Raw genomic sequence first — 72,089 nt, 5'->3', positions numbered from 1 at the left:
CAATATTTGGCCCCCTTTTCAGACCAAAGCTGTTGGTCTGAACTGGCAGGAATCTTTCTGTGTTTCCTAGGCTGCATGTGGATGTGTGTGTGCGCGTACTCGCTGGTCTTTCTGCCACTCACTCTATGCCCTTTCCCAACAAGCAGTAAAGGAAGACCAGATTTGTTATCAGAATTCAGTTGGGAAGATGTTCAGATATTGAAACATCTGTTGCAAAATAGTTTTAAATGGTTTTGTGGAATGTATTTTTCTCTCCCCTCCTTTTATCTGATTCATCAGAAAGCACTCATATCATTCTTCCTATTTCTCTGTATCAATACATACAGAAAAGGGGAAGATTTATAATGCTCCATATGCTGTTAAAGCCAAATAAGATTTCCACCCTGTAAATAGCATATCCTAGGAAGGCATTTTTAGGAAGAAAGTAGCTTTATATAAGGTTTGCGGTTACTTTTTTAAAGGTACACCTCTACCTCGATATAACGCTGTCCTTGGGAGCCAAAAAATCTTACCACATTATAGGTAAAACCGCATTATATTGAACTTGCTTTGATCTGCCGGTGTGCGCAGCCCCTCCCCCCTCCCCCCCGGAGCACTGCTTTACCGCGTTATATCCGAATTCGTGTTATATCGGGTCGCGTTATATCGGGGTAGAGGTGTAATTGCCATAGGCATCCTAATGCAACCTGAAATGAGCGCTAGACAATAGTTTACTTCAGCTTGTTGGATTCAGCTAATAACACAATTCATCTTGACTTGAGGAAAGGGTTTAAGATATGTATAAGCTATGTTTCAATAACTGTGAGTCTTAATAATAAAAACAACAACAGTGGACTGTTGCCTTTGCTACTGATTTCTGACTCCCTAAAAAAGAGGATTTAACAAAATTGATATAGAGCACAATCCTGCTCCTGAGTACTGCTGAAACAAATATGGAGAGCTAAAGCCCTGGCACTCAGCACTCACTGTTTGTTCAGCAGAGAGACTTCAACATAGCGTGCAGAAATATAGAGTGCTCAGCAGTGTAAGCAAACCTTTCCACCCACACTGAAACCAAAATGGTTGAGGAGGAACAGAAGTGGGTGTGATAGGATTAACTGACTTTGTACTGGAACCTGGTGCTGAGACAAGGGGGAAGACACAGAACAGTTCAGGGTCATAGTTGTATAGGGCAATCTGGTGATTGAAAATGGTAGGGCTAGCAGCTATTTTTAGGATTTTCAGTTACTCCTACTGCCAATGTGTTTAAGAGCTAGACGAAAGTAAAGAGGAGGGGCAGCTACAAGAGAAATTGACAGAAATGCTAGAGATTGCTAAATGATGGATCTGCAAAGCAGGGGATTACAATTCCTTCAGCTCCCTCTCCACTGTACATCCCCTTCCTCCTGGCTACGCAGGGACTACGTTTCCCATAACCCTCTGCCCACTGCACTTCTCCTTCCCCTTTCCCTGGACGGTAAGGGGAAAGGCCTGACTTCTGAACCACGAAGCAGCCAGACTCTGTCTGGCAGTGTTGGAGCTACATGGCAGCAGAGAGCTGGAGAGAGAAGCCCCAGGAACTGTAAACAGAGCCACATGTGGAACAGGCAGTGACTGCCAGACATCCCAGATGGGTACAGCTTTGTGGGTTTATGGGGGATCAGCAGTGGTTGGGCAGGGAACTGGTGGTAAGGGTCCCCAGTGGGAGACACTGACTGAGCCAGGTTTGGAAACCAACAAGTGTTTATTTGCTTGAATAGAGACTGGACTGGAGAGGGTGCCCAGGCACTGAAGAGCCCCGACTCTCAGCTGGTCTGTCAGGGACCCAAACAAGAACTGCTGCTGCTCACTTTGAACTGTAACTGTTTAAGTCTTTGCACCTAGGGTATTTGCAACCTTTACTGCTAGCCCTAGTAAAAACCTTTCCCTTAGTCATGTGTCTGTGTGTTTATTGGGACCCACCAGGACTAGCACCTACCAGGCCTAGCTACTGAAGCACCTACAGTGCTTGCCTCTGAGATTGAGATGAAGTACATTGGGCATGCTGTTGGCACTCTAGGGGTTTGGCATACAGAGTAACCTCAATAATTATACCAGGAAACATTCTGTCTCACAGTCAGCTACTCAGTGCTCATGCTATGTTTTGAGCACAATGGCTGTGATCCACTAAAGTACTTAGGCTCCTAAACCACAGACGTAGATGCCTAAGTCCCAGTTTTATATACCTAAGTCTCAGTTTGGACTCCAGTGTGATTCACAAAATTCCCATTGAATGCTGTAAGTGCCTAAACTCACTCAGCGCCTTTTTCAGGGTAAAAGTTTCCTATGTGCCTAAGTTTCTGCCTCTGGCCATGTGCACTGTTGCCTCCTTCTCGGCATCTGGAAACTATCTTCTGCATAAACCCAGGGCGATCCACGAACCAGAGGAAGACAGGCATCTGGCTGCCTACATCACATATGGGGCCTGATCTGGTAGGCATGCTCAAAGGGCGCCTACTGGATCAAATCCAGTAGCATAGCTGGGGGGAGAGCGGGGCAGCGGCCGCTCCCCCCACTGAGCACAGGTGGCACCTTGTCAATGTCTTGGCGCCTTTTTACTCACCCGGGGGAGCGATCAAAAAAAAAAAAGGCGCCACCTGCTGCGGCGCTTTTATTTTACTCACCCGGCGCTGCTCCGGGTCTTCGGCAGCACTTCGGTGGTGGGACCTTCACTTCACTCACTCAGTGCTGCTGAAGACACCTGCAACAACAACAACAACAACAAAAGGGAGAGGGTTTATTTTTTTTCCCGACCACAAATCATGGTGTGGGGGCAACAAGAGGAGGAAGTGGTGGCACCCACCTTAGAATTTTTAGCTTAGTGGTTAGAGCACATCTCCTAGGATGTGGGAGACAGGTTCAGCTGTCCCCACTCTCTGCCCAAGGGGGAGAAAGAATTTGAACAGGAGGGTCTCCCACCTCTCAGGAGAGTTCTTTAACCACTGAGCTATGGGATAATCTGCGGTGGGGCTCCCTCGGTCTCTTCTGTTGAAGCTGTTGCAGTCTTGATAAATAATGAAAGAGTGATTAGAGCAGGGGGACTGGACGCTGGGTCTCTTGCCTCCCAGGTAGGTACATTGGACTACACTATGTTCAGTCACCCTCTAATGACTCATGCTTTTCCACAATCTTGTAGGATAAAGCTTATTGTGAATAATTAATCTGAAGTCAAAAAGATCACTTTTCAGTTAGATAAATAGTCTAATTGAATAAGTGTAGGGATGGTGAATGTCCAAAATGATGTGGGTGACAGTGACCCATGTTAAGCCATGTACTGATCCTAGTAGGGATATATAGAGGTCATTATGCTTGAATTTTTTTTTGCCTCTGAAACCATGAAATAAACTCTAATGAACAGAGGGAAAGCTTTGGGATAGATCTTGATACCCTGACTCACCCTACTCCAGCATCCTACTCCAGTTAGTCCTGTTGACTTCAGTGAGACCATCAGTATAGAATGGTACAAGTCAATGTGTGAGAGACTATCAGAACCTAGTGCTTTGTGAAAATTACATGCCATAACTTTATTGATGAGTGACATTTGTAAATTCTGTCCAGTGCAACAGTCTAATACCTTAAGAGCAATTTCTGCAGAGGTAAAATGTCTCCTAAAACCAGAGTTAAAAAGAATAACTTACTCTGACAGGTGATTAATAAATGGGCAGGACTGCCTGACACCAATTAACCTTGCACACTCTGGAGATCTGAACAAGAAGAATGTTTTCCAACAGGATAGCAAAAATGCTATTCAGAAAGGATTTAGCTGAGCAGGTTTGCAAATGGTGCTCTGCTGAGACTGATAATTGTTGTTTCTGTTGGCTCACTGGGGACACTTAAAAATCATTTTCACACTGAAGACAAGAACTAACATACTTCCTAATTGAAACGGCTTGTTTAAAAGAACCATCGTGGCTAATGCAGTATTAAATACTATATTTTGACCCCTGTGTGACTAAATCTGAAATAAAGTCTTGTCCACATATTGCCTTAGTCCAATTATAAATTGTAGCTAAATATACTCACTGATGGAATGGGGCATATGATTTGATATAATTACATTGAACATTGGATCAGTAATCATATTTGTTACTAAGCCTTTCAAGAAATGCTCAAAAGGAAAAATCCTCAGTATTCTGGTGAAGGGATATATAGTGTTTTACACAGAGACTGTTTTTGAATACCTCAGAACTGGCACACAGAGTGAGCCAAATAGCTACACTTGCAGTTCTCTGCTGTTGTGGGTGTTGACTCATCCTTCAACTATAGATTGGAATTATTGCAATTTCTGTGCCTAAATTAATCAGTGAGGGGAAAACATGGCCTGCTACAGTATAACATATGGAGTTCTTACTAGTTCCCTATCATTGAAATTGCTATTGATGTTTTTGGAAAAAGATCCACGCCGGTGCATTTTAATAATAAAACCTAACCTTCAAAGATTATAATATATGGAGATATACCTATCTCATAGAACTGGAAGGGACCTCGAAAGGTCATCGAGTCCAGCCCCCTGCCTTCACTAGCAGGACCAAGTTCTGATTTTTGCCCCAGATCCCTAAGTGGCCCCCTCAAGGATTGAACTCACAACCCTGGGTTTAGCAGGCCAATGCTCAAACCACTGAGCTAAAAATATGCAAATATAAAAAAAATGCTGAGAGGCTGATTTATGGAAAGATCAGCCACCAAACTGCTCATATTCTTTCATTTATTAAGGATAAAATTCTTCGGCAGAGAGGATCTGAACTCTGATATATGACTGTCCTGATATGTAGTAGTCTCTCAGGTGCATCACAGAGAATTCTCTGGGTATAGGAAAAAACAGATTATCAGAGACAATTTCCATTATATGCAAAAGGAGAATTCTGCCTCAAATGATACTGTAGATCCTGTTGATGAGCTGCTGTGCTGGTGGTCTGTTGTAATAATATAAACTACAAATTTATCCAAATTCTAACATCAGCTGTAAAAAGTAAGTGAAAGTTCATAAATTGTCATAACGACCTGCTATATAAAATTGTTTAAGAAAAGATGTAAGAAGGAGACAGAAAGACTGAATTAATTTAAACAGAAGGGTTTTTATTGGACTGAACTGGACCATTCAAGCACTGTGTTAAGATTATGGTCAGTAAACAAAAGCAGTAGAGAACCTGAAATCAGTAAATCAAAACTGGTGTGTCAGAAGTTAGGCCTATTGGTGGACAATAAAAAGATGATGGACTCTTCCACCAACTCTCCCTTTTGGAGTTCTTAAAAAAAAACTTTTGGAAAAAATTAGTAGAAGAAGCAGCTGTCTGCCAACAATCACAATGCTGGTTGACTGAAAGATGAGAGAAGGGGAAGAGCGAACTTCACGATTATGGCTGCCACCTCCACCATCCCCTGAAACCCTTCATCTTAGTTCCGAGAGATGTCCTGACCAGACAAGGCCAGAGAGAGGGAGCCAGATGACATCACCACCTCCACTGGCTTTGGCTAAATCCTGATTGCCACCTGGGATTTGAGACTTTGTTATACCCCCTCCCTTTGTGTGTTCTTTCCTTCCCCACCTTATTTCTTGTCTTTCCTATCCCTCTCCTTTTTTCACCTGTGTAATAAGAGTCCGGATTAGTCAGCCAAGACTATAAGCCTGTGACAGAAAGAGGCAGCTAAATGTAATGCTCTAAACAGCTCAGTGCTGATAAAAGTTTGCCAGATCTCAAAGTGGCTGATAAGACCATATGCTCTGCCTGTGTTTTCCAGCACTGAGCTTGTGAGAGTCAACATCAAAAGCAGAAGCTGCATTTTCTATCATTGCTATTCTTCTCTTTCATGTGTGCTCCTCTTGTTTTGTCATCTAGGAAGTGGGATTGGTCTTTAACAGTAATAACAACAATTGCTCCAGCCCATGTTAACTAACTTTGTCTCTTTTCCCCAAAAAGGATAGTTATTACCCACTAAGAGACTGTCAAACATGGGGTCTTTTTCTTTTTAAAGACTCTAAAGCTGGAAAGAAAGGGAACAAGGAATGTTAAAATGAAAACTTTATTTATAATTTAATATTTTACATTTTAAATGCTTTAATTGTTTCCCCCTCCTTATCTGTATCATTAATCAAAGGCTAAAAGGATTTTTAATGGTGTGTTTGCCATGATACTAAGCAGGCTGGGGTCTCTGTATACCAAACCTTGCTTAAACTGTTTAATGTCAGTCAGTGACTGGATTATGTTAACACCTTTGACTCTTTGGGCCCATATATTCCATCTAAATTAATATGACTGGTCCTTCTAATGACTTCTGTTATTGCAGGGGATAGGTTTTCTATCAATTATTTTTCATTTTTATAAGGCAGAACGTCCCACTGTAATTTAGGGAGAAGATCTAAAGTACAGGTAGGTGTCCAAATGGTCTGACCAAATGTTCTAAATGAATTTAGCCATAGAAAAAGGAAAAGATCCCAATTACCATGATAAACATTTTAGCAGCTCAGCATATAGCATCACAAAAGAAATATGATTTGGACTGAGACAGTGGCTTCATTAACAAACCAATCTTGAGTGCTAAAATACCTATGAAAGGCTTACAGTAAAGGTTGCTGAAGAACAAAAAGTTCTAATGGAAAATCTTCAGCTGGTATAAATTGTCATTGCTCCATTGGACAATTTACACTGGCTGAGGATCTGCCTCTTTATTTTAGAGTGAATCACTTGTGACTGTTCCATTTGCACCCAGGGAACAGTGCACTCCTTTCTAGGAATAAAGCTTTGTAGGTGTCTTTTGTTTATGAGATATTGGGTGTGAGGAACTTCTATATATTTTCTAACTTACTAGAATAGCTTTTTAAACTCAATTAAGTTTCAGATACACAGTGTGCTGTGTTCTTTGAGCTTTTAAGTCTTCATGTGCATACATGAGTAAAATCATTACATATCTGAGAAGGGGAAGGGCATGAAATAGTGAAGTCTCTGTTGATATCAGGGAAAAAATAATTGTGTCTATGACAAACTAGCAGTAATTACAGTTCATTGACCAGTAGATATTAATAACCGTGAAGTGATAGTGTGAAGGAGATAAAATTAGTGATCAAGTATAGTGTGAGATCCTGACTTCATGAACTTACTTTATTATTTTGAAAGCATCTAAAGTGGTGCTTATTGATAGTGCAAATGGAAAGATATGGTTCTTCCCCTAAAATCCTGACAATCTCACTATGATATGCAACATATGGTGGTAATTAAAATCTAAGGAGGGAATGGAATGATGAAATACAATGGTTACGGCAGTAAGGTCATGTGGTTATTAAGGTAGGTATGAGCAGATTCAATATTTATTTATTTTATAGGTATATAATATTACTGACTCACCTCTTATGGGTCTCTATTACTACTATAAAGGTCCTTATACTGTGCCCGTCTCTGTAGTTTATGACCACAATCCACTAGTGCTTTATGCAATGTGATGAACATCTGAAGTTTGATTAAGATGAGCTTAATTTGTTGGGGAATAGTCAACATGGTTTTTGTAAAGGGAAATCATGCCTCACCAATCTACTAGACTTCTTTGAGGGGGTCAACAAGCATGTGGACAAGGGGGATCCAGTGGATATAGTGTATTTAGATTTTCAGAAAGCCTTTGACAAGGTCCTTCACCAAAGGCTATTAAGCCAAGTAAGCAGTCATGGGATAAGAGGGAAGGTTCTTTCATGGATTGGTAACTGGTTAAAAGATAGGAAACAAAGGGTAGGAATAAATGGTCAGTTTTCAGAATGGAGAGAGGAAAATAGTGGTGTCCCCCAGGGGTCTGTACGGGGCTCAGTCCTATTTAACATATTCATAATGATCTGGAAAAAGGGGTAAGCACTGAGGTGGCAAAATTTGCAGATGATACAAAACTACTCAAGATAGTTAAGTCCCAGGCAGACTGCGAAGAGCTACAAAAGGATCTCTCAAAACTGGGTGACTGGCCAACAAAATGGCAGAGGAAATTCAATGTTGATAAATGCAAAGTAAAGCACATTGGAAAACATAATCCCAACTATACATATAAAATGATGGGGTCTAAATTAGCTGTTACCACTCAAGAAAGAGATCTTGAAGTTATTATGGATAGTTTTCTGAAACATCCACTCAATGTGCAGCGGCAGTCAAAAAAGTGAAAAGAATGTTGGGAATCATTAAGAAAGGGATAAATAATAAGACAAAAATATCATATTGCCCCTATACAAATCCATGGTATGCCTACATCTTGAATATTGCATGCAAATGTGGTCACCCCATCTCAAAAAAGATATATTGGACTTGGAAAAGATTCAGAAAAGGGCAACAAAAATGATTAGGGGTGTGGAACGGCTGCCGCATGAGGAGAGATTAAAAAGACTGAGACTTTTCAGCTTGGAAAAGGGACGACTAAGGGGGAATATGATAGAGGTTTATAAAATCATGACTGGTGTGGAGAAAGTAAATAAGGAAATGTTATTTACTCTCTCATAACACAAGAACTAGGGGTCACCAAATGAAATTAATAGGCAGCAGGTTTAAAATGAACAAAATGAAGTATTTTTTCACACAATGCACAGTCAACCTGTGGAACTCCTTGCCAGAGGATGTTGTGAAGGCCAAGACTATAACAGGATTCAAAAAAGAACTAGATAAATTCACGGAGGATAGGTCTATAAATGTCTATTAGTCAGGATGGGCAGGGATGGTGTCCCTAGCCTCTGTTTGCCAGAAGCTGGGAATAGATTGATGATTACCTGTTCTGTTCATTCCCTCTGGGGCACCTGGCATTGGCCACTGTCAGAAGACAGGATACTGGGCTAGATGGATCTTTTGATGGACATATATTTTCCATGGGAAAGAAAATATTTTATTTATTCAAAACTAATACTGCTTATAGTCAGCTATGCCAGAAGTTGTCATATAGCTTGTCAACTAGTATTTTGTGCCATCTGGTGGCTGATTCAATGTACTTCAGACACAAAATATTCCTAATTTCCACATTGTTCATTTTGTTTTATTGTGCCTATTACACAATAAAACAGAACTAGCAAATCAATATATACAATAAGCAAGGAAGTGAGATCATCTGAGCTGAAAATGTATTCAATATAGGCTTGATCCTCAAAAGTACTGAGAGTGCTCAAGGCCTGTTGACTTCACTGGCTTGAGGTGCTCTGTGCAATGAATGATTGGGCCCTGTGCCCTTAAATATTTTTTTATTTTGGTGCCTGTGGCTTACATAGGAACTAAGTGAATTATTTCTGCAGAAATGCTTTATTAGTACTAAAGGACCATTTCACAGGCCATAGATTGTAAGGCCAGAAGGGACCATTGTGACCAAGTCTGGCCTCCTGCATAGCACAGGCCATGGGACTTCCCTGAATTAACCTGTTCGAACTAGAGCATAGCTTTAAAAATCATTCAGCCGTGATTTAAACACATCCAGTCATAGAGAATCCACCGCAACCCTTGGTAAATTGTTCCAGTGGTTAATTAGCATTCCTTTGTCAAAAGGGGAAGACTTGTTTGGACGAGCATACTTTTATTAACTACTTTCATTCTATTCTTTAACATTTCAAGAAGTAATTTGTGGTAGATTATTTCTGAATATCCACAAGTGTAAATTTGACTATTGGTATATAGAAATATACGCTAGTTTAGGAAATAGTTTGTAAAGGTGTAGTTCTGATGGGGTCAAGTGAAAGCTGTAACAATACTTAGATATTATTGTCTGAAAGAATGATCTTTACCCAATTTGGAAGTTTTAATCTTATTTTGTTTCTCTTTGTTCCCTATCCTTCACAAATCCCAAGGAACTCACTCTGAATCTGTGTATACACATCTTCCTGCCATATTTTCCCCCTTGAAGTTTGGTCAGCGTACTCTGCTAGATTAGTTTCCAAGAAAATCTGTTGTCTTAGCTGTCTTAATTTATTTTATATCATTCAGGGGAAGGCACAACACTTTAACTTACGTTTCATGCAGTTGTCCTGACAGTGGACCAAAACTTACATATATACAACGTTAGGGGTAATGTTTAATATTGGGGTAACTTTGCTGCCTTCTGTGCAGTTACATGAGGAACGACTCTGGCTCTTGGTGTTCAGGCAGCAGTCTAGTGATTGTTCAAAAAGAAATATACAAAATGAGCCAAGGTGATATTTTCCATAGCACCAGTTAATTCAAAAGTTTTGTAACCTGTGTCATCTACCAGATTTATACCCTGTATAGAATTTGCTTCTTTCTCCATAGCAGCAATTTCCTCACTGCTGTTCCTTGTTATATCATAGCTTTACTATTGTAACTACTTCTTCTCCGAGGTGCAGCAAAGCAATTCTGTCCCTTGCAGCAAGTGCACTATGTGGCAGCATATTTTCTTGTTGAAATGAGCATGTGCTAGCTTATGGGGCTAGACATCGGGTTGTGGCTGAGGAGCAGTGGGTGTATTTGAGGAGATAATGGAGGAGGGTGCTAATGTGGTTTAACGTCTTTGCATTCTCTTGGTTCTGGGGCTGTTCAAGCATCTTCAGGCTGTTCTAATTTACACTGGCTGCCAACAGCCTCAGTGGCTGGTTTCACGTTGGTGTGCAGGGGAACCCCAGCCACACTCACTTTTTCCTTGCAACAGCCCCTGTGGCGGCCTGAGAAAGAGCAGGGTGGCAGAGGACCTGCTTCTCCATCATTTGATAATTCCCTGTAGCTTGGGGAAATCCTGCTATACCAGCTAAAACAACTGTAAGGCTTTGCATATCTCTGTTAAGGTAAAGCAGCCCAAATGCCCTGGAGATTCAAACTTGTTATATTCATCATGCTTTCTTGGCACTGACTGCCAACAGAGAAACAGGTGGATTATAACCTTGTATGACGTATAGAACCCATGCACATCCCTGCATTTTACTACCCGCTGTGACAGACCCAGACCAGTGGGGTACAGGAGTCTGGTAGAGGGCAAATATACTGGTCACTGGATGAGTAGTTGTCTGTTCCCTGAGTGACCAGAGCAGTGGGGTGTACTAGAGTAATCAGGAACCTGCTAGAACCAGTTAAGGCAGGCAGGCTAATTAGGACACCTGGAGCCAATTAAGAAGAAGCTTCTAGAATCAATTAAGGCAGGCTATTCAGGGCACCTGGGTTTTAAAAAGGATCTCACTTCAGTTTGTGATGCAAATGTGAGGAGCTGGGAGCAAGAGGCGCAAGGAGCTGAGAGTGAGAGGGTGTGCTGCTGGAGGACTGAGGAGCACAAGCGTTATCAGACACCAGGAGGAAGGTCCTGTGGTGAGAATAAGGAAGGTGTTTGGAGGAGGCCATGGGGAAGTAGCCCAGGGACTTGTAGCTGTCATGCAGCTGTTACAGGAGGCACTATAGATAGCTGCAGTCCACAGGGCCCTGGGCTGGAACCCGGAGTAGAGGGCAGGCCCGGGTTCCCCCCAAACCTCCCAATTGACCTGGACTATGGGTTCTTCCAGAGGGGAAGGTCTCTGGGCTGTTCCCCAACCCACATGGTGAATCTCTGAGGCAAGAAAATCCGCCAATAAGTGCAGCACCCACCAAGATAGAGGAAGAACTTTGTCACACTGGTGTCAGCGGTGGGATCTTGAGGTACACAGCGCAGCGGAAGAAGGAGAGTGATTTAAAAAAAAACCAACCAACCAAACAACAACAACAACAAAAAGGGAGAGGGTTTATTTTTTTTCCCCACCACAATGGATGACGTAGTGCGGGCGCTGATACAAGCTATGGCGGCCCAGCAGGAGGCTACCCGTTTCCAGGCAGCCGCCCAACAGGAGGCAGTGTGGCTGCAGCAAGAGACTAATCGCCTGCTGATGGACCAGGCTGCTCAAGACTGAGCTATGTTGCAGGAACTGGTAAACCAGGTAAAGTCCCTTACAGAGCTGAATCGCGGCCATGATGGGACGTGGCTCATACGGCCAGCCATTGGCTGTAGAAAATGACACGGGAGGATGATGTAGAGGCATACCTTCTGGCCTTTGAGAGGACAGCCCTACGGGAGGCCTGGCCTCGAGATCAGTGGTCTGGCATCCTTGCCCCATTCCTGTGTGGGAAGGCCCAGAAGGCCTACCATGATCTGCCTGAAGAGGCTGCGGCAGACTACCCCCAGCTGAAAGCAGAGATCCTGGCCAGATCTCGGGTAATGACAGCAGTGCGGGCCCAGCAGTATCACGGTTGGAGGTATCAGGAAGACAAAAACCCGCAGTCCCAATTGTATGACCTCATCCATCTTGCACGAAAGTGGTTGCAAATAGAGTCCCGGAGTCCGGAAGAAATATTAGCGGTTCTGGTCATCGACCGATACATGAGGGGACTACCACCAGACCTTCATGCCTGGGTAAGCCAGAACGAACCCTCCACCTATGACAGGTTGTCGCCCTGGTAGAGAGGCGAAGGACAGCGAGGGAGCTGACCCGACCAGTTAAGGAAGAGGCACCCCGGGTTAAACTAGCAGCACCGAGCCCTAAAGTTTGGGTGACTGGGCCACTAGGAGGGCCCAGGTGGAAAAAGAGAGAGGCTAAAGGCCCATCAGAGGCCACAAAGAGTTGGAGCACTGAGGGAGAAGAGGATCGTGATGTTAGACTGTCCAAACCAAGAGACGGGGGAACGCCTAGGGCTCCATACAGATGTTACGCCTGTGGGGAGTGGGGACACATAGCAGCACAGTGTCCCAATGCTGAGGAGCTTATGCAGTGTAACCTGGGGAACTGGGCAGATCCATGCTCACTAATCCACATTGTGGGGGTCTCACTAACCCCACATATGTATACCAGACCAGTGAAACTAAATGGGGTAGGGATCACGGCACTGGTTGATTTGGGGAGTGCTATCACGCTTATCTCAGGGAAGCTCGTGAAGTGTAGTCAGCTGCTGCAGGCTAAACGTACGGGGATAACATGTGTCCGTGGGACAGTTAGTTACTACCCCACCATCCCAGTAAAAATCGAGATTCAAGGGAACACTACTGAGGTAGCAGCAGGTGTAGTCCCTAAACTCCCATACCCGGTGCTCATAGGGAGGGACTTCCCAGGGTTTGGAAACTTACTCCCAGTAGGGGGATTGGAGAAAGATGGGGACCCTAAAATTGGTGAGACATCCACAGCAGAGTGTCAACCCCCAATCTTCTCTGAAATATCCCCAGATTTGTTCTCCAGACAGGGTAGAAAGACAAAAAGGGAAAGAAGGGCAGCTAAGGCCTTAGGAACCCGAATACTGACCCAAAGCCAGAGGGTCGCTCTTGTAGGTAGGCGGACCCGCACAGCTGAAAAGGAGGCCACGCAGGAGGGAGAAGCACCTGAGTCTGACCCCCACCCTAATGGTTCTGAGCCAGTAGAGGCAACAGAGACTGGGCCCCTAGATCTTGCGTGGATTAGCCCCGGGAGAGGAAATTTTGGATGGGACCAGGCAGAAGACCCAAGGTATGACAACATTAGGAAGGAGGTGACTGAAATAAATGGGGAAAAACACAGGGACCAGGACCCTACTTCATAATGAAGAAGGATCTCTTATACCAGGTTGCACCAGTACAGGAGCAGAAGGTACAGCAGACCCTAGTACCTTAAAAACACCAGAACGCTGTATTAAGTCTGGCTCATAGTCATCTTTTTGGGGGGCATTTGGGGGTAGAGAAGACCCTGGCACGAGTCCTACGATGGTTCTTCTGGCCCGGAGCACATGAAGAAGTGCGGAGGTACTGTGCCTCCTGCCCAGAGTGTCAGCTGCATAGTCCCTGTCCCCAGTTGAGGGCACCTTTAGTACCCCTTCCCATCATAGAGGTCCCCTTCGAGCGAATAGCCAGGGACCTAGTGGGACCACTGGAGAAGACGGCTCGGGGCTACCAATATATACTTGTTGTTTTGGACTATGCTACTCGTTACCCAGAAGCCGTCCCCCTGCGGAGCACGGCCTCTAAAACTATAGCCAAGGAGTTAGTCGGGATCTTTGCCCGAATGGGGTGTGACGAACTGGGACTGTTCTTACTGTGGTCTGTGAATGCTAACAGGAGAGTGTGGCTAGGATAGTCTGCATTGGGGGATGGGAGACTGCCCAAAGGAGAATACCTGAGCATGTAACATGAGAACCCAGGAAGGGGTTGGAGGCCAGGTGACACCTTGGCCCGGGAAACTGAACAAAGGCTGTGGGAAGGGTCGCTGAAGGCAGAGTGTTGGAAGCTGGCTGGTGAGATGGCTGGGAGGCAGAGATGGCTCTGACCTCCCAAGGGGAGCTGGGTGGTGCAACGCAGGGAACCCCAAGCTGGGGTCTAAGCTCCCTGAACCTCCCAGAGGGACCAAATTGAGGGGGTCTGGTCGTACCTACACGCTCTGCTTGAGACTGTGTTCCTGTCCTTAAATAAACCTTCTGCTTTACTGGCTGGTTGAGAGTCACAGTGAATCTCAGGAAGAGGGGTGCAGGGCCCTGACTCCCCCACACTCCGTGACAAGGGGCTACCGAAGGAGATATTAACCGACAAAGAAACCCCATTTATGTCGAAGCTAATGAAGGACCTCTGTACGCTGCTCCATATACATACCCTGAGAACTTCGGTCTACCATCTGCAGACTGATGGGTTGGTAGAAAGGTTTAACCGAACCCTCAAGGCTATGATAAGGAAGGTGGTAAGTCAGGACGAGAAGGATTGCGACACCCTACTACCCTACCTTATGTTTGCTATCCGCGAGGTACCACAGGCCTCAACTGGGTTTTCCCTCTTCGAGTTTTTATACGGGCATCACCCCCGTGGCATACTATATATCGCCAAAGAGATCTGGGAAGAGGAACCCAATGAGGGGAGAAATATAATAGAGCATGTAATGCAGATGCGAGATCAGATAGCCCGGGTTACCCCTATTGTACGGAAATATTTGGAGAAGGCACAGGAGGCCCAGCGAACCCATTACAATCGCCAGGCAAAAGTGCGACAGTTCCAACTAGGGGATCGGGTTATGGTGTTGGTACCCACGGCAGAAAGCAAGCTTCTGGCCCAATGGCAGGGGCCCTATGAGGTGGTTGAACCCGTGGGGAAAGTAACCTACAAGGTGTGGCAGCCAGGACGCAGAAAACAAGAACAGATTTATCACGTTAACCTTCTGAAACCCTGGCATGCACAACGGTCCAAAAAGACCTAACCCAGGAAAACAAGCCTTCCAAACAGGTGAGAGTGTCTCCCGATTTAACACCAGACCAGAAGAATGAGGTGTCTGAGATGATCTTCCAGAACCAAGATGTGTTCTCGACAAAACCGGGTCAAACAACCGAGACATATCACCACATCGTCACGAACCCTGGGGCCAGAGTAACAATGAGGCCCTATCAGGTGTCAGCGGTCAAAAGGGAGGAAATCAACACAGAAGTAAAAAAAAATGCTGGAGTTGGGGATCATCGAAGAATCCCACAGTCAGTGGTCCAGCCCAGTTGTGCTGGTGACCAAACCTGATGGCACCACAAGATTTTGCAACGACTTCCGGCGACTAAACGAAGTACCCCAGTTCGACGCGTACTCCATACCTCGCATAGATAAGTGAGTGGACCGTCTGGGTAATGCCCGGTACTTGACTACCCTAGACTTGACAAAGGGGTACTGGCAGATTCCCCTTGCAGAAGACGCAAAGGAAAAGACTGCGTTCTCTACACCAGAGGGTCTTTTTCAATATACTGTCCTCCCTTTTGGACTACATGGGGCCCCAGCTACCTTCCAGCGCCTCATGGACAAGCTATTACGCCCGCATAACAGTTATGCTGCTGCCTACTTGAACGATGTGGTCATTCATACCCCAGACTGGGAAACCCACCTGGAGAAGGTGGAGGCGGTCCTCGATACCTTTAGGCAAGCTGGCCTTACAGCAAACCCTGCCAAGTGCGCTGTAGGGTTTACAGAGGCCAAATATCTTGGCTACATTGTGGGAAAAGGTTTGGTAAAACCCCAAGTGAACAAGTTAGAGGCCATCCAAAATTGGCCCTGACCAAGTCGCAAGAAACAAGTCCAGGTGTTCCTAGGTGTGGTGGGGTATTACCGACGATTTATCCCCCACTTTGCCACAAGGGCAAGCCCCCTGACAGACCTAGTGAAAGCCCATGGACCTGATCTGGTGAGATGGTCTGACGCAGCAGAGGAAGAATTCACAGATCTACGGACTGCCCTCTGCAGTAACCCCGTACTGATAGCCCCTGATTTCACCAAGGAGTTTATCCTGCAGACGGATGCATCGGAAGTAGGGTTGGGGGCCGTTCTATCACAGATGGTCGGGGAGGAGGAACACCCACTTCTATACCTCAGTCAGAAACGCCTTCCAAGGGAACAAAAATATGCAGTGGTGAAGAGAGAATGCCTCGCTGTAAAATGGGCCATGGAAACATTGCGCTACTACCTGCTCGGGTGCAGATTTGTCCTCGTGACCAACCATGCCCCTCTTCAATGGATGCAGCGGAACAAAGAGAAGAACACAAGGGTGACCAGATGGTTCTTATCCCACCACCCTTTCCAGTTCCGTGTGCAACACAGAGCAGGGAGCCGTCATGGCAACGCCGATGGCTTGTCACGTGTGCACTGTCTGGTGTCCCAAGCTGCCCAACCCCTTGGCGTTGAGCAGGTGGGAGGGATATGTGACAGACCCAGACCAGTGGGGTATAGGAGTCTGGTAGAGGGCAAATATGCTGGTCACTGGATGAGCAGTTTTCTGTTCCCTGAGTGACCAGAGGAGGGGCTGTACTAGAGTAATCAGGAACCTGCTAGAACCAGTTAAGGCAGGCAGGCTAATTAGGACACCTGGAGCCAATTAAGAAGAAGCTTCTGGAATCAATTAAGGCAGGCTGATCAGGGCACCCGGGTTTTAAAAGGAGCTCACTTCAGTTTGTACTGTGAGAGTGTGAGGAGCTGGGAGCAAGTGACGCAAGGAGCTAAGAGTGAGAGGGTGTGCTGCTGGAGGACTGAGGAGCACAAGCCTTATCAGACACTAGGAGGAAGGTCCTGTGGTGAGAATAAGGAAGGTGTTTGGAGGAGGCCATGGGGAAGTAGCCCAGGGACTTGTAGCTGTCATGCAGCTGTTACAGGAGGCACTATAGACAGCTGCAGTCCACAGGGTCTTGGGCTGGAACCCGGAGTAGAGGGCGGGCCTGGTTTCCCCCCCAAACCTCCCAATTGACCTGGACTGTGGGTTCTTCTAGAGGGGAAGGTCTCTGGGCTGTTCCCCAACCCACATGGTGAATCTCTGAGGCAAGAAAATCCGCCAATAAGCGCAGCACCCACCAAGATAGAGGAGGAACTTTGTCACACCACAAATAACTCCCTTAATGCTCACGATATTTACATCAGTTTTTATTTTAAAAAATGATTTCAAATACATGATTATTATTTATTGAATGCTGTCGGTTCTTGGCATTATGGAAATACAAAGGAAGAAACTTAGAGGACCTGATAAGCCTCATTCATTCTAATTGTTTGCTGATGTAACACCAAACTTTAGATTGCAAGGCCTGAATCCACAAAGGGACTTATTGTTACAACCCTGAGTTGCAGACTTTGAGCTTTGCCCAAAATCAGTGGGATCCACAAAGCTTGGGTTAGCATCTAACCTCCCAATGGAATGCATCGGGAGAAACTGATGCCTAAGAATGGGATCCACAAAAGCCAGCATGCTAGGCAGGGAGCTGCGTAAGGTAGCTAATGGAAGATTCCAACAAGAGGGGTTTGTCCTAAATACCACCTATCTCTGGGAGTTAGATGGCTTAGGTGCCTCAGCTGTTCTTGCAAGAAATGGCAGAGAAGGATGTCTCCCTTGCATCTTTTAGCCCAATGGTTAGAGCACTCACTCAGGATGTGGGAGGCCTCTGCCTGAGGGGGAGAAAGGATTTGAACAGAGGTCTCACAACTCTCAGAAGAGTGCTCTAACCGTTGAGCTACAGGATATTCTACATCCTCAAACTCTCCTGCTAAAGTGTTTTACTGTTGATAAATACTTAGGAGTCATTGGGCCAAAGAGAGTGTGAGAATGACTCTGTAGCCTTGTGGTTAGAGCACCCATATGGGAGACCCAGAGTCAGTCCCTCCTCCTGGTTTCTTAATGGAGCCTAATCCAGCAGGCTTGTTCTGTGCATGCCTACTGGATTGGGCCTCCTACCCTCACACCCACCTCCTTTTTCACTAGGTTTGAAGATTGTGCTGGGGCTTAAGGACCTGGACACCTCGAGTGAGGCAGCAGTGCATGTGCCCAGAGGCAGAAATGTAGGCAGTTAGGAAACTTTTACCTTAATTTTGGCAGTATCAAATGAATTTTGGCACCTATAGAGTTAGGTGGCAGCCAAGGGAAGTTTTATGGATCACAGTGGCACCTAAATCAGTATCTCTTGTGGATCTGGGCCTAACGTCTTTGGGTTAGAGACCAACTTGTACTTCTTGTTAGCACAATGGGCTCTAATCCTGACTAGGCCTCTGGTGCTACCAGAATACTAATAAAATAATTTATACTAATGGAGTTTCTCCTCATTCAAGTAAATCAGTGGAGAATCAGGCCCTTACAACTGAAGGTCCAATTTCTGCTTTGTCCTTATAGAGATGTATAAAGGGTATGGAAGGTGGGGAGGACCAGAGTGAAGGTGCGGCAATGGGTTGGCTTGTAAAGGGGTATAGCAGCAGGGATGAACTGTGTGTACTGGGATGATTTGCAAGGCAGAATCCATCCCAGAATTTTCCCTATGGCATAAGGAAGCTCACATTCCTCGGCCGTCCCACCCACACACCTCGAGCTGGCTATGCGACTTGCAGCCGGTTCGCTTTTGGATCGCACCAAGGGCACATCTGTATATGCTTGTGCTCCATACTCTCCATTTCCTCACCCTCATGTCCTACCACGATACTGAGTGGTGGGACCTATTGCTACCTGTGGGTCAGCCTATATTCTATCTTGGTCCCATGGCCAGCCAGGTGTATTGGTTGGCAGCTCCTTCATGGAGCCGTGAGCACAGGTGTGTACCTGGTATGGTTCATCCCCATCCCCAATGCCTGTCCCTTTTGCGGCGTGAGGAAGACCCTGGCACACGTTTACCTTGAGTGTGCCAGGTTGCAGCCCCTCTTCTGGCTCCTTCTAGACCTACTGTTGCATTTTTGGCTTCACTTCTCCACCTGTCTTCTCATATATGCACACCCTATCCGTGGCCGCACAAAATCGCAGGACCTCCTCGTCAAACTCCTCCTAGCGATGGCCAAAGTGGCCATCTTCAACACCAGGGAGAGGAAGTTGGCTGAGGGGGTGCTCTGAGACTGTGGGGCCTGTTTCTGATCCTCCCTCCATTCACTCAGCCAGGCAGAGTTCCTCTGGGTGGTGTCCGCTGGCTCCTTGACACCTTTGAGGGGCAGTGGGTGCTGTCTGGGGTTCTCTGCTCGGTGTCTCCTTCAAGTTCCCTACTTTTCACCTTCACACCTGTCCTTGTTAATTTTTCTGTCCCCTCCCCACCCCCCCGGACTCAATGGATCCTCCCCATAGGCTATTTAGACCTTACTAGCCTGTCAGTAATGGTTTATAGCAGGAGGATAGTTTAGTTATCGCCTTCTAGATATCCATGAGATACAATCTTCTCAGGTGGTTCCCTATCCTGTTTTGGGGCAGCCCATCCCTTCCACACCTTTTGTGATGGATCAGAGGAATTGGAGACTGTTGAAACTGCATAGTTGAAACTGTTTTTTTCTCCTGTCTAGTCTCTCTGTACCTTGTCTTTTTATGTCTCTGTTCAATGTGGCTCTCTGTTCCCGTCTAGAGGCTGGACCACAGAGAGATTTCTGAGTCTGTTACTGGCTTTGAGGAACCAGAGCTGTGTCCTTAAGCTCAAGAACTAGAAGCTCAGGCTTTTAGATCCAGAGGTCGCAGCTTCTATCCTTGTGGTTCTGTTTTGCACTTTCCCTTGCTTTTTGCTCCTACTTTTCTGGTGGCTCTCTTTTCCCACACACCAGAAGGCTAGAGGTTGCTGGGACTATGGGGCTCGATGTTATCTGCTCTCACAGCTGAACTCAATGCTATGGGAGCAAAGAAAATAAATAGGCTGGCCTTCTGCTCCTGAAATTATACCATGGCTAGCTGCATTAGACATATCCTAAGATGTAGGGAAGGCAGGTGGGCAACTTTCAAGGAACCACCAACTACAATCTCTACAGCCACAGGAACGCAGTGGATCTGGAGTCAGGTAGCTTTCATAACTCAATTACTGTTCTTCTCTATCCTGTGCCTCTTCCCAGGGAATTGCCATGTGTCCCACAGGTTTTGAAATATTGGTCTAAAATGAGATTTATTCTGGCACTGGAGGAGAACTTGACAGAATTGAGACCAGTTCTACCCTCACTTTATAGAGTAACTCAGAGAAATATCCCTAGGGTGATTTAGATTATTGTATTTTTCAGCAGCTTGCTATGAACTTAATTATTAAAAATAAACAAGATTTAATATTTCACTGAACAGGATAATTTGGTCAACATTGCTATCTAAATAGGCTTGGAGGAAAGTCAAATCATGTGCACTAATTGTAGTGGTTAGGAGGGAATTAACAAGGAGATCACGTGGTTTGTACATCCATTCCAGAGCAAAATCACAGATCTGGGGAAATCCAGATTTGTTTACTGAGAGTGCAGATTTGTCTGACACTGGTGTGGATGCCTTTCCTGCAAATTTACTGAAGCCCTGAGGCTCAAACTGCTTGCAGTTTAATGTATTGTGGAGGCAAACTAATCAGGCAGGTACTTGTGTGCCTTAAATCAGTGGTTCTCAACCACGGGTCTGGGGCCCCGTGGGGCACCGCGAACAGATTTCAGGGGGGTCTGCCAAGCAGGGTCAGTGTTAGGCTTGTTGGGGCCCAGCAGAAAGCCGGAGTCCCACTGCATGGGGGTGAAGCGTGGGGCCCTGAGCCCCATCACCTGGGGTTGAAGCAGATGCCTGAGCAACTTAGCTTCACCGTGGCTCCCTGTGGCATGGGGCCCTGGGCAACTGCTTTGCTTGCTACCCCTTAATGCCAACCATGACTTTTAAATGCAGAAAACCAGTTATTGTAGCACAGGTGGGCCATGTAGTTTTTATAGCATTTTTGGGGGGGGCTCAGAAAGAAAAAGCTTGAGAACCCCTGCCTTAAATCAACTACTGATTTCAGATTTAGCATTTACTCTCTGACTGCTGTCATATCCTATGTGACTGCTGTGCTGGCATATGTTGTCCAGTAATATATGACAGCAGTCAAATAGTTAATACTAAATCTGATGCTGTCCCTTCTACCAGCATGTACATAACTATGATGACAGTTTCATTCTTCTGCAACAAAGCTACAACAGACCAGCTTCCTGAACAAGGGGATATCACTAGTTGTGTCATCAGGATATTTATCTGGAGTGAAGGCATGTGGTTTTGCATCACTTGGTGGCTAGCTCATCCCACTGTGAATCCCATCTTCTCAGTTCCATGACTGTTGTCAACTCCACTATCCTCCTTGTTCCCCAGGTCTAGATTGAGGTGGGTTTTTTTGGGGCTCCTCTCTAGCCTTCTGCCCCCACACCGATGCTGTAATTGGAATCTGCCATTTTTTCCTCTACATCCTCTTTCCTTTTCCCGCACGAACCCTCATCCAGCACCTCGCTATTTTCACACCTGAGCTACTGCAACCTCTTCCTTTATAGCCCCCAGGCTCTCACCTCATGCTGCTTCTATATCTCCAGAACACTTCAGGAAAAATGACCTCCCAGGCCTGCCACTCTGCCTGTACTCAGTCCTTTTAAATCCATCCACTGACCTACCCTCTCCTGAAGTCCCAAAATAAAATGTAAACTCTTCTCCCCACGAATGCCATCTGTCACTCTGCAGCCTCCATTTTTAATCAGTCAAGAGGGGAACAATGTTTCCCTGAACACTGTGAACATCCCTATTTTCAGAGTCTGTCCCTTTGTCCCTGTCAATTTTACAAAAAATTCAGTGCTTTGCAAACCCCAGCAGACTAACTGCCTGCAGTGATCTCCACCCAGCCAAGCAGGTGAAATTGGCAGTAGGTTGGATGAGTACATATATAACTTGGGGACCACTGCCTGGTTTGTTCCAACTGTTTCTTCATCCCTACATGGAGTATTTTAGCATATCTGCCTGGAGCCAAGCCTGTCCCAAACATAGAATTAGTTCAATATGGGATCTGAGGACCCCCTCTTGGGGATTTCAGGCATATCAGAAGCCAGAGCAGTGCTCTGTTTCTTCTCCCTGTCATAGCATATAGTATCTATGTTGGAGATTGAGGATTTTATGCTGTAGTAATCCTAGTGGCTAGAGGTCGTGCTGGTTGCTCAGCAGAGGAACTGGCTCAGCCACAGACCTTGAGTTTGTGGGGAGCTTGCAGCGGCCCTAATGCTAACAGATACACTTTGTACAAAATGTATAAGCTTCCTTGATAGTGACAAGCAGCATTATCATGAGTTTAAACACATCAGGATTTTTTTCTGGAGTGAATTAGTCACATTATTCAGGGTCCAATTATTCAGTGTCTACTCATCTAAAACTCTCATAGACCCCAAAGGGAGTCTTGCCAGTGGAAAGACTGCAGGTTAAGAAGTTCAGAATCTTAACCAGATGGGAACATTGGGCTGTGGCAGGGTGCAGTCATCCTACTTGTATCCGAGAAAGTGTACCTGATTGCATCTCCCACCAGGATTAACAAAGTAGGCACTCAGAAGGAACCCAAAAAACTCTATAAAACAGCTGTGTGAGGCAGAAGGAAGGTGTCTGAGGAAGCTATGTTATGTTTAGTTGCTAGAGGAATGGGTCATAGCCTGGACTGGGGAGCTTGCTGCTTGAATATCAGTTTACATGAAACTCTTTGTTTCCTGTGCTACACCCTGTGTGCTCTAGTGCTCAAGAAAAAGTCATTGGACAAAACATGCGGCAAAAGACTTTTCTATTGTTGGCCCTACTGGTTCACTTCACCAGCTTAAAAGGGACTTTAGTTCTTTGAAAAGCAGTCTCTATCAACCTAGGAAACTTACTGCTGCAGGATATCATTGAGGCAAAGATCATAGTAGGATTCAGCTGTGGATTAGATGCTTTTATTAATAATAAATACAAGGTTATATTAGGTAGGATGAAAATCTAAAAGAAATAATCATTGACTGTCATGCTTCAGGACACAAGCCAGCCATCAATGACCAGACTTTCAAAAGAGCTCAGCATTCAAAGTATTGTGCTCTTTTAAAAATTGGATCCATACTTTGGTGCTGCTGATTGTGGGTGCTGAGCTTTCTTGAAAATTTAGGCACTGTGAGGGCATGTAAAAAAATCCCACATTGTTAAAGGACAGTACTGGGCCCAGGTAGCTCCACCCTTCCAGACCTGCAGAGTATGCACCAACTGGAGAGGATGCTTAAAAGGGAGCAATCCAGCTAACTTAGGGGGAGGCAGATAGACAAAGAAGGGAGGGTAACTCTGAGGGCTCTCCAGGATGCTGTTGAATCTCATCAGGCCCTGGGTCAGACCCCCTTGCAGTGGGAGGGCCCAGGCTCCCCTACCAAGTACCCTGTTGCAGAAGAGGCATCAAGCACATTCCAATCTCATGCCCCCTCTGATAAGAAGAAGGCAAGGGGAAGCTAAACCCAGCCTAAGGTGAGGAACTGGACAAAAAGGTGATACTGGGTGCACTACTTACTGGACAGCCTAGCCCTCTGAGGGCTCTATTACAGGCACATTACTCTACAATTGCCAGTAAAAGAGACTTTAAATTTCTCTCTGCATTGGGTATTGGCAACTGTCAAGTCTAAGAAACTGGATAAGATGGAGTTTTTGGCTGAACTGTTAAGTCAGTTCATTGTTTGTTTATAACAAACAAGCCCCAAATTCCTTTATTCTGAGGGCTATTTGTGGGTAGGTTATTAATTTTTAGATTAATATGGACTGTTCCATCATAGTTTGCTCTTAACTTGACATATTTGGTGAGAGGTTGTGGGGGAAGAGAGATTCTCCATTCATGCTGCTGATGCCAGGCAGGGTCAGCTGAATTCTTCCATGAGCCTCCCTCACTGGTGAGCAGCAACAATCTGGATTGACTGTGGCTTTTTTGTCAAGAGGCCCCAAAACAATGAACAATTTATACCAGTGGTGGGCAACCTGCGGCCCATCAGGGTAATCCGCTGGTGGGCCGCCAGACAGTTTGTTTACATTTGAACGGCCGCCCGCAGCTCCCAGTGGCGGTTTGCCATTCCCGGCATATGCGGTCTCTGTCTCTCCTAGCCTGTAAATCACCATCATTGTTATCTTCACCTCTCAAGTGTTCTTGTAGGACGTTAAAGTAGCTTTGCTGGACACAGCACTTCCTCCTTTCCCTGAATATGAAAGTGTGTATAGACCAGGGGTGGGCAAACTTTTTGGCCCGAGGGCCACATCGGGGTTGCGCAACTGTATGGAGGACCGGGTAGGGAAGGCTGTGCCTCCCCAAGCAGCCTGACCCCCGCCCCCATCTGCCCCATCCCACTTCCCGCCCCCCTCAGAATCCCCAGCCCATCCAACCCCCCCGCTCCTTTTCCCCTGACTGCCCCCTCCCAGGACCCCCGCCCCCTATCCAACCCCCCTGCTCCCTGTCCCCTGACTGCCCCAACCTCTATCCACACCCCCACCCCAAGACAGCCCCCCCGGGACTCCCACCCCCTATCCAACCACCCTCTGCTCTGCATCCCCTGACCACACCCTCCTGGGACCCCCCACCCCTAACTGCCCCCCAGGATCCCACTCCCTTATCCAACCCCCCTGCTCCCTCTCCCCTGACTGCCCTCCTGATCCCTATCCAGATCACTGCCCCCTAACAGGCCCCTTGTCAGGCCCCCCTGGGACTCCAACTCCTAACCTTCCCTGTTCCCCATCCCCTGACCGCCCCCCCTGAGAACCTCTTCCCCATCCAACCACCCCCTCCTCCCTGACTGCCCCCCCAGGACTCCCCCGCTCCCTTATCAGCAGCAGGAGCTCGCAGACGCGACACCCAGACAGAGCCAGCTGTGCTCCCTGCCCCGCCCAGCAGGAACGGCAGACCAGAGTGCAGCAGCATGGCTGCGGGGGAGGGAGGACAGCAGGGGAGGGGCCGGGGACTAGGCTCCCCGGCTGGGAGCTCAGGGGCCGGGCAGGATGGTCCCGCAGGCCGGATGTGGCCCGCGAGCTATAGTTTGCCCACATCTGGTGGGCACTCAACAATGGGCTTCTTCCTCCCCTGCACCAGGTGCGGAGGATAGTCAAAGTACTTCAGAGTCCCAAGATAAGCAGAACATAGATAAAGAAAGAGCCACAAAGCTTTGTTTGTTTGTTTTTGTTTTAAGTCCCCTATGTCTAAGGGCATGGCTAGACTCGAAACTCCAACTGCTGCTGCGGGAGCGCTCCCACGGGAGCGCTTTGAAGTGCAAGTGTGGTCGCGGCGCCAGCGCTGGGAGAGAGCTCTCCCAGCACTGCAGGTACTCCACCTCCCCGATGGGATTAGCTTACAGTGCTGGGAGTGGGGCTCCCAGCGCTGGGGCACTGTTTACACTGGTGCTTTACAGCGCTGTAACTTGCTGCGCTCAGGGGGGTGTTTTTTCACACTCCTGAGCGAGAAAGTTACAGTGCTGTAAAGCGCCAGTGTAAGCATAGAATAAGACTAGCTCTACTAGCAGTCTAGGACTTCAGGGCCATGGCCTATGGTTAGGACTCCAGGTTTGTCACAGTGGAGAAATATGATGGACTCTGATTTTTCCTGTTTGTCTGTGACTCCCCCGCCCCCAAATTTTTCTGAAATGGTAGTTGGTGGGTTGCTAGTCCAGTGTGGAGATGAGACCGGGAGCAAGGGGGCTAAAGAGCAAGTCCTCGCTGCACTTATCCTGCAGCAGCAGCTCCTGTTCTGTGCAGCTGGGCCCAGTGCCCCACTTCAGATGTTGCAATCAGGCGCAGGGGGTTGATTTATTTTAATGGGGTCTGCCATTTTGTGAGGGGTGGATGGATATGTGCAGTGCTGTAATACTGTGTGCCAGGTAACAAGGCCCAGAGGAGGGCATGAAAGCAGGATCGGCTTGCTTTCCCCCTCCCCTCCTCAGTGGCCAGGAACTGATATGCTGCTGGAGACAAAGTGCTGCTGTGAGGGCTGGTGCCCCCCTTGGCAGGATGAGGAGGTCATTTTTATCAAAAATCAGGGAGCAGTCACAGTAAATTTAGTAACCTATGACTTACATTTGCCATGACTGCTCTGGGACTTTTGATTTAAAAAAAAAAATGCTATGACAAATCTGCTTTTCTACCCAGGGTTAAACAGCACTTTTGGGATGATGAATAATGTCGAGGGCACTTACCTTGTTCCTCACAAATCCAAGAAACATAATGTACTTATTTTCAATTGCATATTTTCTATGCTTTTCATTAGATTTCTTTTTTCCTCTGGTCCCTCCTAATGGCATTAGTAATTTGCCTCTATTACCAGGGAAAGGAAGGAATCTTTGTGACAAAATACACCCATGTATTCATAGTCTACACGCTATTGTAGTGATCCCTGTATCAGGTGTACCTGTAAGGTATCATTTAAACTCATAGTTTGCTGGTCAGTATTGCTTTGTTCAATGTTACCCCACATATCTTTACTCCTGAGGGAATTAAATGTTCTGCACACAATATTTCAATTAATGAATTAATTATTTTTTAATTAAAAAAAATTCTGCATATTTTATTTGTCAAAATAACAATATAATTACACTATTTTCAATTATTTGCTGATAAATATTTTGAAATAAATGACCAAAATAATTGAAAATGGTGTGATTATATTGTTTGTTATTTTGACAAATAAAGTATGCAGAACTTTGCAGAATTTTAAATTTTTGGTGCAGAAGTCCTTCAAGAGTACCAGGGTTCTGTGTGGTGCAAGCTAGGTGCTGGCAGCTTGGTAGGGGGTCTGAGTGCCGGGGGAATCTGGATGCAAAGGGGCTCAGTGCAGGATTCTGGGTGCATGGGGACTGGGACTCTGCAGGGGAGTCCAGGTGAAGGTGGTTAGGGCTTGGGGGAGGCTGAGGGAGTGGGGCTTGGTGGGGTGTGGGGTCAGAGTGCAGCTACTTGGGGCTCAGTGGGGTGGGGGTCTGGGTTTGGGGGGCAAACACCCCCCCCCCGTCCTTTGGGGATCTGGGATTTCTGTTAGCTAGTGTCAGAGGCTAGATAACACAGGAGAACACTTCAAAGGGCACTCAGGGACTTAAGTGCACCTACTGTATTGTTAACCTTCAAGATGAAGACAGGGCTGGAGCAGGATGCTTGTGTGGCTAACAGGTTGATGGTGGTAGGAAGCTAACACTCAGTCATCACAGACAAGGCTATCTCTCACTAGAGGCAGAGGATACCAAGGCGACTCTCAGTCCTGGATACCCTCAGAACCATCACAGTATAATTGTTTTAAAATCAGGCGTTTTATAACATAACTTACATTATAGTTTTTTGCAGTTAGAAACATAACCACAGAAAAATGTAACTATTGGGGACATTTGAAAAAACACAAGTGTAAAAAGAAAAGGTATGACAGTACACCTTATATCAATGCAGGTTGCATGTAACAAACTGTGGATGCATGTCCAATAACCATTTCAGATAACAACCACCTCCACCAACTTTATTGTGTAGAACACTTTTCATAAAGACTGTATCATAAAATCATTTGCACAATCACAAATAATACTGCTTCATTTCTCTTTACTTCAGCTGTTAGTAAGAAAGTAAGTAAGGCAGAAAAGAGATGTATTCAGCTGAGACTTGAAATGCGTGAGAATCAGTGAAGCAGAGAGATACTTCAGACCTTTTCCAGATGACAAAAGCTACAGCAGGAGAGGGTTTCACACCAATAGTGGTGAGATTGCACAGAAGGGCAAAGAAGTTACTCAGTAATACTTAGGCCTGGGGGATAGAAAGAGACAAGGGTCATCAGATAAGCTGGAGCAAGTCCATGGACGGTTTTAAAAATGAGGGGACTTTTTAATTGTATTTGAAAGAAATAGAGAAGCAGTGGAGTTGCTTGACCACAAAATGCCCATTCTTTCTTCTTGATAGATACAGGAAAATGAGCAGAGACTGAGATTTGAATCTGCAGTAATTAAGGAGCGAAGATGAATATATGAACAAAGACTTGACCAGAGATGGAGTTGTGGCAGTGGCGTATGTTGGCTTTGTTATAGGAACAATGATAGGCCCATGTAGGAGGTTCAGAATCAAGTATAATGCTAGTGTTACAGAGAACAGAGCCAAATGGAATATCTCAGAGCCAGATGAAATTTTTTGAATGAAAAGATTTTTTTTTTAGTTGAAAAATGGCCTTTTGTTAAATGATATTTTTCTGTAAAGTTGTTGATATTGTCAAAACTTCTCTTCGCTGCATGAAACATGTAATGCTGTTCTGGTGGCTTTTATGTGTTTATCAAAAGGATTATTGAAAATTTTCTCTTGCCTAAAATTTATGGTCACTAAATGAAATATGTTGAGTTTTGGTTTAAAGAAACTTGGGTGGAGAATTCATAAAAACAAGTCCCATCCCTCGAAATGGGCCAATTTTGAGTCTTTTAAAATGAAAATAACTTCAATTTTCAAAATAACAATTTAAAAAATATTTGTTTGAGGGGGAAAACTTGTGTGTGTGTGTGTGTGTGTGAAATACAAAATTGAGGGGGACAGGAAGAGAAAATAATTTCAAATTTTCACATAGTTTTTCTTCATTTTTTGACAAATCCTGTCAGTCTTGATTGAAATAGGTAATAGTTTTGCTGCAATATACTTAGGGCAGCTCTTCACTGCCCGCCGGATCGGCAGGTAGAGATTGATCTATCGGGGATCGATTTATCATGTCTCGTCTAGATGCGGATAAATCGATCCCTGAACGCACTTCCTGTCGACTCCGGAACTCCAGCTCGCGATCAACTCACCGCTACAGCGGTCAACTCACCGCCGTCCTCATGGCCAGGTAAGTTGACCTAAGATACGCCGACTTCAGCTACGCTGTTTGCGTAGTTGAAACTGCGTATATTAGGTCGACCCCCCCCCCCAGTGTAGATGAGGGCTTAGGCATCTGTAAGGCATTTGACTTGGTATCATATGATGTTTTAATCTGAAAACTAGAGTAATACAAAATCAACCTGGCACACAATAAATGTATTAAAAACTGGCTAACTTATAGGTCTTAAAATGTAATTGTAAGTGGGGAAACATCCCTGAGACAGTATATTTCTTTGGGAGGGTCCTGCAGGGATCGGTTCTGAGTCCTATGCTACTCAACTTTTTTTTTTTAAATCAGTGACCTGGAAAAAACCATAAATTCATTACTGATAAAGTTTACACAGGAGACATAGATTGGGGGAGTGGTAAATAATGAAGAGGACAGGTCACTAATATAGAGTGATCTGGCTTGCTTGATAAAAATGTGTGTTAATGCAGCCACATATAAAGTCATACATCTAGGAACAAAGAATGTAGGCCATATTTACAGGATGGGGGACTCTAACATGGAGAACAGTGACTCTAGGGTGACCAGACGTCCCAATTTTATCAGGACTGTCCTGATATTTACTTGTTTTGTCCCGACCAACTGACCCAATATTTTGCACTCCGGTGCACAGGTGGAGGGGGCTCGTGCCCCCCCCAACTCAGCCCCGCCCCTGCCCCGACTCCACCCCCTTCCTGCCCCATTGGATCCCTCCCCCAATCCCTGTCCTGGCCCCGCCTCTTTCCCAAGCACAACGCATTCCTCCTCCTCCCCCCTCCCTCCCAGGCTTGTGCAAATCACCTGTATGGCGGCGCAAGTGCTGGGAGGGAGGGGGAAAAGCAGGACATGGCAGCCCGCTCAGGGGAGGCGGAGGTGAGCTGGCGCTGTTGGGGGCGGGGTGGGGAGCTGCCGGTGGGTCGGTGCTCAGCCCTCACCAATTTTTTCCTATGCTCCGGCGGCTTTTTTTTTTTGTTGCTCCGCTGGCGACCCCTCCACCCCAAGTCCCGATATTTCATGTCTCATCTGGTCACCCTAAGTGACTCTGAAAGAGACTTGGTGGTCATGGTGTATAATCAGTGAAACATGAGCTCCCAAGGCGATCGATGCTGTGGCCAAAAGTGCTAATGCAATTCTTGGATGTATAAACAGGGGAATCTTGAGTAGGAGTAGAGAGGTTATTTTACCTGTGTATTGGTCACTGGTGTGACCAATGCTGGAATACTGAGGCCAGTTCTGATGTTGACAATTCAAAAAGAATGTTGAAAAATTGAAGGTTCAGAGAAGAGCCAAGAGAGTTGTTAAATGAGTGGAAAACATGCCTGATAATGAAAAACTCAAGGAGATCAATTTGTTTAATTTAATAAAGAGAAGGTTAAGGGCGGGGTGGGGGAAGGGTTGACCACCCTTTATTAGTTCCCATATGGGGAACAAATATTTGAAAAATGGCAATCTTCAATCTAGCAGAAAAAGGTGTAACATGATCCAATGGCTGGAAGCTGAACCTAGACCAGTGGTTCTCAAACTTTTGTACTGGTGACCCCTTTCACATAGCAAGCAACTGAGTGAAACCCCCTTATAAATTAAAAACACTTTTTTTATATATTTAACACCATTATAAATGCTGGAGGCAAAGTGGGGTATGGGGTGACAGCTCGTGAACCCTCCATGTAATAACCTCCCGACCCCCAGTTTGAGAACCCCTGAGCTAAACTTATTCAGTCTAGAAATAAGGCATACATTTTTAATAACGAAGCTAATTAACCATTGGAACAATTTACTAACTATTCTCCATTACTCATAATTTTTAAATCAAGTTTGGATGTTTTACTAAGAGACATGCTGTGGTTCAAACAGGAATTAATTTAGGAAAATTCTGTGTAACACGGACCACAGAAGGTCAGATTACATGATCACAGTGGTCTTTTCTGGTTTTATTATCTCATCTCAGTATAGAAAGAATAAATAAAAAGATTTATCTTAAGAGGCATACTACTTTAAAGTATTATACTGGAGGCAGTTGAGATTAAGCCACAATTTGTTTTGCCAAGGGCTGGGAGGGGTGAACTGCGTTGAGGGGGGAAAATACTCTTGAACTATAGTCTTAATTTTTTTTTTTTTTTTTTGAGATTCAAATATCAGACATTCATTCCTTCACCCCGAGGGAGATGAGGACATTTCCCCCTGCACCCAGCTATTCTTACTTGCTGTGGCAATTCTGGCTAGGTATTCCTCATACACAGTGGCATGATGCCGCACTCCAAGATCCTTGGGTAGCAGCTCTGAAGGCTTCTTTGTGTCATTCTTCTTCAGGGTGTGGCTGCTTAACTCATTTTTCCTTCTGCTTCTTTGAAGGCTAGCCATTTGGCCTAGTGCAGTATCTTCTGGGGGAGAGGCTGGATTTTTCCCATCCCACATTTTGCTGCCATAGAACCCAGAAGTACTCCACAAAATCCCACTCATTCACTGCTTCCAGCCTTTAGAACTCACTCTGGGTAGATAGAATACACACAGGGCACAAAAGTATTCTAAACTCCTCATTCACACACCTCTTGTTTAGCATGGTGTAGTCTGAACTCCTTCCACTCCAGTGAGTGACTGCAGAAATTATGTTGGGGAGGGGATAGGATCTGTGGGTTTTTTTTTTTTTTTTAGGAAGCAAAGCTTGTAGAGATGGGGGATAGGGAGGTGGGGAGGGGGTATACCTCAAAGCATTTAGCTCTGGAGCCAAAAACTGTTTATCAGTTAAATAATACTCAAAGTGGAGCTGACTGAAAATTTTCTGACGGCACAGTTTTCTGTTGGAAAATGCTGATTTGATGAAATTGAAAAGTTTCATGGGAACATATCAATTTTTGTCAAATGTTGATGAAATATTATTGAAGTGCTTCATTTCAATTTGATTGTTTTGAATTTCATTAAATTCAAAGTGGTAGTTCATTAGTTAGGCCCAGGTAGGGGTTCCTCATGAGCGCTCAGTCAGGAAGCCCTAGAAAAGAGGAAGCTCCTGAGGGGAGAGACCCTACTGGAGACCTGGATTGAAAGATACTCCAGTGGTGTCTTCTGGAGAGCAAAGGCTCATGGAGGGAGGATCCTTTGTCAGTTTTCTGAATAGTTAATGACGCACCCCACATCAACCAATATATGTGGTATTTCAGCTGCATAGATTCAGCTTTTTGAAAAAGTTTATTTTTGCTAATAGGTTATGTAGTTGGGTCCATTTTGCTCTATTTCAGGCCCTTTGATGCAGAATATTGCCATACACACACTCCCTCCCCTCATTTCTTTTACTGTAGTAATTCAGTACTAAGTAGTTAACATTAGATTCCATTTAATAGTTGTATTAACTAGAACATTATTTAAGGGCTTTCTTTCTGTATATTTCACATATCAAGTCCTTGATACATCATTTAATATGTATATACACTAACTGCTTTTGGGTGAGCTCCTGGTTTTAAAAGTAAATTACAGTAAATCACAAATAATTGGTATTCATTCAAATAGCAATTTCACACAGTGGCTTATCCCAGTGACACTTCCCAAAGGGTTTTGAGTACCTCAGAATATTTATCACATCAAGTTCATGCAAACTATTTAAAATGACTCAATTTGTAGCTGTTAAGTATTGTGACAAGCTATGATTTTTCTCTGCATTTTTTTTATTTTTAATATTTCCCAAGAGAACAAAGCAGACTGAAATGTCTTTGAGTTTAAGGAAAGGTGGATTTTTATGAACTGACCAGAGAACGGTTTCTGAAGATGGGCTGCTTGGATTCAAGTGATGTTGATAGGTTTCAACAACACCTCCTCAGTGGCTTTAAACAAGTGAGTATGAATGGGTCTTCCAGGATTGTACATGACTGTTTTTAAAGTTCATATGAAAACATTTTTCCATGTTATTTTAGTCTCATACATTTTTTAATAATGTACTGTTTTTCCATACTCCATCGTTCAGTGGTAAAATAATTGCCCAAGCCTAGCTTCTATTGAAAAGCTTCTGTTGAAGCAGGGCCGACGAGGGGGGGGGGGGGGAGAGGGGGAGCCAGTAGAAATTACCGGGGCCCGGTGGTCTGGAAGGGGGCCCCGCTTCCCTGGCTTCCCCCCCCCCTCTTGTCGGCCCTGTTTAGCCAGTCCGCCCTTGCTGGGGAGCCCGAAAAAATTCCGGGCCCGACTTCCCCAGCTTCCCCCCCCTCTCGTCGGCCCTGTTTAGCCGGTCCGCCCTTGCTGGGGGGCCTGAAAAATGTTTTTCACTGGGACCCGAACCTGCTCTCGGTGGCCCTGTGTGGAAGCAATTAAAAATGATGGCCCTTGGGGGGAAAAAAAATACACACACACACACACACACACACACACACACAGGGTGTAGAAATAGAGGTATATGAACCCCCCTGATTTTAATTGGCTTCATAAACCTTAAAACAGTAGATTTTTGTTTTTAGGGTTCACAGCCTTTAGGTTTACTTAGAGAGTTGGTTAATACAAACCTGAAAAACCAATTTGAGTCCACGCAAAACTAATTGGTTTCATATGAAGGTGAAGTTGAGGAGGGCCCGTCCTCCTTTTCTCTGCCCTACTCCACAAAAGGCCCATGACCCTTACATTTTATGAAGTCTTCTGGGTGTAGTCTGGTGACCTGAAGCCACTGCCACCTATTCTTATCCATGTCTTTAAAGGATAGTTTGCTGGACCACTTCATACCCTGTGATCTTCAGAGGGCATCAGATGATGGCTCTTCCCAATACCCTGGTTTTTTTTCAGAGAAGTTGCCTGGCATAGCTCTACATACATGCAGCAATTTACTGTGGGTGCTCTAAGTTCCACTACTTGCTTATTTTCTCTTCAATTTATATCACCACTGAATTTGGCCAGTGTCATCTGAACAGGTTATTTTACTTGTTCCATATTTTTCTTTTCCTCCTACCCAAGTCAAATAATAACAATTGCTCTTTCATTTAGCAGAGCGGACTAACAAAGATACATTTTGCCACCTCAATTTATCTTGTACAGAGACATATTTTACTGGCTTTGGCTATAGGGGTTATTTGCATGGGATTAGTATCACAGAGTACTGTATTAAATGGATATAAAAATGTCCTGGTATTTCTCTTGCCAATATTCCAGCCTCCTCTAAGTTATCATTGCTTTTAATAAACAAAGGATGGTTCGCTGTTATAAACACTCTCTGTGAATGGTCTTGTGTTCTGACACATTTGAAGATTGAAAGGTCCCTCCTGGCACTTATTGTAGCTGTGCTTGATAGAAATCTGGGACTCCTTTCCTTTACCACTCAGTGGGAGTGTGACTGTGTAACTTGTCTCCAGTCTATATCACCAGGGAGTTCTGGCATCTTTCCAGCATCTTCAACATTTGTATAATGTTCCACTGCAGGAGTTCGTCTTTTATCTACAGCTCAGGCACTTTCTTCTTGCTACCCTACAAGATTATCTCCTACCAGTGGTGACAGACCTTGAATCCCTTTTCCTCAGATTAAAGTCTGTAAAAGGATTTTTAAAAAAAACACATTCCTGCCGATTTCATTGTAATGAGTCTCCCATCCTTGGAAGTTTTTAAAAAATCACTAAATTTCAAAGTAGGTTTTCTGTTGTTAGAAAGACAAATATATCATTTTGCAGCAGAATCTTGGAATCCCAAATCTTACCAATAGTTTAATGGAAGATTTTGTTCATATTTTCTTTGCCCCAACTCTTGCTAGCACTATATCAAAATTGCATTTACAAAGGATGTTTCCTGTGCCCAGTGATCTGGGAATATCCCGGAACATCAACTTTGTGGGGGTGTCTTCACAGTTGCACTACAGAGGTATACCAATGGATATGACAAAACTTCTATCCCTTTTATTCCATCTTTAAAGGACTCTTTCCCAATACTGTTGTTTAATGGATTGATCCAGGAGCTGAATTTTCTATTTTTAGCTTTCAGTTTTGTGCAACTTAGCAAATGTTACTGATGGGCTACATAGACACTATTTGGGCTAAATTTTGTGGTACTTATTCAGGTAAAATAGCTCTTCCCTCCCTCCCCCCAAATTCACACCCAACAGGAGGCTTTGTTTCCATGGATTTATAGGCAGGCGTTTTAACTGAGTAAGGACTGTATAATTTGGCCATTTGTTGTCTGTTTCTCAAGTACAGTTCTATTGCTGGAACATCTAAATCTCTGCTTTTAATCATTGTTTCTCTTTTGCCTTTGGGTTGTGTGTTTTGTGCAGACCATACACTCTTTAAAAAACCATGATAGAACTCTTAAAGGCGTGTAGAAAGGGGTGCTGGATTACTTGTATTTGTTCATTTAATGTTCATGGTTGTATATAGATTTTGTTTTTTAGAAAACAAAATAAATACTAATTGTAGTTCAATAATTTAAATTAATAAATTGACAGTGGTGTAATTACATAGTTTTCATAGAATACTAAGTTACTTAGCAGAAACCCCAATTGTGAATTTCGCTTGCGACAATGCCATGGAATCTAACTGACCTAGATTCTGGTGGAGGGTTCAGAGGTGGAAAGTCCAGCAGAGTGGAGGTTGCAGTGGTGGGAAATAGTCCAACCTCCCCTTCACTGATTGATATGCCCAGAGGAGGCAGTGATTCTTAGGAAATAACAAGTTGATGAATGCAGACATGTAGTCACACATGAATGCAGGGTATGTTCAGACACTATTGGAGAAGTCCATTCTTGTGTATGGACACCATCTGAGAGACACAACAGAGAGCTCACTGTTTGGCATTATAAAGGTTTATTTTTCAATAATATCTCCTTTTCATAGTCCCTTGGAGACCTGTAGAGTTCATTATCTTCCCTGGACTTGTAATTCATAACAAGCTGTCATAAGATCAGATCTACGAGGAAGCTTTTTAGTTCCTACTCAAGTTTGATTATATTATAGTTTGAGATCAATGATGGGCTCCTGCTTTGAACTCTTGCAGTAAATAGACCTGAAAGAATCTCACTAATTAATTTGTTTTTCTTATAACATTAGCTAGTGGATTAGGGGTTCAATCCTTCAAATTACTGAGCACTCCTACAAATTGCTAAACACTCTCTACTCCCACAGACTTCAGTGGGAGTTGAGGGTGCTCAATCTCACATCTTGTTGAACTGAGCCCTATAAGATTAATAGACTCTAGTTATAGACTAGCCTTTCCTCTGGACTACAGTAACTCTGTTGTTGCTGCTGCTTACCAGACAGGATTCTTCCTTTCTTTAATCTGAAATTGCCACTGACTTTCAAATGCATTTTGAAGTTAATGGCATACATTAGACACACTGATATGCTGACAATTTTTTTAATAAGGGGCACCCACAAACTGGCCCCTTACTCTGTGATTAAACCCTGGGTACCAGACCTGCAGCTCCTTGAAGACAAAAGAGTGAAGTAATCAGAGAATCTCATAACCAAGGGAAAAGACATCGCCACTTGGCCAACAAACTTATGTCCGGAGTAGGTGGGGAAATATTTTTTTCTGAAAAAAATTTCAAAGATAAAGAAAAGTTGGTTTTTTTTGGCAGTGTGTTTGGTTGTTCACTGGAAAATCAAAAAACAAACGTGCTTGGTTTTGGGGGAAACTTGTTTTGTCAAAAAGCCACTTTTTTGTCAAGTTTTGAAGAGAAAATTTCAACTCCGCTCTATTAATATTATGCTGCACTTGGTAGTAATGTTTGTACTTTGTGCCAGAAGACTGTAATGAGAATATTGACAGCACAGGACAATGTTTAACTTGTTTAGTTTAAGTTGTGGATGGAGCTAACCGTTTTTTAAAGGGATGTTGTATTATCTTCTTTAAAGAAAAATATTGAATATAACTGCTTGTCTGTTCCATGTGGTCCATGCTATAGTTAAAAATATCTCTCCTGAAGTATTATTAGCCCCAAAGCTAAGTAATCTCCTGTATAGAATAATTAGTAGTGTCTGGAGGGGATGAACTACAGTAGAGAAGAAATTGTACCACCTTTCCCTTCCATTTGGTAGCAGAATTTTAACAGGGGGCTTCCAGAAGCCCTTCTGCCCGTCAATCATAATTTTTTTCATCTTTCTAATTAAATGTATTGGGCCAGGTGCTCAGTGGGTGTAAATTGGCATAACTCCATTTAAATTGATAGGGCTACACTGATTTAAATCCGTTGAGGATCTGCCCTGCTTTTGTGACAAGACCTGAGTAAATAATGCAAAAAAAATAAAATCTAGAAATGTTAATTTTAAATTGATTTAAGTTTCACTTCTTTTGTGTTTCAATTATGAGAACATTCTCATGACTGAGTTTTGTTGGCAAAAAGCAGATGAAAGTGAATATCAGTCGCTTCTATGAGTATACGTAGAAACTGGATATTAAGAACATAAGAACAACCATACTGGGTTAGACCAAAGGTCCATTTAGCCCAGTATCCTGTCTTCCGACAGTGGCCCAGGTGCCCCAGAGGGAATGAACAGAACAGGTAATCATCAAGTGAACCATCCCCTGTTGCCCATTTCCCAGCTTCTGGCAAACAGAGGCTAGGGACACCTTCCCTGCCCATCCTGACTAATAGATATTGATGGACCTATCCTCCATGAACTTATCTAGTTCTTTTTTGAATCCTGTTATATTGTTTGTCCATGTGCACATTTATTTTGAAAGTGCTTGCATCCCTGTTAAGTTATCAAGAGAAACCATGTGTTCTTTGTCTGAGAAATTGGAGTTCAACAGTACAGCTTGAATTTTTAATATCTGTGATCAATCCATAGAGAAAATAAATTTAAGAAGATATTAATCAAATGAATGTGAATAAATTTGAGGAAATTTGTGATCAGCTTGTAAATATTTCATGAACAGAAAGATCCTAAATATTGATTAAATTTATTCACTCAGCTCCATTTGTAAAATATCCTGTGGCAGGAATAGAGAGATGTTTGTAGAATATTATAATTTAGAGACAATCCCTCATAAGGGACAGTATTATGAACATAGGAATTTGAAGATGTGCCCTGGAGGTGGGAGTTGGGAACACTGCATGGCTGTGTGCCATAGCTCACTAGATTGTTTTAAAAGTTTTTTATTCCTTTCTCATTCATTTGGTTTGTTATTTAATGAACACCAAGATCATTACAGCAGGAAAGTTTGTTTCACATAGAGGTCCTGATACAATGGAAAGATCTATGGAAAGATTCCCATTGCCTTCAAGGGACACTGAATCAGGCCCATAGTCAGTTTTCAACAGGATAACATGTACGGTATAAAAGTGTAATGACAAATATGAAGGCAGAGAGGAAAACCATTGCTTTTTTTTAAACAAGTGACTGTGTTTAACTAGGTAATGCAGAGTGATAAATTTAGTCAATATTTAGACTTTAGTCAATATCCAAACATTAAGTCTTAAATGGAAAACAGTGAGGGACAGACTTCCAAAGCAAGATGCAAGGGGTTCCTCTGCTACACTGGGTCACTCCCATCATGCTTCCAAACCCTCAGATTTATCAATTTAGGAAGTTGCTCATCTATCAGTTTGTGTGTGCAAATGTCTGCCTGTGCAAATAGTAGCAGGGTGTTTATTCATTTTGACTTGCATCTTAAAAATTTACCTTTCGTTTTCTGAATGACTGAAGACACAAACTTTAGCCAATTATAAAAAGGCTTCTCCTTTGAGTTTTTTTTTTTAAAGCTCATCATGTCTATCTAATTAAATTTATCAGATGACTTCTGAGCATAGAGGTTTTTTAAGAGCTAATTGAAAAAAAATCTGTGGACATAGATTTGGCAAAGAAACCATTGTTCCCATCTGTGGAATGATTTGAAGGCTGATAGAGTACTTGTGACACTTGAAGGTTACCCCTGCATTCATTGTTTTTTACACTGACACACAGTAAGTTAATATTCCCACGGACAATGCATATATCAATTAATAGATGCACTTTTCAGCAGAACTAATAATCTTATTAGCTTTCCACAAGATAATCAGTATCACAGCAAGTAATGCATGAATTTTATGACATTGCTGGATTTTTATCTGTCTTGGGAGCTACAGACTATATGCATGTGGTAATGCATGCATCACCACATAATGACTAATGAGGCAAGGTAAAGAAATCGAAAATCTTTTCATTCCCTCAACATGCAGCTGGTGTATGATGCCAGATGTAAAATCATTGATGTACTTGCCAGGTTCCCAGGATCATGTCATGATTTATTCAAACTCAGACAATAAGGATTAGGTCAATCTTTTGAAGATGGTCAAATTCAAGGAGACTGGCTAACAGATAAGTAGGAGCATTTCTTGTAAATAAAACATTGAATATGTATTAAATATGAGAGTATTATTTACATCTTGCCTTTTTTTTAGGTCACAGTGGTTCTTCTCTAAAGAAATGGCTAATGACTGCAGTTCTTAATCCCCAAACTCCAACAGAATCACTTTATAATGAGGCACATAAATTTACCAGACCTATAATTGAAAGAACCTTTGGTCTTCTAAGAAATAATACAGATGCCTAGCTAAATATGGTAGTATAGATTATATAAAATCATCCCTTGAATGTTTGTGAAGGTTTTTCCCTGGGTGTTGCATATAACAAAATGACACTGTCTGATGTATAATTTCTCAAGGAGAGAATGAGATCAATGTATCAAACCACAAATATATGGTCAAATAATTAAATGGAGTCCATTTGTAGTATGAATTTTCTGTTAATTTGTGACTGGCAAAGAAAATAAGATGCCTGGTGGATCGGGCTCTTTTGTTGTTAGACCATAATACTTGATGTATACATTTTTCATCTTCCAAAATAATTGTGTTTTATAATTAAATGTATTCCCAGCTGTGGCAATTTGCACACTATTTATGAGTGTTCGTCTTTGGACTTATTTGCTCAGGTAACGTCATTCCTGAACCCTAAAGCCAAGCACTTTATAAAACCAATGCACTTGCTGAAATTTGAAGAAAATATCTTTTTTGAATGAGGGAGATGTCTTGACAAATCATGTGGCTGATCACTAGCTAGGAGACACATTTATTTCATCTCTAGTCATTAAAGTGCACAGAGGGTTTTTCAGGGAGACAAAGATGTTTGGTTTCTTCCATCTCCTCCTCCTTCTGTGGAGTGGGACTTTACTGGGCTTCCCCTGAGGTGGATGCCATGAGATTCTTACAGAGCAGCATAAGGGCTGCCATGCTTGTAAGGATGGCTCTGTAACAGCATTCTCACTTTGTGATGATCCAAAATGCTAGTGAAGAAGTGGATTTGAGGAGGGTTGGGCACTGACCACTATGGTTAGTAAGATTCCATGGTAATATTTGTAAGACTAGGGGTTAGTGCCATGGTCTTTGCCAAATTCCAACTCAGGTAATTACCGTGCCTTTTAAAATTTCTCCCATAGCTATTGTGTGTATTGCACTAACATTTAGAGATCCCAATGGAAATTGAGGAGTCATGATACATGGTGTAAACACTTGGTAAGAGTTAATTCCTGTCCTGAAGAATTGTCTGTGTAACTAGGCAAGACAAACTGTAGGAGAAAGGACTTCTCTGAAGAAATGGGTATAATTTCCTGAGTCTGAGACCTTAAGTGACTTATTCATGGTCACAGAGGAAGCCTTTGGCAGAGTTTTCTCCCACGCTCATTCATGTTCATATCATTCATTTATTTTATTTTTGCTTTTTCTCCATAAACATACCTGTATTCATAGTAGAACAAGGCTAGAAGTGCACAAAGTGAGTTTCTTATTCATCATTTGTTGTTTTTTGCTCATTAGTACCCCGATTTAAGTTTCAGATGTCCAGCCATCAGAAGTGGAAGCACCATCTGACTTTGCTGGCCAGTCATTCACCATGAATAATGATTAGCAAACAAGCAAAGAGAAGCTTGTGAACACCTTGTAGGCTGAAATGTGTTTGCATAATTATTGAATACTTATGAATAAGAAATACATTAGCAAAAAATCAATATTGGTTTGTGAACAATCTGTAAACAGAAAAAAAGACTAGTGCTCTAATTTTATTTGCAGTGAATCCAGTATTACCTGAACTCAGCCTCATTCTGTGAACCCAAGATATAGTTGGAGAGGTTTGCAAAATCTCAGTGAGGCTCACTCATCTGTGATAAAAAAAAAAAAATCTTTTACATTGTCCTGGAATTTTCCGTGTGATTGCATGGAATATTTTATAGTCATGTACAGCTTGGTATAAACTAGGGAAGCACTTTGTTTGAACTCTGTTGCTGTTATAAAAATGTTTAATTAACCTTTTCAGTTAATGTCAATATGTTTTTATTACATTCTTCAGCTTCCCCTGGTGACTAGTGAAAATTCTTGATTTCCTTTACCAAAGAGACTTTGTGTTGCACGATGAATATGGTAGCTGACTTTTAGGGTTGCCGCCTGCCTGGCTGTAGACAAGAGTTTTTGACTTCTTTAGCAATATGGCAGTCTACAATGATTCTGCTGTTTTTAAACAGAGGCTGACCTGACACATAGCTAGGAATAATATCTCCCACACTGCTTGGCCTGTTGCCTAGCTTGCTTCAGTCACTAAGCACAGATTAGCAGAGTATTAATCCAGCCAGCACCACCTCTTATAAGGCCTGATCTGAAGTTCATTGAAGTCAATGGAAAGACTCTTACTGACATCTGTGGGTTTTGAATTGAGCCAACAGTGAAGTGGTTTGCAGTAGCTTCTGTTTCTCCCTCCCCGCTCCCCAGTGCCCACAAAAGAAGTCACAGGAGCTAGGTTCTGCCTCCTTTAACTCAGATGTATTCATGGGAATGTATTGTAGACTATTAGGGCAGCTTCATCTTCATCTCTTTAGGTTTAGGGAGGAAAGAGCATTTTCTGGTTACTAATGGGATTTGATTCATTTGTAGAAGCTTTGGATATTTGCAAAATGTTTTGGGGTTGATTTGCAATTGTGGGGTTATCTGCTGCTCTGTCGTGTTCACCTTTGCTCTAGTGCTGTTAACACGCTAAGTGTTTCTTCATCTTTGGCTAGACTACTATGGCCTTGATGTCTACATGTAACTGAAAAGAGATCACATTGCTATCTACCAGCCAAGTGGCAGAAGACCTAGGAGCCTGTAACAGAATTTCAGAACTCATAATTGTTTCTGAATAGAGTCTTAAGGGATCAACTTTGATTTCTTATAAGAACACTAATAAACTCTTTAGGCCTTAAATTTAACATATTTCTATCTGTACACTCCAGAAGTAAATTTGTTCTATTTATTCCAGCATACTGTAATGTATTTGTTTGGTTTTAAACCAAGCCTTCTGGGGCTGAATAATTAAAAACAAATGATGAGAGGGACTTGAGGATTCAGTGGACTATTATAATGAAATGGGTTGCTTCACTTTTAGGTCACTATTTCAAATCTGCCAAGGCTGGTAGTGCCTAAGCATCATTGCCATTTGATAGCTGTTTAAAATCAAAGTCCAATGACGCAAAATCCAATGGATCTCTCCATTTTGTCTTCAATTCCTGCTTTGTTTCTCTGGACAGGATTTCTAACAAGGAAATTCTAAACAAGGACTGATGACCCCCAATATGTTTGGGTAATTCCAGAAAGACTTTTGCAAGATAGCAGTTTATTCCACCAGTACTCTAATCCTGATATATGAACACTGAAAAATCACCTGTATGTATATGATCTATTAACAATTTATAACTCTTTCCTTTTATTATTAAACTTTTAGTTTTTAGTTACTAAAGGATTGGCATCAGTGTGATTATTGGGTAAAATGTGAGTTATAGATTGACCTGGCTAAGTGGCTAATCTCTTGGGATTAGAAGGACCCTATATTTGATTAAATTGGTTTTCAATAATCACTCCTCATATAGTTCAGTGTCTGGGTGGTGGGCCAAGGGCTGGAATGCCTAAGAAGACTGAATTTTTGGCTTCTTGTTAACCAGCGTGGTGAGACAGAAATTCACTTTTGTTACTGATTTGGTATAATCTAATGACAGAATAACCACCAGTTTGGGATGAGTCTGCCCTATTTCTCAGTGGTCTGTCCTGAATTTGGTATTCTCAGCTGTGAACCACTGAGGCACAGATGACAATCATATTACATGAAATATAAGTAGTTGCCTTTTTGAGGTTCTCTACCAACCATTGTGAAAATTGTATTCAAACTTAGGATCCTGCTAGACTCCAGGTTCCTAGAGGCTCAACCAACAGCCATAGCTAGAAATATCTTTTTCCATCTTCATGCTGGTTGTCTGTCTGTGAAAGTCATGTGAAAAGATCAGTTTAATCTACCCCCAGCAGCCTGCCTTCTAAGTAGGATCACACTAGTGCTGCATGCTCTGCACTGACTTATCGTTTCTGTACATATTTCGATCCTAATCTTTAATACTTTCAGTGCATAAGAGCACAGAGTTTGATGCTTGTACGCTCTGCCCTAACCGAACTGCATGATAAATGGGGACATTCTGACTGATAGTCATGTACATTTTAGAAATTAGAGATGGAAAATCCATCTTCCTTCCCAAATCTCAGAGGCCAAGGCCAGGGCATTCTCCAAAAAAGGAATACAGGCACAAGTGGTCATATTCACCCATGTAATTCCAGAATAATCCTGTGATGTCAAGGATGATACACTGGTCTAAATTTGGTGTATCATCAATTTGGACTGAGATGTGCTGAGTTAGAATACATTATACAATTTGGACAGGTGTCATGCAGATTAAGCATATAACTGTCTGAAGTTGATGATACATAATTTAACTACATATGCTAAGTCAAAACAGTGTTTAAAACATTTTTAATAAGTAGGAATAACTATGTAGTAACCTCACTTCTGTTTCTCATCATTTGCAAACTTTGTGCCTACAGATATAATTAATGGCACCGGACAATAATTCTGCATTGCATATTCCTTGCAAATATGAATTCTACCCCCAAAGGAAAACTAATAAGATGCAATATTTAACAGGAGACATGAAAAAACATTGTTTTCTCATAGTGAGCTAAATGGGAGAAAATTACAGATTTTGTAGCAACTGTAAAAATCTAAAAAAGCTTTTATATATATATATAACTTATTCAGTTTTATCTACTTGTCCCAAAATGTTTCTAGAAATGCCTTGCAGGTGGCTTCAATATGTTCTTTTAAATTAAAATAACATTTTTAATGTACATTGCTAGGTTCTGAAATGTATCCTACCTTTAAAGTTGTACTTGCCTGTTTGAATGTTATCTTTACTCTAGGGTATTGGGGCAAAGATTATATTTACTCTTGTTTTGCTTTAAAAATATTTGGCATTACAAACAGTGCTTTCTCTAAATTCTATATGTATGAAAACATTTGTACATGAATTTCTGATTGTGGATAATGCATGTCAAATTTTGCTTTTGTGTAGATTTCCCCCCCTCCCCTTCTCCTTTTAGTGATTTCAGTGCTTATGAAAGATGCCCTGGAGAATGAATGTCTGTATTAATCCAAATAAGAGATGCAAACACAGGCTGAAGCACAAGCTTCCCATCCAAACTACAGTACCCCTCAAAGATGACCTTAAAGAATCCCATCTAGGGCTGAGAGAGGAGGCCATTCACTGTTCCATCCTTAGGCTCTCTGCTGAAATTCTCAGGAAGGTCGCTAATTGTGGGTTTTGCAGCATTGGACCTTGATTTTAAACAGCTATCAAATGGCAATGATGTTTGGCCACTACCAGCCTTGGCTGATTTGAAATAGTGACCTAGAAGTGAAGCAATCCATATCATTATAATAGTCCGCTGCATCCTCAAGTCCCTCTCATCATTTGTTTTTAACTATTCAGCCCCAGAAGGCTTGGTTTAAAACCAAACAAACACATTACAGTATGCTGGAATAAATGGAACAAATTTCCTTCTGGAGTGTACAGATTAAAATATGTTACATTTAAGGCCTAAAGCATTTAATAGTGGACCATAGTGAACCACATCAGAATCTCATATGCAAATTCCTACTACACAAATGGAAAACGAAGGAGAGTCTATGCGAATATGGAGAACATATGCAGCGATTCCTCCGGGTTGAGGAGAACGTTTTCCACAGGTTTTATTTTTTATGGGTTCTTTGGAGAAAATACCCAGACCATGTATCACCTAGTGAACTGCTGTTCTTTAAGATCCTTCTCTGGAGGGATACCATTGGTGCATTCCATGTCACTTTTTAAGTTGCCATACAAAAGAACTACCTTTGCATCCTAACCTGGCTAACAAGAAAATGGACAGGAATACAAAATAGAAAAAAAATAACTGGACTATTTTGAACCTTAAAAATAGACATTTTGGGTTTGATTTGGGCATTGTGTGGGGATTTAGGCAGATTCTTCTTCTAACCAAACTAATCACAAAGATATTAAGTAAATTGAATGATTTTACAACTACTGTAGTAAAGTATATTGTTGTACATATCCAGAGAAAGTCACCATTCTACACGATTTAAATCAATGAAGTGAAACTGTGCTCACTGACAAAAGTTACAGCTTTTCCTATGCAGTGCTTCTCAAAGCCGGTCTACCGCTTGTTCAGGGAATGCCCCTGGCAGTCTGGGCTGATTTGTTTACCTGCCGCGTCCGCAGGTTCAGCCGATCGCGGCTCCCATTGGGGGCTGCGGGAAGCGACGCGGGCCGAGGGATGTGCTGGCCGCCATGGCCGGCTCCAGGGTTTTGGCCACCCCAAGCAGCCAAAAAAAAAAAAAAAAGCCGCAATCTGCGGCGGCAATTCGGCGGGAGGTCCTTTGCTCCCAGTGGGAGTGAGGGACCATCCGCCGAATTGCCGCCGAATACCTGGACGTGCCGCCCTTCTCCGGAGTGGCTGCCCCAAGCACCTGCTTGCCAGGCTGGTGCCTGGAGCCGTCCCTGCTGGCCACTCATGTAACTCTGGACCCCTCTTGGGTCAGTAACTTTCCACAAACAGAGGATGTGGGCTTTGTTTGAGACAGTAATATTCCATGCACACGGCAGAGGATAATACATAAGTCATCTCTTCTCTACCTCTGTCTGTACATAGATTAAAAATACTCAAGGTGTCTATTTCTTGAATGACTTATTATAATTGCATGACAGTGTTATATTAGGTACATCACAAAAATTGGAGGTGCAGAGTACACACAGGAGTGTAAACTGCAGTCCTTCGATTTGCCTTGTAAAAGAATAATTTACATGAAGTTTAGAAATAACTTGTTTTCTTCCATAATGCCATTTGCAAGTTCTAGAGCTCATTGAGGCTTTATTTAATGGCCTGTCTTTTTATTGCCTCTTGTAATGTGCCAGCGAGCCAGAAATCAGAATATGTCATGCATAATTTAATCAAGAACTCATTACTTAATGTATTTAATAACAGAAATCTGCACTGTTTTACAAACACATCTTTAAATATTCAATATTTAAATGACTTGTTAGTTCTATTTTTGAAATGGCTAAATTTTTGTTTTATATTATAATGAATGCAATGTTTGGCATTTTGGACCCATGCTTTTAATCAATATCTTTAATACTTACAAGTACCAGTAAGGAGAACAGTACAATAAACATTGCTGTAGGGAACATTTAAAATGTCTAAATAGTAATCAATACTGAGAAATTAGGTATTGACTAAAATAGTTTTATAATAAGTAATTATTGGTTTGCTCTTTTAGAAATTAGACATTTTCACTTTGGGAATAAAGAGTAAATATACTGTCATGAAATTAAAGTGTTTGTGACCTTTTGATACAACTTTCCTCTTTCTATGAAATTATTAAGTTTAAGTATGATTGCACAGCTGTATTATACTCTAAGCATCAATTTTTAATTATTATAAGGTCAATGTTAGAACAAATGTGATTAATACAATACTTCAGTAGGCTTCTGTTTTTGATTTAGGGACCTTCAGCTATTTCAGGTTACCCCTCAGCACACTGGACCTTATCATAACACTTTAGGGAAGGATTTTCAAAAGTGCACAATATTTGTCTAATTCTGTGGCCACTGAGGTCAATAGTAAAACTCCTAATGACTTCAGTGGGAACAGAGGTGGGCCAGCAATGAGTGCTCTTGAAATTTGCACCATTACCACTTAGTAGTACTTTCCGATGCTTGCATTCATAACGTATCATCAGATAACTAGGTGACAGCAGCTTGACCTTCTAGCTGGTGTAGCAATATGGATGCTTGCAGTACACATGCTCTCTCTCTCCATAAATTTTATGTTGCTACATTATTTACTTCTGCTATCTTAATCAAAGAGGGAAGGGCTTGTGACCAGTATGGTGATTGAAGGTGAGGATTCTGTATGTCAGTGTCTCTGTATATCTGTGTTCTCATTGGTACACTTTGAAGTAAATTAACTACCGTATTTCATAGAACAAATTCCCACAGACTTTTAAAGCTTTGTCTGAGTAGCCTCTTATGAAAATGCAATAAATAAAATAATAAATAAAATCCACCATTACACAATTTCTCCCATGTACCCCCAGAGATGTCTGATGTCCCACAGTTTGGGAACTTCTGATCTACTAGTCACAGCTCCTGAATGAGCTCTAGTATGGATAAAACCAGCGTACAGTTATTTTTGTATTAAATAGAGGTATGTATGTCTTTGCAAAACATAGGGCTCAGGTGTGTCTTGAAGAGTCCTGCACCGGGGCATGTGGGGCTCACCACTCCAAGGAAACAGGAAACCCCTGCACAGTTGGCCAGGTCATAGGACTTGAGGGGCCTCTGGTCCTACCCCTTTTTGGGAATCTTGCAGCCAAAGGACACATGGAAGGATAAGTTCATGCTCCCAGGATTTTGCAAAGTCTGTAATTGTGCCCTGCTGTGGCTCACCCTCTCCACTTGCAGACCCATGGAGCAGCAGGGCACTGACTGGACCATCATGAATATAGCTTGATATTTTAAAACAGCATATACAGAAAAAGCCACTACTCTGTAAAGGAGTTGATATAAAGGTCACAAATGAATATGTGACTGGATTCCAGGCAAATGAAAATATTGCTTTTCAGTAGCAGACTTGTCTTTCAGTCAGGACCTGATCTTTTTCAGTAAGTTTTCTGAACCAAGGAATATCTGTCCCATTATGTTGCTGAGTGGTGATCCACTCTCATAATGTTTTCTTATTCTGACCCATTATCACTATTTGTAAAGAAACTCACATGTTTGCCCACAAACATAATAGAACCAATGCTACAAGGATAATAGGTATTTTAGTTAGAATGAAGAGATAGTGGATAAATCCTGGAATTTTATATTAATAAATTTATTTGTTCATCATGTATAGTGTACTTGGCTTTGTGAAAAGCATTACACCATTTTGTATTAGGATTTATTAGTCCAAATTCTATATGGAGTACACACTGCTTGTGGTCCTATTGACTTCAATGAAGTTTCAAAGTAGGCAAGGCAACCCAGAATGTGGTTCATTGTCTCTGGGATCAATCCATCTTTATCAACTGATAAAGATATTAGTTTGTAAAAAGAGACCATGTTCTCTGATTGCATGCACATAATTTATGTATTCTGGACCATGTCTTGGATTAAATTGTACAGGCATAAAATATTCTGTGCACGGGGATAAAACATTTTATACTTTTTCATTGAGCAAAATTGTATATGATTTTATCTGCCAACAATTCACATTAAAATAATCTAGAAAAGGCTGTGTGTTGGATAGACATTTCTGTAGAGCAAACCAGAAAAGCCTTTGTTCCCAGATGGAAAAAAGATGGTAGGAAATGGCTGATCTTCTTCCCATTCTCATGTCCCAGAGATGGGAGCTACAGGAGCACAGGGCAACTTTTGACTGGCCATTTTCTGTAGGACTGGATCTTTAATGTCATTTGATGGTGAGCTGCTAGATCACAGGGAACAGCATTGTGATAACATGACCATTGATGACTTCAGCCCAGGGCTGGTTTCCAGTAATTTTGTGCTCAGTCCTTTCAACAATTCAGAGGGTAACAGAGCCAACTAGGATTAGAGGTGGTTAAAGAGTCAAAGGCACATCTCTGTAAAGTAATCAAAGTATAACCAAGTTTATAAAAGCACCTATATATACACATCCAGATTGTTAATGGTATTTGCATTATCCTCTGCTTGCAAGCTCAGTTACAGCAGTTAGTTGCACTTGTTTCACATGCCTTATCAATCACGTTTTAAAAAAACAACAACTAGTCATTCAATCCATGACTAGAAGCTCTCATTGGTCCTGGTATGGAAATTTTTATTTCAAACTATTTTCAAACAAAACTTGGAGCAGCCAAACTGCTTTCTCAGTCAGGACACTGTAAATAAAATTTTGCAGCTGCTGCTTTAAAAGGATAAAACAAAAATGGGTTAGTGTATTGCACAACAGGAAGTCACAAATCTATGCCTAAGAAACTAATTTTTTTTGGAGATATGGTTCATGTCTGGTTAACCTCTGAAAGGTTACTGGCCACATACTGGCTGAGGGCCATTTTGTTTGTTTTATTCTGTTGCTTGAATATATCCGTAGCTGACACAGTCTAATCTGATGACTCAGAGCCAAAGCTGTTCTTTCTATCCAGGCCTGAAGACTTTCTCCTGAAATGTGTGGGGGTTAGGGGTGGGATAGAGATCAAACTTTGTACTTTCATAAAAGGTGACTTGCTGGCTGCTGTAAAGGAGTCATGTAGAAAGAAATATGACCTTAGCAACTAGTCTGGATGTTTGTAACCCAGTATAAGGCAAACTGTTTTCTATACCATCTCCAGGAGTCCAATGTTATCAGGGAAGGATGCATTGAAGACCAATATCAACCTGTCATTGTTATCAATCTGATCTTGACTAAGTAGATGAAACCCTCTTTGTGCCTCTTGATTTGTGTGAGCTCAAATGCTTTACGTGGAGAACCTTTTTCTGTTAGTGGTAATTTTGGCTTGCAGAGTTGCTGAGCCCTACACATTAGTGATCGAGCAATCTCTCTCTGTTACTGAAGAAAGTAGTGTTGCATACTCATCTAAATTTTCCAGGTTAATTTTGAAGTTACATATCAATCAACTGTGCTGCAGTTGGTTGTACAGTAGTTAGAGCAGGGAAATTGAAATAAGGAATTCTAGGTTTCAGTCCTGGCTTTGTCATTGATTCATTGTATGACTTTCAGCTAGCTACCATACTTCAGTTTATCCATCTGTAAAATTGATACATTCTCCAACCTCACAGAAGTGTAAAAGATTAAAGCTTATAAAGTGTCTTGAAGTTCTTGGGCATAAATGCAATGTTTGGTGGTGTTCCCCCACCCCCCACAATACTTGCTTCACCCTAGTAAGACCCATGGGATATATGGTCTTGAGTGTTCCCTCCCCTTTATCCACTTTTGGAGGGGATCTTCTCCTCCCTCATGGAGACAAGGTCCTGTCATGCAACACTGTTCCCCTTGAGCCTGCAAAAGCGTTTTCTGTGGGCAGATAGATCCATGAAGGGGAGAAGGCAAACCGGGAGGAGTTTCTTCAAGTTTCAGTGGTTCTTACTTGTGGGTTCAATTTGTATGGTGAAGGGAACCTGAGTTTCAGGTTTGGGAGGAAGACAAAATTTGAATAAACCATGCACTCAAACAATTTTTGTTACAGTACCAACTAAACACTACCATATCACCCTACATACAACTCTGCAACTGACTGGGCTTCTCCCACTCTCATATACTCATCTAGTGTTGACGTTTGAGAAAGACCAACTTGTCATTTTCCCACATGTCCCTGTGCCATTCCATATTCTTCACAAGGTAGCAGGCTGTTCCACTTTCCTCATCCTCTGTGTTCCAAGAGGAGGGCAGCAACACAGGACTTGTCCCCTCGCTAATTGCAGGCAAGGATCTTTGAGGAAAAAGCATCACACTGGCCCTTGTGTTTGTAGCCACAGAACTTTTGGTTTAGCAGAGATGGTGGTCCTAGTCTCTGTTTGCCAGAAGCTGGGAACAGGAGATATGGGATGAATCACTTGATTACCTGTTCTGTTCATTCCCTCTGGGGCATTGGCCACCATTGGAAGACAGGATACTGGGCTAGATGGACCTTTGGTCTGACCCAGTATGGCCGTTCTTATGTTCTTAACACAATTGGGCTTGGAAACTCCCCAGAATGTACCACGCTAATAGGGAATCCCCATATAAGAGTTTGTGCCATCCAGTGGTGGCACAGAAAATACCTGTTGACTAATGTTAATAGTTTTACTACTTAATTTTTTAAAATATTTTTGTTATGCACCAAGTTTGAAAAAAACCTTGCACATTAAAGATTATTTCAGGAACCAGGTGATGAAATTAAACTTATTTGAGCTTTTCATAAGGGCAAGGAGCCAGAGATTTATTGAAAATGGAATTTAAATCATCACTTTCTATTTTTTTCTAATATAATAAAACTTGTATCCAATTACTGATGAAAACATCTGCTTCATACCCTCCCCCAATGCATATCTTTTGTTTCATGGGATTATGACTGAACAAGGGTCAGTCAGTTGGCTATAAATGATGTCAAGCTCATTATCCAAAGCAAATATTTTTAAAAACAAAGTACAATAATAGTTAAAAAGAGATCCCTACACAGTATAAGAATGAGAACAATAAAAGAGGGGGGAAATGGTAGGTTACCATAGCATATTTCAAACATTGAGCCAGGCCTTGAAGGAAATTAACAGAAATGTGCATGCAACATAATATCCTTCTCTTTCCTATACAGTAGAAGGTGCTTTGAAGATTGTTTGCAGTATACAGTATGCCCCATAAGATTCAGGCTAGAAATAATTTATTTAACTGTATTGTAGATGAGATACCATAGGCACAGAGGAGTTGTTTAATGTTTTAGAAGTTGCAGTAGGTCCCTTTTAAAAGCAAAAGCTAAGTGATGCGGACAGCATATTTGCCTGTTGGCGGAGGGATTAACTGCACCCATTCCAGTTTTAATTAATCTTTCTTGAACATGGGTGACCAGAATTGTGCACAGTATCCGAAATGAGGGCTTATCAGTGCCTTGTGCAGTGTCATTAATACATTTGTCTCTACTGGAAATACCTCATCTGATGCAATCCTAGGATGTATTTGCCTTTTTTCACATTGGTGGTTCACATCACACTGGTTGCTCATAGTCATCCACACACCAATGTCTTCGTTGCTTCCAAATGATGAGCCTAAACCTTGTAGCAGACATTCTTATTATTACACCCTAAGTGCATGTCCTTGCACTCTGTACTACTGAATTTCACCCCATTTCTGGCTCTCCAGATTTCAAGGTCATCCAGATCTTCCTATATAATTTTCTGATCCTCTGTATTAATGATGCCTCTAACTCTGTATCATCAGCAGATTTCATTAGCAAACTCTTACATTTTGTGCGAAGGTCTTTAGTAAAAATATTGAATAAGATTGGTCCCAAGACTAATCCTTGAGGAAACTCCACTAATACTCTCCCTCCAGTCTGATAATTCGCCTTTCTGCACAACTCATTGCCTTCTCCTTTTAGCCATTTCCTTATCCACCTTAAAATTCTTGTACTGATCCCCATCTTCCCTAATTTAACTAATAATTTCCCATGTGGTCCTGTGTCAAATGCTTTACTGAAATCCAAGTATATTAAAACTACTGCACTTCTCTTAACTGATTTTTATTTTTTAGATATTTTCTCCAAGAAGGATATCAGGTTAGTCTTGTATGATCTATCTTTAGTAAACCCATGTTGTATTACATGTTTACTGTTTTAAATCCATGAATTTAATTACACATGCCTTCACAATTTGTTCTAAAGTCCTGCATACTACAAAGATCAGACTAACAGGTCTGTAATTTTTTTTACTTTTTTGCCTTTTTTAAAATATACGTACAATGTTAGCTATTCTCTAGTCATATGGTACTATCCTCGAATAGATAGATTTATTAAAAATTCTTGCTACCGGGCTAGCAATTTCATGTGCCAGTTCTTTCAGTGTTCTGGGATGGAAATTTTCCAGTCCCCTCAATTTGAGTGCATGAAGCTCTTTCAGTTTTTCTTCTATCTCAGATGTAATTTCCATATCTAGACACTCATTTACATCAGCCCTACTGCCTTCATGCACATGTTCCAATTTATCACTCTTACTGAAAACTGAGGCAAGGTATTCATTTAGTTTTAGGCCATACTAGATTAATGAGTAAGCTTCTTCCCATCACACTGCATAGCAGCCAAACTTCATACTTCCTTATTCTCTTTTTTATTTATATAACTAAAAACCCTCGTTATTAATTTTTCATTACCTTGGCAAGAGCTAATTCAGCTTGACTTTTAGCAATTCTCACTTTATTCCTGCATTTTCTGATCTCTTTGGTTTTCTTTGTGGACCAATCCCTTTTTTCATTCACTGTAGTCTTTCTGTTTGTTTCTGATAACCTTTTTGAGGTGGTTATTCATCCGGATGGGTCTGAAGCCTTTCCCTGCAATTTCCACACCCCCTTGCTTAGGATTCAAATTTCAGATAATTTTTTGTATAGTTGATCTTAAGAAATTCCAAGCCTCCTCCACACTGAAGTCCTTGAGTTCTTCAGTCCAGTTGACTTTTTAACTAACTCCCTTCATTTCCCAAAATCTGTCCTTTTGAAATCAAAAACCAAAGTTAATGACCTGGTTTTGATTATTCTTCCATTTAATTTAAGCTGAATCAACTCGTGATCACTCAATCCAAAGTTTTTTCGTATGACCAGCTCTTCTACGATGTCCTCACCACTTACCAAAACCAAGTCTAAAATTGCATCACTTCTTGTTGGATCGGTAACAGTTTGGTGATGAAAATTGTCCTCTGTCACATCCAGAAATAACTGCATCCTACCACAATTACTAGCATTTTTTCTCCAATCAATATCTGGGAGATTAAAGTGTCCCATTATGACACAATTCCCAATATCATTTATCTCTCTGATAATAGTTAGAGATCTCTATCTGTATCCAAATCTGACCCTGGGGTCTATAGCAAACCCCTAACATTATCAATCCTTCCCCAAAGTGATTTTGACACAAACAGATTCTGTTTTATTTATGCTATCACTTCTTACTGCTTTTATAGTTTACTGCTTTGTTAATGTTCAGTGCTGCTCCACCACATTTCCCTTTATTTCTAACTCTTCTAAATAGTATATACCCTTCAATACCTGCATTCCAGATCATGAGTGCTATTCCATTATGTTTCTGTAATCCCTACAAAATCTTGTTTGACATCCTGCACCAGTAGTTCTAGTTCCTCCATTTTTATTGCCCAGACTGCTTTTATTCATGTATAAGCATATCCATTATTTCCCTCGGACCTCACTCCAGTTTTCTAGCCTGATTAGATATAGTTCTGTTACTAACTGAGTTGAACTGCTAAACTCTTGGACTTCCTGAGTTCCACAGGTTAGTTACAGGCTTTGTAATTTAATCAACATATGGGAACTGGGCCCATCCATTTTCTCTGGAAGGGAAGGCCATTGTACAATGAAACACCAGACTTTCTCCTGTACCAGGACAGTGCAGGAGTTTGAGTGAGAAGGTTGTGGTAGGTATCCAGTTACAGTTCCCTGATTTGGAGGGTTAGACCCAGTCCTGACTCCACTTAGAACTGCAGCCAGGCTGCTCTAAATTATGCCACTGATGTAGGGTCCCCTATAACAGTGGAGGATTGGCAGATCATAGTGGTTCTCGATGTCCACTCCCTATCCCTGAGACACCCCCTTTCTCTCTCAGCAGAGGCTCTGACTCAAATCTGGCATAGTTATAGCCAGCAGAGTTCCCTGACTCCAGGAGCACTTTCCTTGGGGGAATGTATAGCCAGATTGTGCCCCCTTTTTACTGTCAGCATGGTGCAAAGGATCCAGATCCCCATAATCTGTAAGGGAATAAATAAAGGGGGAACTATGAAGGGATCCTGGGGTCTCCATTGTCAAAACAAATTGAATTTGTACATTATAAATAAGAACAGCTGGGACTTGCCTTTTGCTTGGCAGCTTCCACTATTTTATTTTTTTATTTAAAGAGTTGCACTCTCCTGAGTAGAGTAACTTAAATCATATGTTTGGAAGAAAGAGAAGTTAATGAAACAAGGAAAAGGGCTTTATCATGGGGAAAATATTTTACATGCTTTTCTACTGTGAAAAATGAGCTCTGTGGGAAAATATTCCTAATAATATCTTATCCCTTCCATGGAGATATGGTGCTTGAGTATTTTGCTTCTTTGCAGGCAAATGAGATTGTGTCCATTCATGACGTAGTGGAAGACTCTCCCTTTTGAAACCAAGTCTGCTTTGGCAGTAGGTGATGAATCTAAAATTTGTTGTCTCCTTCCTGTATGAATATAGTACCAGATAGTATCTCCTGTCCATTTCTTTATCTGCCTCTAAGAGCTAGTTAACTATTTGTAAAGGGTGAAAATCACTCATTTCTGCTGGATTATGCACAGTCTGCATGGCAGGAGTATTGCTTTAACTCTTATGGGGGGGGGGGGGGATGACCTCTCAACCCCCATGTGCTGCAGAAAAGTTTCTGCTCTGGTCCTAAATAGTAGGTCAGGGGGAGGTTATTGGGGGGTGGGGCTAAATCAGGAGAGCCATTAGCAGACAAAACACTAGCCCCCAAACCTCTCAGTTGGGCAGCTGCAACTAATTCTGCTCCACAGGATGAAACAGTGGCAGTACAGGAGAGGCAGGGGAAATCCATTGGCTTTTGGGTTAGGAGGGAGGAACTTTTTCCACACTCAGCCACACTTAGACCCCCTTACAGAGCTGTATTACTTGATTTTTGTTCAGAGAATGATGAATTTCATACTCAGACTTCGTCGCTCCTCATTAGGAGAAATCAGTGGCTTGGTAGTTTGATAGGGGATGAAGTAATTTTTTTTGTGTTAAACCTACAGCTAGTCAACATTTTGAAAAAAAAAACCAACATTTTTATTTTTAAAATCTCCCCCCCCCCCCCCCCAACCAGCTCTATTTAAAACCTCCCTTTTTGGATTAGGCCAGTCTTTCATGCATTGGATGTGGGGTGCTAACATGAGATACCTCCATTCTAATTAAACTAAATTGGCTCTGTATTAAAGAACAGTTGAAGGAGCTGCTGTAACTACAGCTTAACATTCAAGTCATGTGAATGCCGCCCATCTTCCAGGTGCCTCTTCCAAATTCTTTCCTTCTGCAACCCATGCTCCTACCTCCACATATCTGCAGACAGGCTGTCCACATAGTTGGACCATGGTTGCTACTCCATAGTGAGCAGTAGAATGGCTGTGGCCAACTGTACATTCCTATGTCAGGATTTGTCCCAGTGGATCTGCACTGTAAACAAACCCATTGGCTGTTCCCCTACCACAACAGTAGTGTGACCAAATTGGAAAAATTGGAAAGAGTCCAACGGAGGGCAACAAAAATGATTAGGGGTCTGGAGCACATGACTTATGAGGAGAGGCTGAGGGAACTGGGATTGTTTAGTCTCCAGAAGAGAAGAATGAGGGGGGGATTTGATAGCAGCCTTCAACTACCTGAAGGGGGGGGGTTCCAAAGAGGATGGAGCTCGGCTGTTCTCAGTGGTGGCAGATGACAGAACAAGGAGCAATGGTCTCAAGTTGCAGTGGGGGAGGTCCAGGTTGGATATTAGGAAAAACTATTTCACTAGGAGGGTGGTGAAACACTGGAATGCGTTATCTACGGAGGTGGTAGAGTCTCCTTCCTTGGAGGTTTTTAAGGCCCGGCTTGACAAAGCCCTGGCTGGGATGATTTAGTTGGGAATTGTCCTGCTTTGAGCCGGGGGTTGGACTAGATGACCTCTTGAGGTCCCTTCCAACCCTGATATTCTATGATTCTATGACCACTATCTTTCCTCCAAATTCTGACACAGAAGCCCACCATAGAATTCTGCTCTGCAGCAGAAATGGGTGTAAAGTAACCTTGTGTGGGCTTTCCATGGGCTGGCAACCTACACAATAGAAATGTGATCTTTCTACTGCAGTAGAGGTCACGTATGTTTGCAAAGAGAGTGTTGCATGATTTAGGTTTTACATGTCTAGGACTTGATTCTGCAATCCACTGAGTGACATTTATTCATGTGAATAAAACCATTTATTTCAATATAACTGTTCATGTGAGTGCTACTTAATTTGAGTAAAGGTTGCAATATTGTGCTGGGTACAATCAAGGAAAGGATTTTATTATTTCTCTCCTCCTATTTGGCTTACAACAAACTAATATTATTTGGTTTATCTTGTCCTTTAAAAGATAACAAATTATTTGATAAGGCAGCATTTTATAACAGTAACCTGCACTGATTGAGGAAACATGTAAAGAAATGTTTCATAGGGGTAGCCGTGTTAGTCTGTAGACTCCTTGTTATGTAAAGAAATGTTTGCCATTGAAATTCCACTTTTCCCCCTTATTTGACTATGTAAGCATGTATATTTTCCATTTTGGGTATGTAGCCTTTCTAGCATTTTGCAAGAGAATTTGAAAAAATGTTTCTGTGAAAATAGTTGGCTGGAATGTTCTCTGAAGTCTTTTAGTATTTGTATTTTGTCATGCCATCTTGTGAAGATATTTTACTTTAGGCTAGCTATTCCAAGCAGATATTGGATAGAGTTTGAGCTTTACAAACATCCACTGGTTCTCTTACAATTGTCTAAGAAATAAATGTACTGGTTTTCTGAGAATAGTCAATAAAAAGTATACATGGAAATATAATGAAAAGAAGCTGCTTTGTGTGGGAAGAACCTGCTTCTCTGTTCAGTTGTTTTAAAAAGCAAATCATGGGCCAGGGCCATCTGTGAATACTGAAAGTAAAAAAAAAAAATGCTACAGGTTACACTAGAATGTATCTTCTGAGTCATTTTCCTCCAGTTACTTTAATTTACTGAACATTATCCCTCCTTCCCCCGCCCCGCCAAATTCACTTTATTAGCAGTAAAAGTGTTTTTGTAATCTTTCAATCGCCTTGTACAATAATTAGCCTTTTTAGTACTTCAAATGATCCTTGTTTGCTAATTCCAAAGACGTCCGAAGGAGGCAAGAATGGCCTTCAGAGCTGTTAGACTTTGGAATGAAATAGTAAATCAACTGCTGATAAGACATATATATCATATTAAACACCGTGAATCCACCACAAAATCATTACACTAAAAAGCGACAATTTTGATTGATTAAAATGGTATGGGCTGGATAGTGTTAGATCACAGTGAGTGATGTGACATTACAATTTTACATATCATATTTCTGTCAAGACAATGAAGGTAAAAGGCATTGTCATCATACGATAACGGACAATAAGAGGAATCCTGATGTTAGATTTATTACTTGGTTTAGATTTAGAAAGAAGTAATTCTTGTCTTGTGCCACTTATCAAATGACTGTAAATTCAGTGATGATGTAAAATTCTAAGGCAGAGCCACTTAGAGTTTTGACAAAGTGCCAGCTATAAAGTATTTACTGTTTTCAATGATTCTGCCTTGCACACTTAAATATTTATCAGAAACATGAACCCTTCTGATAAATGTTTCTGATCTTTGTTGGTGTCTTTTTTTATGCTTATATTTTTCCATTAGAAGCTGGGTTCCCTATTTTAATAATAATAATAATAATAATAATTAATAATCCTTTGCTGTTTTTAAAATAAGTAAAGGCAAAAATACAGGATTGTTGGTAATATACATTATTTCATTATATTTATTTCATTTAATATGAAGTACATAACATTTTCATAGTTTATGTCCTTTGCCATTTTCATTTTAGAGGTATGGACACTGATAGTCATGACTCATGGTGCACAGTGACTCAGCATTAGTAGAGCCTAATTTTTAGGGCCCTACCAAATTCAGGGTCCATTTTGGTCAATTTCAGGGTCATAGGAGGTTAACAATTGTAAATTTCATGATTTCAGCTATTTAAACCTGAAATTTCACAGGGTTGTAATTGTAGGGGTCCTGACCCAAAAAGGAATTTGGGGGGGGGGGAGGAGTTTGCAAGATTATTGCAGGGTGGTTGCAGTACTGCTATCCTTACTTTTGTGCTGCTGTAGGCCGCGGCGCTGCCTTCAGAGCTGGGCAGCTGGAGAGTGATGGCTGTTGGCTGGGAGCCCAGTTCTGAAGGCAGAACCACTGCCAGCAGCAGTGTAGAAGTAAGGATGGCATGGCATGGTATTGCCATCCTTACTTCTGTGCTGCTGCTGGCAGAGTACTGCCTTTAGAGCTGGGCACTCGGGCAACAGTTGCCGCTCTCCTCCCACTGAGCTCTGAAGGCAGCGCAGAAGTAAGTATGGCAATACTGTGACTCCCCCTAAAATAACCTAAAATAATGACCCCCCCTGCAACTCCCTTGTGGGCAGGACTCCCAATTTGAGAAACACTGATCTCCCCCATGAAATCTGTATAGTATAGGGTAAAAGCATCTAAAAGACCAGTTTTCACTGGAGGAGACCAGATTTCATGGTCCATGATGCATTTTTCATGGCTGTGAATTTCAAGGCCCTACTAATTGTCATTCACATCTTACTATTTGATCCCTCATGCATGTGTAGTGTTTTCTGTGGCCATACTTATTATTATTTAACATTTACCTCATGATAGCACCTAGAGGCCGCAGCCAGGTGGGGATCACATTGTGCTAGGCCCTGTACAAATGCACAGTAAATGACAGTCTTTGACCTAAACAGCTTACTGTCTAAAAGACAAAACATAACAGGTGTATGAGATACATGAGCACGGGGGAGGGAGGAAAGATGATATAACAAAAGGGATACAATATTTAAGCACCAGTTATGTGCATCCTTCTTAACCAATCAACAGCTGTTATCAGATAGCAGCTTGATGTATGCATTACAGCAGGGATGAGTTTATAAGGAGAGACTTGAAAGAGAATAGGTGGTGGTTTATAGATTTTAAATTAGAGTTTTGCTTAAGGGGCAGCTTGAGAGAAAACACAAAGATTCTTGTGAGAGAAAAAAGACAGGCAGACAATCAAGGCTGGCATTGTTGGCGGAACCGGCATCTGGACTTCATAATAGGACAGACAGATAGGCTGGGACAAGGAGTTTGTGTTTGTGGTTGAAGAGAGGGAGCCAATATATTTTTAATGTAGTTGTGATACCAGCAGGTGGGCTTCACTGAACTAGCTCATGAAGTCTTTTAATGTCATTGCAGTAGAAGAGGGCTAAGTGAAGCTAACTTGGAAACAAGCCACTTTTCAAATACGACAGTGTACCATAGAGCACTACTCAAGAGCAGGAAAAAATGGTGGTTGCACATGTTGGCCTGGGACATAAAAAGATTTAAAGGGGCAAGTTAAATAGATTGTATGCCAATGCAGCTGTTGGGATTTAGAGAGAGAGACGGTGGGTGAGGTAATATCTTTTATTGGACCAACTTCTGTTGTTGAAAGAGACAAGCTTTCGAGCTATACAGAACTCTTCTCCGGGTCTTTTAGGATTTGTCATTGCACCTGTCTGATCAAGATCTTGTTTAAGTGTCCATCACTGCAGTAGCTGGAATAATTCCACTGATTCAGTGGTGTTACATCGGATTTACATTGGTATTAGTGAGAGCAGAATTTGGTTCTTTGGCCCTTTTCTTTCAAGTTTTCCATTCTGTTTCAGCCTGGGGTACAAACATAGACTGATAGCTTTATGCTGAATGACTATAAAAGAGCATAAAAATACTATTAAAATAGCCTCCAAGGATTATTTTTCTCCATTCATGATTCAGACTGACAGTCACAGTCGGAGAATGTGAGACTAAAGTACATTAAATTTCCCATGCCATTTGGCTCTCTGAGGCCTATGCATTGAAAACAAAAAAGTTTCCATGGCCTGGTTGAATTTCTGATGAATAGATAAGGCTGGGTGCAGAGCCGCAGTCTGTGACCCTCTGTAGCTTGCACATAGTCCCTCCACAGCTTCTGTGACATGAAAGGTTCAAGATTGTTTTGAATGAGGATAGCCTTTTCAAACCACATCTGTGAAACACAGAAGAGCTGGGTAGCAGTCATCTTAAAAATAAGAGAATTTGCAAAACTGGGACAGATTATTAAAGCACTTTTGAAATATCTCAGCAGTCTCAGTGTAAGAACCAAAATAAATCCCTTGAAATTAGGAACTCTGCATTTTCTGTTACAGATTTTTTCCCCTCTTAGATATCTAAATGGAAACAAACAAATGAAGTCTCCACTAAAAGTGGTAAACCTAAGGGCGTTCATAATTAAAACTGCCACTGTGCCAGAGTCTTGGAGCAGTATGTGATCTTATAAAGCACACGATGTCAGAAAGACATGATGTAATTCCCCAGGGGAGACACAAAATTAAGTCCACCACAATTTTAAAGTGAAACCCGCTATAACCTTAACATTACATTTCTTTTAGTATGAGCTCTAGTGGTCTGTTATTTGGTGGGAAGAAGGGGAGAGGAGAAGCAGCAAGGGGAAGAGGCAGGAGCGGTAAGAGAGTTGAATGCTTCTCCTAGAATTTTCCTGCTCTCTCTTACCCAGACACCATTACTCTACATGGCTTATTATGAAAGCCTTTCTTGTCTTGGGAGGGTTAGATGCCATCCCTGATTTTGGCTAGAAAACAGTTTAAGGATTCCCTCAAATCTGAGTATGCTGTGCATCCCACAGTCCTAGCTACCCTAGCAGCTCACAGCCAAGCACTCTGGTTTTGGGTCATAATCAAATTAATACCAGAACCATTGTAATGAGCTTGCAAAAATGTGGCTGCATTGATTCCTTCCATATAAAGGAGTTGCTACTAAATCTTTCTCTCTTGTCTCTCTTGTCTCTTAACATTCTCAGGCAGAATCACACCACATCCTTTGTTTACATCATCTGGTTACTGCTGGCCCTTTTGGCCCAATCCTAATCTCACTAAAGCGAATGCTAAATCTCCCACAGGAGGATCAAGCCCTTTGGCTGTAAAATTTTAATCAGGTTAAATTCTATTTCTCATTTTTGATTAAACAAACAAGTTTCATTTGTTCATTTTTTCTTTGTTATTGTACGGGTAACTTTGGTCCAAAATCTGCTTCATTCATAATTTTTTTTTCATAATGTAAAACCTGAACCTGAGACCTTGCTCTCCAACACTCCAGGGGAGTCAGCACCTTGTGGAAGTAAACTGATAATATCTAACTACTTTGTTGCATTATTGAAATGCAGAATACTAAAAAGTACTGTTTCCAGATTTAAATGCACACTTTTTTGACGCTAGATGTCACTGTAGGACTGAGAGAAAGCTTAACTAAGAAGGTGAAACATGACTTCATCTTTCACATGTAGCCTGTTAGCATCTGCTTCATAGCCGAAAGGAGCCAGCATGGAATTGGTGCTTACACAGTTTGTTGGCAACTCTAGAGCAATATTTATGTAGGCCAGCATATCCCAAACACCAGTAACTGGGTCTGAGGGTTGCTTCTCTGTCCAGTGTTTAAAATATAGGGTAGTCCTGTGTTTTAGAACATAATGGAGTTGTCTCAAAGATTCCTGTTATGAAATGAAATGAAAATAGTTTATCTATAAACAAGGGTCTTTTGTAATTGTTAGGCCTTGTAACTCCCACTGTCTTTCACAGGATTTGCGCAGCTAAAACCTAACACACAGTTTATGTAAATTTACTCCAAACTATTAACACAAGATTCAAGGAATTTACCAATGATAAAGTGATCAAATCTCTTTGGCCACAATCTTTGTTTGAGTTCAGTTTGATTTTATCCAATTTGTCATCTTTGTTTTTCTGTTTGCATCCTTTACTTTTCATTTCCTGTGTCTTTAGTGCATCTTTCTTACTCATATCTTAAAGCATATTTTCCCATTGTTTTTCTATATTTTTAAATTTCTCACTTTCCTTTTTGATATACATTGTAGTGCTTTCATCTCATTGTTCTCTTCATCGCTAGTTTTCTTTCTAACTTGGGTATTTTTCTGTCTCTTCATCCTGATGTTTTTTTCTCTCATGTGGTAGGTGCGGAGACTGAAGATGTCTTTCTCCCCAGTTCACCCAAATCTGCCATAGTCTTTCCTCATTCTCCGTGAATCTATCACTCCTTCCTCTGTCTCACTCTTGGCTTCTTTTGCCACCTGAATCCACTTTTTCCCATTTCTCCCCTCCAAGTCCATTGTTTTATGCCCTCCTCTTTCTTTTCTCTTGTTTAATATATGTTCTTTTCTTACCTCCCTCGTTTTCCCACCTACAGAGTTTCCCTTCCATCTTTTTCCCATCTTCTGCAGGTTTGATCTCTATTCCTCCTTGGTTCTCCCTTCCCTGCTACCTGTTCCCACCCTCTTAAATAGTATATGAATATCTTTGAGCTTTTTGCCTGTCTCAGCAGTGTAGCCACCTGGGAGAAAAGGATCTGTAGCAAGAAAGTGCTGCATATGCAGCTCCCCCACCATAACTCCTGGCAGCACACAGGGCATGGACCTGGTTAAAGGTGTTGTAACCGGAACTGGGAACAGACTCAGAACTGTGTGACCCATTTCCCCTTGCATTGTTTAAGGAGCAATGGGCCAAAGATTTACTCTCATTACAGCATTAAGCAAAGGTCCACTCACATCTGACCTGCTTCTACTAGCTATACATGTGTGTGTTGGGTGTTCCTCAGTCTTTTGGCTATGGCTGCCCATAGAGCTGCTAGAATTACTTCTTACCAACTAAATGCACTATGAATTTAGTCTTTTTTCCCCCTGAGGGACTCATTCATCCTGGTTTTCTGCCAATGTCTTCATTATTTGTAATTTCTCACTATACAATTTGGATGAATTCTTTTCAGAATACAGTTATTTCACAGAGAGTTCACTTTAGCTGTTTGCTGTTAACTATGATGATCTCCTAAGTCCGATGGTATTGTTTTTGCTTACTGATTGGATGACAAACTTTTTAAACAGGAGAAAAACCCAAATAATTCAAATGGGCATTCATTTTTCAAACCAATAATATTCATGTTTCACTAACATTCACTAACATTTTCATGGTACCGGCAGATTGTCTGAATATCTGAAAAAAACTGTTATGGTGACATTATGACTTCCAACAAACTGAAATTTCCACTGTTATTCATGTACATTTTTGCAAATCAGTGGGAGTTTTTTACTAGAAAAATAGGAATTGCTATACTGAATCAGACCATTAGTTTATCTAGTCTAGACCCTGTCTGTGAGAGTGACTAGTATGAAGTGCTTTTTGAGGAAGAACCCTGCAATATGAAGCTGTGGGATAGCCTGCCCCAGAGAAAGTTTCCTCATAACCTCCAAAAGTTAGTAGTTGGATTATGCCCTGAAACTTGAGGTTTTATATCCTTTCCAGAACTCTTTTAAAAAATGTTTACTATTATAAATCTGGATATTCTTTGATAGCATGTAGATGTTTAATTCTTTATTTTTATTCTGAATAAACTCTAAGCCTCCATTATTCAACCAGCTCTAGTTACTAGGCTTGCTGTCTCAGAAGTCCAGCAACAACACCACTATTTATATTCTACCTTGCTGGAATGAGCTGTGTTCTGGGCCATTGTAGTAACTGCTCCTTCTGGAACACTGTTCACAGTGTAATACTCAACTGAAGGGACGATGAAATTAAACCGTTTACATGTTTCTGATTAGTTAAGTGATGTCGACCAGGGCCTGCAAAGGCAGAACTGCCACTGAAGTGAGAAGCATCATAAGCAATGTATTACAAATATACAAATTGTACATTTGAAGTAGAATAAAAACATAGCTTTCCATATGCAGGGGTCATAAAACACTAATGGGAGAATAAGCATGTTTCTCAATCACAGCTCTTTTTTTTTTTTTTTTTTTTTTTTGCTCAGCAGGCAGCTAGTCACCAGTAAATGGGGGGGTGGGGGGTGGGGGTGGAGGCGGGGCGAGAAATGTACTTCACCTGCATTATTTAAGAATTTTTGTTGTTGCTGAAATAATACGGTATGACTCAGTCAGATGAGTGAGAGAAAGATGACATCTGGCAATTCAGCTGCTTACCCTTGATGTAACACTTTGATTTATAGAACATTAGAATGTTCTTTCAGTGTAAGTAACAACTAAAATCTGAAACCTAGTTAAAAGAACATGCAATGGAACCTCTATATTTTTTTATTGACTAGTGACTCCTGTGTATCCTTTAGCTGTGAAACAGCCTTTTTCTTCCCTTCTCTCTTGCTCTCTCTTTTTCCCCCTGCAGCTGGTAATAGTTTATGGAGCATGTTGCTGTGTTAATACCTTGTTAAGGCTGTTTCAGCTGCTGGGTCTTTGAGAGGTCAGTGTCAGGACTATTTTACTGTGAACCCTTGATGTGCAGGGTAAAACCGGGGACAGGTAGAACTTTCACCCTCTCACACTGCAGGGAGCCTTACTGCTCCCGGCGTCCCCCCTCCCATAATGCAGTGCTGCTGGTAGTATAAGCAATAAAAAATAATATGTTTCTGGTCACAAGTAATTAGGGAAGCTTTAAGAAACATTTATGTTAATGGACTAGACATAACATCACTGGCATTACTTGATATTTCTAAATTCAGTTTGGTAAAGCTGCAGGTGTTAAAGGGCTGTTGAATGTAGTTGTCTACACATTTTTGACAGATAGCAAAAAAATCATTCTCCAGCTTATAAAGTACAAGTAAAAATAAAAGCATAAGTTTAAAAATATAAAATGTTCATATTGTCGTACTTGCGGTATTACATCACTGGCAACTGCATTTGGCAGGTTTCTAAACTATAGTCGATGGCATTTGGGATAAGCCAAAGATCAGATCTGAAAAGGGAATATTAACATCTCATTTTTCAGTTCAATGTAATATTTTAAATTTTCTAATAGAAGTTCATCCAAAAAACATACATTACTTAGATTCCAAATTGTGAAATGGAAAACCATATTTTAGGAGCCTAATAGAAATAAAATCCAGTTTGCATGCCTGCTGTTTCCAACACAAAGCTTAAAAAAAAAAAAAAAAAAAAAAAAAGGTGACCAGAAACACAGTATTTTCCCTTCATTCTTTTTCTGGTTAATTTCAACATGCAGGTTGAGTGGTCAATTTTTGCACTCAGTTGGTTGTGAGGTTAATCATAGGCCAGGAACGTTTGTTTCTGTAAAACTTGTTTAACTCACTGACTGCTGCTACATTTAGTTTTAAAGGTCTGTTTCTTTTATACTACATAGTTTAAGAAAAAATATCAAGACTAATTAGTTGTTAATGAGAAATTCATATAATGAGAACCAAATGCAACATTTATGTCATGTATAATATATGTCTGCGAATCCTAAAAGGTAGGAACGCAATCATTATTCAAAAATGAGTAAAATCTTTGAAATAATTATTAACAGATGTGTTGTGAATTAAGATTTCAGTATAAGAACAATTTGTTGCAAATGGTAAAACGTGAATGCTTTATGTATTTTTTTTAGATTGTTTTATAATTGCTTTTTAAAGAATTGCTTGGATATTTAGTTGTCCACCACCTGGGTTTTCTCATTTAATCTTTCAAGCCATTGTAAGAATCTATTAATAGTTTGCATTTCTTTACCACCTTCCATCTAAAGCTCTCAAAGCACTTTAGAAATATTAATGAATTAAATAGCCCAGAGGTGGATATTTTCTCTCTTTTACAAATGAGGAAATGGAGGATCACTGAGGTTAAGTAACTGGACCAATCTCAGAGGCAGAGCCAGGAATAGAACCAAGATATCCTTATCCTTTACAAGATCATGTTTCCCTTTCATTTTCTGTAGCTGCATGGTTTATTAATTGAATTTATTTTATTTAATAATGCATTGTTGCCATTCATGGCATCTAGGTGCAAAACAAAAATCAGATAACATTGCCCACAATGGGAAGCTATAGGAACTCTCTGCTTAGTAATCAGGCTCTAGCTCACATACCAGGAAAAATAAGGTAATTAAGTCAAGAAAGTACTTCTATAGTTTAGACCCTCTCAGACAAAGTCATGACTAAAAAACAAGCATGGCAGAATCCTCTGAATACTAGCATACTTGGGCTCAGTGCTATGGAATCAAAACTTATACTTTATCTAGGGATGGGCAAATAAAATGCTGAGCACCATGAATATTGGCCATGTTAGTGAATATCAATCAGAAGGCATTCAGCTACTGGATATCTGCAAGTGCATATGCCAAAACAGGGCTAGTGGAGATTTCCAGGTCTTATGAATCTTGGAGGAGACCAAGAGGAAAAAAACTCATTGCTCTTGTTTCAAACTTATAAGAATTCCCATAAATTAAAGTTCCCCTTTAAAAATGCTAAATCATAGCTAGAAAGGGCGAACCAGAGAGAGCAAGCCTGCCAGACTTCATTTGTGTTGCTGGTTGCATTGCTAGCACAGGAATGCAAGAGAAATGTGAGCAAGGGGCAGGCATACAAATATGCCTCACTAGTGTGTGTGTATATATAAGATGGGCTGGGTCACCATGTGCTGCTGTAAATATTGATGCGTCTGTTCTTTTCTGAGAGCTAGCTCAAGTTGTGATGTTGCAGTTTGTAGCTGTTGAGCTTAGTTTTCTCTAAATTTTAGACAGTTGGTACCAATTTTAAAAAAAGGAGGTTTGAGACCACTGTGAAAAACTGTAGGTGAGCTATCATGCACTTACATTTGCATCTGCAATTGCTGCCACTACAACAAGCAAATCAAGTAAATGCACGTGCAAATCAGCATTTAGAGGCCTGTCTAGCCATTTGCCCATGCACATAGCTGATTCATATATGCCATGTAGGCACACAATTGTACAGATTGTTGTTTTTTTTTAAATCCCCCTGCCTATTTTTAAGTGGTTTTTGAAGTGCAGTCAGGGACTCTGTGCTGCTATTTCCCTTTGGTCTGAAGAGGCATTTTCTGATCTTCCATTTTAAGAAGAACACACCTAGAGTACACTAGCACAGTGACAGAGGGGATAGAATGTGTCATCACTAAACTCAGATGGAGCAGAAGCAGTAGCACTTCCCTAATTAGTAGCCTTAGTACTGCTTCTGGCAGTTTTCTTCTGTCTGTTGTCACAGCTATGAATACCACCTCTTCCATTGTTTGGGCTTGACTTCAGTGAAGTTTTTGGCCTCGGACATTGATAATATTGTATCTGATGAGTGGGAGGACACTAGTGAGGAGATAAGGAAGAGTTAAAAGTGAAATTGTCAGATTCTAATGTATTTTCTCCATTGGAGACACTTGGAATCCAAGCTAAAGAAAAAAGACAGTAAGGAGGGCAATGATAGCTACAGCACCTGAAGTCCCTTTCTGTTTGTCATTTTGGAAGAAAAGAATATGCAAGCAGTCAGAAACAATACATGGCTAGGGAGGTGGGAAAAAAGAAAACTGATCAAGGACTCCTGTGCATTTAAAGCTACTACAATACTAATCACTTCATCCTTCAATTCCTTCATGCGATCACTGGTAAGAACAGGGCTGTGAACTACTATCAGCAGTAGCAGCTGCAGGTAGTTCTGGACATCAAGGATATATCTACAAAGTCCATTGGAGTTCGACTCCCAGCCTGGGCCAACAGCAGGGCCGGTGCAAAGAAGTTTCACACCCTAGGCGAAACTTCCACCTTGCACCCCCCCCAGCCCTGTGGCAGCTCCCCGCCCCCCCTCTGCCCTGAGGCGCCTCCCCCCGCAGCAGCTTCCCCCCCCCGGAGAGCCATGAGGCAGCTCCCCACCCCAGCTCACCTCTGCTCCGCCTCATCCCCGAGCACGCAGTCCCCGCTCTAATTCTTCTCCCCTCCTAGGCTTTTGGCGCCAAACAGCTGATAGGCGCCGCAAGCCTGGGAGGTGGGAGAAGTGGAGCAGCGACGGTGTGCTGGGGGAGAGGGCGTAGGAGAGGTGAGCTGGGGTGGGGAGCTCTGCGGCAGCTCCCCGGCCCAGGGAGCCATGCGGCACCTCCCCACCCCAGCTCATCTCTGCTCTGCCTCCTCCCAGAGCATGCCGCCCCCGCTCTAATTCTCCTCCCAGGCTTGCGGCGCCGAACAGCTGATTGGCGCCGCAAGCCTGGGAGGCGGGAGAAGTGGAGTGGTGACCGCGCGCTCGGGGGGGGGAACGCTGTAAAAAAAAAATTGGGGCACCACTTTTTGGCGCCTCCAAATCTTGGCGCCCTAGGCAACCGCCTAGTTCACCTTAATGGTAGCACGAGCCCTGGCCAACAGACATGGGCTAGTAGAGCTCGTGCTAACACTCTAAAAATAGCTGTGTAGATAGCACTTTGAATTTGCAGCTCAAGCTCTGAATCCCATCCCACTCCCTAGGCTTCAGAGCCTAAGCTCTAGTCGCAGCCACAATTTCAAAGCACTGACTACACAGCTATTTTTAGCGCTCTAGCACAAACCCTGCTAGCCCAAGTCTGTTGACCTGGGCTGGGAAGCTCGCTTTGTGCAGACTCCAAAATGTTGTGTAGATGTATTCAAAGGCACATAGCCTGAAGCAGTTGGAAGCACTAAAGAATTGAGTTCTACTGGTGATGCACCAACACATGATAATATGTAGGGCCCTACCAGATTCACAGCCATGAAAAACGCATCCCGGACCATGAAATCTGGTCTTTTGTGTGCTTTTGCCTGATAGTATACCATACAGATTTCATGGGGGAGACTAGCGTTTCTCAAATTGGGCATCCTTCAGAGCTGGGTGGCCAAAGAGTGGCGCCTGCTGGCTGAGGGCCCAGCTCTGAAGGCAGTATCGCAGAAGTAAAGGTGGCAATACCATACCATGCCATCTTTGCTTCTGCGCTGCTGCTGGCAGCGGATCTGCCTTCAGAGCTGGGATCCCAGCCAGCAGCCACTGCTCTCCAGCTGCCCAGCTCTGAAGGGCAGCACAGAAGTAAGAGTAGCAGTACCACAACCCCACCCTGCAATAACCATGCGACACCTCCTCCACAACTCCCTTTTGGGTCAGGATCCCTACAATTACAACACTGTGAAATTTCAGATTTAAATAGCTGAAATCATGAAATTTACAATTTTAAAAATTCTATGACCGAGAAATTCACCAAAATGGATCATGAACTTGCTAGGGCCCTAGCAGTGTGGCAGCCTTTTCAAGCGTTAATATTCTTAATGCATTAAACTAATGTTTTATTGAATGCCAAGTCCATTGGTTAAGATACTAGATCTCCCAGGACAAGATTTCATACAGTGATTTATTTGTAAATGGGGTGTGTGAGGGGGGAGGGGGAGAGGTGCAAGGAGTGGAGAGTCAAATATCTACCCATACCCTCTAATTAACCTGTTCCTGTTGACTCTAGCAATTACATAATATAATAATAATACCTAGCTGTTATAGCACTTTTCCTCCATAGATCTGTGTTGGGGTGTTCACCCCACACTGGAATGGAGGCGGTTAAAAGCAGCGTAGAGATACTGCACACAAAACCCAATCAGGGCCCAGCAGGCTCACATAAAAGGGAGCTGCAGGGCAGAAAAGGGTCAGTTGCTGCCGGGAGCCCCAGGAGAGAGGACTGTGTTCTTAGTGGGCTGCAGGAAGGTAGCACCTTGGACAGAGCAGTTGTGGCAGGGACCGGGGGAGCAAGAGGGAGTTCCTGGCTGGCTGTTGGACCTTATGGGCTGGAGGCCCACAGGGAAGTGGCTGGATTGGACTGGGAGATACCCCTGCCCCCAGAAGGGGGAAACCACAGATGGTGGCATGACCAGGGGGCCGAGTCACATGAAAAGGACACTGCAGTTCCTGGGCTGAGACACAGGTGGAGAAGGCAGTGGAAATGGCATCACCAGGAGAGGGTGCACTGGCTGAAAGAGCTAATCTCTGAGACAGCCAGCAGGAGGCGCCACTCTGGTGAGTGGACTCCATCACATGATTTCAAAGCTCTTTATAAAAGAGGTCAGTATTATTATCCCTGTTTTATTGAGATGGGAAAACTGAGGCACCTAGTGAGGAAAGTCACTTGTCCAAGGTCACCCAGCAACTCACTGACAAAGGCCAGGAAAAGAACCCAGGTCCAATGAGTTTTAGTTCACTTCTCTATCCACTAGACTACACTGCTTCCTTCCTAGCCAGCATATACATTTTCGTAATTTACACTCATATGTAATCAACAAGTGACTGATAATTTGGGGCCCTTAAATTTGGATAAGGATTGTAAATGAAACAAAGAATGAATTACATCTTCTAGTCTCATCCAGCAGAAAAAAAAATGCTCAGCTTCCCTGATCATCATATCAGTTCTACTGGGCAAGTGCTGAGCCATTAATAAAATTTTGCCTAGGAACTGCAAAAGGTACTTACAATAAGCATGCTGTGAATGATGCTGTTGGTTATGGCCCATCCTCTGGAAGAGAAAGGACCAGGAGTGGAGAGATTAATAGACCTCATGTCAGGAAATGTATACAAGAAAGGCATGAGCTAGTGGTTAGCGCACAGGATTGGAAATCAGGAAAACTGGACTACATTCCTGACTGTTACTTCTTTACTGTTTGTGATTTTTAAAAACCCCAAACCTTCCAGCCTCAGTTTCCCCATCTGTAAAATGAGAATAGTAATATATGCCGATTATAGCTGGCTAGAAACATGAATTCCCATCCTGTGGGAAATTCTGAAATTTAAAAAAAAAAGATCATTCTGAAGTAGAATGAACAACGAAATTTCAAAATTTCCCATGGAATGGGAATTCCAAACTTTTTTGTTTTAAAAGGTCTAGACTATTTCAAAATGTTTGGACTATTTCAAAACATTTATGAGGCTCACTGAACTGTCCAGAGTCCTGTCAGCATGTCAGGTGGGGAACTGGTCATCATGGGAAGCATGGGAGCTGGGCCTTCCAGACTCACAAAAAGATGGGGGCCAGCTGGCAGGAAACCTGCTTGCTTTCCTTCAGAATTTTATCAAAGTTGACACATTCTGACAGAAAGTTTCAATGTCAATGTTAGAGAGACAAGGTGGGCAAGGTAATATTTTTTTATTGGACGAACTTCTATTGGTTGGAGGGAGACAAGCAAAAGAAGTAGGTCCAATAAAATATATTACCTCACCCACCTTGTCCCTCTAACATCCTGGGACCGACATGGCTGCAACTACAATGCATTTGTCAATGTCAATGTGACAGAGTGCTGAAAGCTAACAGGTGAGCCAGCACTCTGATCACTTAGGCACTAATCAGTTCCTCTGGAGAAGGCTGATTGGAGATATGCAGCTGATCAGGCTGAGATGCCTGATGAACCAATTAGCCATCAGCCGAGGGCTATAAAAGACAACCCAGGAAGAAAATGA

This window comes from Malaclemys terrapin, chromosome 6, assembly GCF_027887155.1.
Source record: "Malaclemys terrapin pileata isolate rMalTer1 chromosome 6, rMalTer1.hap1, whole genome shotgun sequence".
In the NCBI taxonomy this organism is placed as follows: Eukaryota; Metazoa; Chordata; order Testudines; family Emydidae; genus Malaclemys; species Malaclemys terrapin.
Note: the sequence above shows the minus strand (reverse complement) of the source record.